The sequence below is a fragment of the Rattus norvegicus genome, chromosome 11 (genome assembly GCF_021556685.1).
Source record: "Rattus norvegicus strain SHRSP/BbbUtx chromosome 11, alternate assembly SHRSP_T2T, whole genome shotgun sequence".
Classification (NCBI taxonomy): domain Eukaryota; kingdom Metazoa; phylum Chordata; class Mammalia; order Rodentia; family Muridae; genus Rattus; species Rattus norvegicus.
The window spans coordinates 83,064,641-83,136,479 of NC_141544.1; the positions used below are offsets into that span (position 1 = coordinate 83,064,641).

The 71,839-nt window shown below is 48.6% G+C and overlaps 1 protein-coding gene across 5 annotated transcripts; it reads right to left on the reverse strand.

Moving 5' to 3' along the window:
- Positions 1 to 9,430: 9,430 nt before the first annotated feature.
- Positions 9,431 to 44,825, reverse strand: Bdh1 (3-hydroxybutyrate dehydrogenase 1). 5 transcript variants are annotated; one of them, XM_087575257.1, is made up of 7 exons: positions 44,548 to 44,825; positions 30,321 to 30,446; positions 22,459 to 22,531; positions 21,490 to 21,600; positions 19,520 to 19,661; positions 13,320 to 13,472; positions 9,431 to 11,641 (listed from the first exon to the last, which is right to left on the reverse strand). In XM_087575257.1, exons 2-7 carry the CDS (start codon positions 30,404 to 30,406, stop codon positions 11,172 to 11,174), a joined length of 1,035 nt encoding a protein of 344 aa, XP_087431383.1. In that variant the 5' UTR covers positions 30,407 to 30,446; positions 44,548 to 44,825; the 3' UTR covers positions 9,431 to 11,171.
- Between the last annotated feature and the right edge of the window lie 27,014 nt (positions 44,826 to 71,839).

Below are 71,839 nucleotides of genomic sequence, written 5' to 3' on the forward strand. Positions count from 1 at the left end.
TTATGTTTCTAGAGCATCAGAGTCCATGATGGCAGAGCAAAGGCACGGGGCACTCTGAGCGCTCACCTCTTGATCCACAAGCAGGAGGCAGAGACTGCCGGATAACGTGGGATTTTGAAATCTCAATGCTCACCCCCAGTGACACACTCCCTAATGAGGCCACACTTCCTAATCCTTCCCAAACAGTTCTACCAACTAGAGATGAACATCTGAATGAGCTTATAGTGAGCTGATGGGGGCCTTTTTCATGCAAGGTACTACACCCTACAGTCCCTACCTCATCCTCCTGCCTTTTTCTAACAAACCAAAACTAGGCCAACTCAAAGGGAAGGAAAGTGCATTCTCTAAGTGTGTCAATGAACAAGGGCCTGACTGGCCAAGCTAGCCTTATAGAATTCTATGCCTACCCACTCCCGAACAGCCTCTAGCCAAATGCCAAATGCCTGACCTATCTCGGAGGCCATGAACTCGAGCACGGCCTAGGAATGGGAGCAGTGTCCTGAGAATAACTGAGGGACAGGAACTGGGTATACATAAGGAGCAGAGAAAGAGAGTGTCAAATCAGAGGGAACGCCAGGCCCTGACTCACATGATTTATAGCACCTAGGACAAACTGCAAAGGGATGGCACTGTCCATAGTGGGCAGGGCCCCCTCATTTCAATCATTAAAACAAAACAGCAACAACTGCACCACAGACATGAGCTCACAGGCTAATCTGACTGAGGCGTTTTCTCAATTGAGGGTCCCTCCTTCAAGGTCCTTCTAGTTTGTGTCAAGCAACAACAATAACAAATCAACAGGCACAGATACAAAATGTCACAGTATCACACTATCGCTTGGGAAGGAAATACTCCCTGTGCCCCACCCCCAGTACTCCAGGCTCTGAAGAGAAGCAGGAGTCTAAGAAGCCAGAATTAGCGCCTGGCCAGGCCACTGCTTCTCTGCTGAGGGTGGAGCAGGGCAGAGGACTCTTTGGTCAGGCGAATATTTCTTTTGGAATCTCAGTTTCCTCTTCCGTGAGGAAGGACGCACAGCCACTGTTCGCAAACAACACATTTTAGGATCACCAGGGAATACGCACAAACCCAGATCCTGGGGATTCACACGGGCTCAGGGATCAGTGCTGGGAGGGCCGGGGGTTGAGAAACCGTGGGAACCACGCTGTTACGTTTTTCCCTGTGGCCCACTGATGTCTGAGACCACAAGGCAGGAGACAAGATGGCCTCAGTGTCCTTCCTGCTCTGACATCCTCTGTGAGGCATCAGGAAGCGTGACGGACGCACTCTGACTCCATGATTTCCTCTCGTGCTTTATGCCTTAGCGTACGTTCCTCCCAGCAGAACGCTCTCAAACAGATCACCAGTGTGCAAACACTTTAGGAAAAGCACAACAAGTACCAGGAGACAAGGTCATGAACCGACATGGCTTCTCGGGCGTCCATGTGACGGCTATTTCCCTCAGCTGGGATGGATTTGGTGACCTATGATTCCATGACAGATCCCAACAAAAAGGCGGTTTGTCTAGTGGGGCAACCACCGGCTACCCACACGTATTCGCAAACTCCGACTCCAAAACAGACATCTTCCCCTTCCCATTTCCGTGGAGACCTTCGCTTCCGTGATTTATGAGTGGTCTCGTCCACTAGTGGGTATCTGCTTGCTTGGCACCTCTGTGCCTGGTACCTGCGTGCTCGATGCTCACCGCCTGGGTCATGTGGAGTCTGCTGGCTCCCAGATTAAAACAGTCCTTGGCTATAAACAGCAGAAACCAATTCCGGCTGACTTAAGCAGAGAAGGAAGTCATTTATTAGAGAAAATTGGGTAGCCTTAGGACTAATGATTAGAGACCCAGGTTTGGAAGACAGATAGAGCCAGTCCTGGATGCCTTCATGGCGTGGAGATTACCTAAAACCAAAGTAGCCTTGGCTACTGAAACTGCTGTGGCTTTGGCCCAGTGTGGGAAGGCAGGGGCGCTTGCGTCATTCGGACAAAAACAAGCGCTAGCACCTGACCTAAGCCTCTTCACCTCTTCTAGCCTCTTCCCTCCTCTGTAAAGTGGGGAGAATAACTCCCACCTCTTCCTCCAGGGTGGGTTAGCCATGCTGAATGGGCAGGGGCAGGAGATGGCGGTGAGGCTTGTTACTCACCCAAGCTTCTTAACAATTTCTTGTGGATGTCAGGACATGGCATGAGAGGGCTTCGAAGAAATGGCTCCCAACTCCAGGAGGAGGGAGAGCTCCGAGGAATGAGGTAATCCCTAGCTGGTGCGTACAAGAATTCCCGTCTCCCTCAGGTTCAGACTGGGGAGGGAGGATGCATCAGACTCAGAGCATTGCGTGGTTAAAACTAAAGATGAACTTTTAGTAGGAAACTCGTAAGAATTCTGACACAGTGGTGAAATCATCCAGGCCAATGATTTTTAAACAGCTCCTCCTCCTCTTCCCCTCCTCTTCCTCCTCCTTCTCTTCTTCCTCCTTTCCCTCCTCTTCCTCTCTTCTTCCTCTTTCTCCTCCTCCTCTCCTCTTCCTCCTCCTCCCCTCCTCCTCTTCCTCTTCCTCCTTTCCTTCTTCCCCTTCTCCCTTTTAAAGTGTGGCTCTTGGGGGTTGGGGATTTAGCTCAGTGGTAGAGCGCTTACCTAGGAAGCGCAAGGCCCTGGGTTCGGTCCCCAGCTCCAAAAAAAAGAACCAAAAAAAAAAAAAAAAAGTGTGGCTCTTTCTTCAACATAGATGAATGCTTCTGAGCAATCACAGAAGAGCCACTGACCCGTTGTATGCAGAGGCAAATAAAGGTCAAACAGGGGGCGGATGAAGTATGACCAAAGTCACAGGACAATCAGTGGTTAAGACAAAGGAGAAAGCACACTTCAAAGCAGGGAGCACAGAATACCACCTCAGAGACCAGGGGGAGGTTGCTTCACTGAGGGATCATTTACACACCCTGGGGACAGGCTCTCCCCTGGGGGGTACAGGGCAGGAAAGGGGAACAGTTTATGACACTGTTGAGTCTCAAGAGGTTTCATTGGAAATGAGAGGTAAATAGGAAATGACGGGGTGTTTTCCAGACATGGAAACGCTACCTGAGAAACAGGGCGGGTGAAACCAAATCCCTGGTGGTTCCTCCTGTTGGTGTAGGCCCCAGGCTTCCTCCAGGGCTCCTCAGACCACTGGCTGCCAGAGACTGCCAGTACTCTCAGTTCCCAACCATGGGCACAGGTGCTTGTGTGAGCCCCAAGCCAGAAAGAGACGTTTGGGGGTTCTACCAGGCGTCTGAATGCACTACAGTATACACAAGAGAAAAAGAGCCAAGGGCACCGGGCTTTATCTTGATATAAGTTAAAGTTGACATAAAGTCATCCGAGAGGGGGGGACCTCAGTTAAGAAAACGCTTCCGGGAGTTGGGGATTTAGCTCAGTGGTAGAGCGCTTGCCTAGGAAGTGCAAGGCCCTGGGTTCGGTCCCCAGCTCCGAAAAAAAAAAAGAACCCCCCCCCCCAAAAAAAAGAAAAAAAAAGAAAACGCTTCCGTAGGGTCAGGCTGTAGGCAAACCTATAGGGCATATTCTTAGTCAGTAATTGATAGAAGAGGACCCAGCACATTGAGGGTGGTGTCATTCCTGGGCTGGTTATCCTGAGTTCTATAACAAAGCCATGAGGAACAAGCCAGTAAGCAGCAGCCCTCATGGCCTCTGCCTCAGCTCCTGCCTCCAGTTCCTGCCCTGTGTGAGTTCCTGTCCTGACTTCCTTCAGTGACGGATTATGATGTGGAAGGGTGTTTTAGGCAGGGTTTTACTGCAGTGAAGAGACATTATGACCATGGAAACTCTTATAAGGTATAGCATCTAATTGGGGCTGGCTTACAGTTTCGGAGGTTCAGTCCATTATCATCATGGCGGGAAGCATGGCAGCATGCAGGCAGACAGGGTGCTGGAGAGTGGAGAGTTCTACATCTTGATCTGCAGGCAGCAGAAGTGGGACTATGTGTTTCATGCTGGGCATAGCCTGAACGTATAAAAGATCTCAAAACCTGCCCTCCCCCACAGTGACACACTTCCTCCGACAAGGCCACACCTCCTAATGGTGCCACTCCCAATTGGCCATGTGTTCAAACTCTTAAGTTTATGAAAGCCATACTGATTCAAATCACTACAAGGTACGAGCTAAATAAACCCTCTCCTGCTCCCCAATTTGCTTTTGGTCACGGTGCTCCATTGCAACAATAGAAACTGTAAGAACATCATCACCTTACAAGTGCCAGCCAGGCTAGGAGGACAAGTTTGCCTCCAGTTTGTAGGGCTCAAAAATCAAGGGTTGGCAGGGAGGCTCAATGGTCGGGAGCCATCGAGGAGCAGAAACAGCTCCTTGGAGCGGGCCTTTGTGAACATCTGTGGGCTCCCATGGCTCGTGCTCGCAGCTAGCTCCATGTGATCCAGCTGCTCGGGAGATGCTCTGTGGGTGAGCAGAGACCAGCCTGGAGGAGGTACCATCTGACCCTAAGGAGCAAAATACTCTATGCCTCAATCTCCTTGTTCGTTTGTCGTCGTTCACCTAGGAACTTTATTCACGTAAAAAAAAAAACATACAGGATGGTGGGAAGCTCAGTTATGGTTTACAAATCTTGCCAAGAGCTTCTTAGAGTAGAGCTTCATAGAGGCCTTAACTTCAAACCCAGGTGGCAGGTGGCAGGATACCACAGTCTTTCTGTTCAGAGACGTGGAGGTTTGGATGGAAACTGTTCCCTCCGGTTGATGTATTTGAATGCTTGGTCCCTGGTTGCTGGAACTGTTTGGGAAGGCTTAGAAGGTGTGGCCTTGCTGGAGAAAAGAGTGTCAGCAGGTGTGAGCTCTGACATTTCAAGAGCCCACACCAGACCTGTTGTCTTCCTCTCTGCCTACAAATCAGGACGCCATGCTCCCAGCTGCTAAGTCTAGAGCCATGCCTGTCGGCTGAAGGCAGCCATGAAGAAACCCTCTAAAACTTCAAGAAAGCACTTAAATGCTTTCTTTTATAAGTGTAGCCTTGGTCATGGTATCTCTTCTCAGCAACAGAAGAGTAACAGAGACAAGAGGTCACATTCTGTCCCTACGATTGTCAAACCCCAGGGACTCTGGAGTCTCAGAATGTTCCTTAGTATAGGCACTGAGAGTTTCATGGCTGTTCTAGCGATCTGGGGGGTGGGGTGGCAGAGCAAGGGTTGGGTTTGAATGTCACCCCCATCCCACCCAAATGCTGCTTGGATCTGTAGTGACATATCACAGAGACCCCTTGCTTCTCCAGCCTTTTGGTTTCTAGCTGTGCTTTGATATAACTTTGAAGAATTAATGTCCCGGGCCCGCTCTGCCTTCTGGCTCTAGGTGCTTATTTATTTCTGTCGCTAGCCTTCATGGCTTTTGAGATCCTACATAAACCAAACAGCCCTCGGAAGTGCCACCCAGCCTTACCTATTCCTGGTGTTACAATTCAAGACTCCCCCAACCCCTGTACTTTTAAAGATGGCCTCTCTTCAAGTTCCAGCTCTTGACCCATCAGGTTGGGGCCTCTGGAAACCCAGACTCCCTAGAGAGCACCTGCAGTCTGCCCAGCCTGATTTGCCTTCTCCCCATGTATTTCCGCATACTTGGTTACATTGTAGCACTGGGCTGTCCTAAGAATCAAATAGTTCCTAAAGTGGTGTAGTCTTTCCACCCCATCCCCCACCACTCTGTTCACCTGGCTAGGGACTCCTGGGACTGAGAACAAAATCTCACCCAGAATCTTCTGTAGTCTGAAGACAGATAGCTCTCAGTTGGACCCTCCTCACCCTGAGTGTTGAAGAAGAGGCAGAGCAGGCCTTGTTCTTTACTCTCTCTCCTTGAAGATGCCCTTGCATCCCCACAGCTCTCCAGTTTTCTCATTTAGAGTCATGCTTGCTCTTTTTTGCCCCTTGGGGTCTTGTTTTGTATCCGAGGCTGGCTTTGAACTCCTGGCACCTTCCTGTATGAATGCAGATGTGCAGCACAGAGCCTGGCTTCCATCTTCGTTATCCTCCCCCCAACCCCTCCCCGCCCCCCACCTCCCCACACACTAACAAGGTCCAACTCTGCTTAGCTTCTGAGATCAGGCAAGGTCGTCTCTGTTTCTTATGGTGGGTCCCGCACCCCTCTGGCACAACTTTGGCCAGACATTCTGAGACAAAACTTTCCTTCAGAGCATAACTGAGGAGAAGAGAGGCCAACCACCTCTTAAGTGATGCCTGTAGCTGAAGCCGAGAAAGGCGGCCAGTCCGCTCTGCTTCTGAGGAGCTCCGTGTGCTTACCCCAGGAGTTGTAATTAAATTCACCTCTAATTTGGTAAGTGAGACTAGCTTGACATGTGAGAGAGTAATTAAGTCTCACCGAGAGCAGCAGGAAGCATCTCTGGGCCCCAGCATCTCCAGAATTCTCATCCACAGTCTCTCTCTCTCTCTCTCTCCCTCTCTCCCCCCTCCATCTCTCTATCCTTCCCTCCTTCCCCCCTCCCTTCTGATGCTATCCACTAGTGTGGAAGCAGAACGGCCCTGGGTCCTGCCTTGGGATCTCTCCTACTCCTGCTCTCCCCCCTCACAACAGGGCCCTGGCCATTCTGCAATACTTCGGACATGCCAGGAGAAGGTTGGGCTTCCACTCGGCCTTCTTCAAACTCTGGGCTGGAAAGAGGCTGGCCTTAATGCTACACCATGTCCAGTCCAAATCTACCATCCTAGTGGGAAATCTAAGGGACGAGGAAGGAGTCCTAGAGACAGAAACTATGATGTTAGGTTTATTTTGACACTGTCTTTCTGGCTATGATCTCCCATAAATCACGCCGCCTCCCTGAGGCTCTGGTTTCTTATCTGCAAAGTGGACTTAACATTCCCCTACCATACCATACATAAGCTGCTTCCCATGGAAAATGATTGGGGGACAGATCAGTTGTGAGGACACAGGCAAGTGAGCAGTCGGTGGCACCAGAGGTGAAAAGTTCTTGGCTGCCTGAAGTGAATTCAGATGGCCACCCAGCCCAAAATGTGTCATCTGGGTACAGGAAGGACAGAATATCCACGGCCGAAATCTCCTGCTCAAAGACTAAGGTGTATGGAAATCTTGTCTCCCATCCAAGTACTAACCAGGCCTGACCCTACTTAGCTTCCGAGATCAGATGAGATCTGGTATGTTCAGGGAGGTATGGCAGTAGACTGGAAATCTTGTCAAGAGGAACCTGTTCTTTTAAACCTGACTTAGCCATCTCTGAATATCAAGAATACTAAAAATATTTAAGTTGTTCTGTGAAGGTCTGGGTCAGAGCCAGGTGCCGAAGGAAAGATGTTAGGCAGAGGAAGCAGCTTTAGCTCACCCAGACTCTGGATAAATCTTTTTGAGCCCACGAGAGACTTACCCAGGTAATGAGCCCCCTGCCACTAGCAAGGTTCAAGGCCGGAAGAAGCCTCTTTTAGCGCTAGTCCAAGCTCTGGTCCCTGGTCCCCATCCTCGGATGCTCACATTACGCCTTCTGAAGCTACACTGTCCTTCAGTGCCTATGCATACCAGGAAAGCTTTTTGTGCCCTGGGGCTGACTGGGTAATTGGTACCAGAGTCCCAGGACTTCCCAGCTCTCTTCGTTCTAGCTCTTCAAGTAAAACCGAGACTATCTGTCCCAAGCTCTGTACTCCTGTGCATCTCAAGCTCCCAGAGGTGTGGGCCCAAGTGTTTCTAAAATCCTCAGAGATGCCCACCAGCCACAGTATGGGCCCTGCAAAAGCTGGTCACGAGGTGGCTGTGGATTCCCCCAGGAACACAGTCTTCCTGAGAGCCATGCTCAGAATACCAAGGGGGTGGGGATGGGGTTGGGGGTAGGGATGGGGGTGGGAGAGCTGGCTTGTGTGGCCATACTCTGTGATTGTTATTATGCATGAGCTTAAAGATTCCTCTCAGTTACATAATTGAGGTATTTTTTCCCCTCCTTATTTTAGATCCCCGTACCATCTGCCCTGCTTTTCACGCATCATTGGCTCTAGGGTGGAGGTGAGCTCAGGCTTGGCCAGTCAGCTGTCCCTCAGGTGATGAGAGACTTGGGAAAGTCTGTTTTCTTATCTGTAAAATAGATCTTGACCCCACCCTGCCTGCCTGCCTGCCTGCCTGCCTGCCTGCTTGCCAGGGCCGCAGGAAGATCAGGTGAGAGGAGGCGTAACAGGCTGGGTAACTCTGTCTGACGCTGTGCACAGGAGTCTGGTCTTTACCTGGTTCCCAAGCTGGGAGAGCCTGCTTGTTCACCTGTCCTAAGGAGAGCGCGCACAGGTTTGCAAAGCAGGGTTGAAATACAGGAAGTGAGCAGCCTCACAATGGGAGTCTCAAGACTGCAAGCAGGGGTGGGGTGTGGGGAGGTGGGGCAGACATAGCAGCTTGTGATAGGCAGTCCCCCCCCCCCCACCACCACCACCACGCTGTCCTGTCACTTGATCACGCAGCCTTGTGGCCTTGGTGTGAAATGTGAGCTTGGCATATGTTGAGCAGAAGAATCTTGCAAGAAAACTTATTTCCAACCATCAAAGAATGGGGTTCCTGCTTGCAGCAGCAGGTCAGGGGGCCCAGAGCCCAGCCTGAGGCGTACCTCACCCCTACCCGACACCGCCCAGCCACCCTGCACTCCATCCCGTTCAAAGGTTTGTCCTTAATGATTTCCCTCATCTTGTCTGTGGTACTGTGATACCAACTGAGGCTCAGGGGTACAAACAAAGGTTTTGGCAGATGGAAGCCGGCACATCCTCCTAGACCCTCTCTCTCCCTATGTGAAAGGCCTCAGGAAAGCAGTCAGTAAGACAAAGAATGCTAGGCTCCTCGCTATATTGGTCAGTTTGGCAGTTATATCAACATGCCATCGGTGGAGGATTAACAAAAACAAAAACAAAATACATGCTCACATAATTCTGGAGGCTGGACATTCTGCTCCCACCCACTTTCCTCTACTGGGCCTCAGTTATATGACCTATAAAATGGGCACAACCTGTGATCTGCCCATCTCACCTGTCTCATAAAGATCAAAGGGAGTTCTGTGGACAAGCAGGCTGGTACTTGCAGAAAGTGAAGATTAAGTGGGAGTTTTGAACTGCCATTGACATCATTTGGAGAGAAGGTACCCTGGGCTTCTTTTCTGAGACCAGGTCTTCCTGTATAGCCCCGGCAGACTTGGAACTCACTACTCAGACCAGGCTGAACGTGAACTCACAGAGATCTGACTGTGCTGTGCCACATGCCTGGCAACCTTGGGCTCTTCGGTTACTAGAATAGACTGAAAGTCAGGGCCAGCAAGATAGTCAACATAACAGCTCGACAGGCCATTGTCCATCACAGTTTAAGATCTCAAGGGAGATTCTCAAGTATGGGTCACCTCCAACCCCCTCCCGGTTCTCAGTGATGTAACTGAGTGTAACTCCAAGCCATCAGTGTCATGACCAATCTCTTTATTAAACATGAATACAATTCCCCCAAGGAAGAAGCCACTGAAAGACCCCAGCAGGAGGCGGGCTCTGTGGTACAAACCGCATCCTGCTGTCAGGTAAACTGGTCATCTGGAGTCCCTCTGCGGGCCCTGGGGCCCTGGCTCCCTCTCTCCTTCCCTCCTCCCAGGACTTAGCTGCTTTGCTCTAAAGACAGGAGCCAGAACAGTCCACTCCTGTTTAAATCCAGAGGGGTCAAGAGCCCCAAAGGCAGGCTGAATTCGCTCTCTGTGGGACCCTCTGTACCTCAGCACTGCCTGCACCCTGCTGTGGCTATCCAGGTTCCTTTGCTTTCTCCTGGCTCTGGGCTCCAGCAGGCTAGACAGTTGCTAGGAGTGTAGGATCAGTTTCCAAGGGGGCTCTGCTTCGCTCTTTGTTCCCAGGCAGTGTCCAAGTAGGTGGTCAAACACTCTTGGAAAGACCTCAAGCTTGTGTGAACGGAAACTCCCGGGCCTGAGCAAGCTCTAGCTGAGGAGGGAGGGCTCCCTCTAGCGGCAGTCCTAGACTTTGCATCAAGACACACAAATGTGTACTGAGATGTGCAAAGCTGGCACTTAAATACCCTGCCCAAGACTTGCAGCCACCTGCAGCATGGTGGAATTTGGTTTGGATAAATACTCAGACCCTGGAAATTCCAGAGACAAGCATCCTTCAAATTCAAAGGTTCCTTGATTGGCAACACAGGCCGCCTAGCAGCATCTCAGCTTAATTAAAAAGTTCCCAATACCGTGCCCTGAAGTCCTATGAAGCAGGTGTGTGTGTGTGTGTGTGTGTGTGTGTGTGTGTGTGTGTGTGTACCTGTAGGAGCACCACATGAGCACACAAGACAATCAGGCGTCTAGACGCACTGCTGGGAAGGGTCTCGGTGCCCAGCCTTGGCACCACTGGTCTCTGCAGCACCAAGCATAGCACCAATGCTGTCCTAAGAAGCAAAACCAAGCTGCACTCATAGCCAAGCAGCATATCCACCCAGATCTAACTCGAGTCTCTAAAGACAGGATTAGAATCTCAGCTGAGAATCTCGAGATCCCCTACCCCAGCCAGCCGACAGTCACTGGCTGCTGGCCACCAGTCACACCGTGCTGTGGACGTGCAGAGATAACACACGGCAGCCTCTGGTGTGACTGGCTCAGGAGAGGATAGAGCTGTTCAGAGGGTTCCTGGACTGACGGGTCCAAGTATCTGAGGAACACAAATGTGTTTAGCTTTTGCAGCAATGGCAGAACACTAGTAGGACCCCTTGGAGGCAATGAAAGAGGTATCTTGTATGTCCTCCATGATCTGAAAATTCTTTCATGCACACAAGAAAAAAAATTCTGTTCTTTTTACTCATCAGACTTACTTAAGGATCAAATGGGATACATATTTTGGATGGATGTTCTGGCTTGAAAATGATTTTGGATTCTATTCTAATAACGTCTTTAATATAAAGGTATTTCCCACAAATCTTTATATAAAATCAACTCTAGATAGATAGATAGAAGCACCATATTGGCCTTGAGGGTTAGGGCCACCCACCAGTGCCCTGTATTTGTGAAGGCCCAAACCATTCACCACATTGAACACGTAAGGTTAAAATAGGTCTTCCTAAGACAGTGGACAACCCACAATGGTTAATCAAAAGGTAACTGTATGAACTCCTTCCCATCAGGCTCCCTGGCAGAGGCTGCAGGGACCTCTTCAGCTCTTCAGTGTATGTAGATCTTGTCAGAGATGGCTCCAGGAAAATGGGTCATGACCTGCATCCGCAGCCACCAGTAGTAGTCCATGGGATGGTAGCGGGTATAAGGGGTGGCAGCAGTCAGGGCATGGGTGACAGCGTTGATGACGGAGGACGTATCGGTGGAACCGCTGTTGCAGTAGGTCTCCATCTTGGCAATCTTTTCATCGAAGTACTTCTTGCCATAGTCTTTGCGGACGACCTCTGGCAGCTCATCCCACATCTTCTTGGCAATGGCCTGGATACGCTCAGGGCTATAGAGGCTGGTGGCAGCTATGAAGTTGCCAGGCTCCACCACACTGACCTTCACACCCAGAGGGTGCATCTCATAGCGTAGGCAGTCCGAGAAAGCCTCTACCCCAAACTTGGTGATGCAGTATGGTGAGCGGGCTGGGTTGGCCATGCGACCCAGCATGCTGCTGATGTTAACAACACGGCCTGTAGAAGAGAGCAAACATCTCTCAGGCGGTATTGCTTAGTGACATGGAGGCCTGGCAGGGACGGCTTTAGAACCATCCAGAGTCTGGGACTGTGGACCACCCAGCTAGACAGGATTTCCAAGCTTCCTCAAGGGCTCTGCTGTGCCCAGCAGGACTAGGGAAGGGGGCACAAGGGAGAAACAAGCCAGTGTGCCAGTAGGGTACAGTATGATGGTTAACACATGACTAACGGATAACCAGGCAGAGCCTGTTTGGTGATAATACCACAGGGTCAAAACACACTGGGAGTGCGTGTAGGAGATGTAGGATATGCATGGCCACATCTGTGTGGACCTGTATGTTCTTTCTAAGGGTCTGATGCTGGTCAGGGAGAAACACGAACCAAAACCTCCCCCTCCCCTCAGGGAGCTCAAGCCTCAGCTTTCCCTGCTGGATACAGGCAGAGATAATACACAGAGCCCCAGTGAACACTGACTGCTGACACAGCCAGAGGGCCGAGGACAAGGCTGGCAAAAGGGAGCCCAGGAACACCCCAGAATAGAGGAAGACCTGGGTTGGTGGGCTCTTCCCAAAATCTGATCCACAAAGATGTGGGACGGGGCAGGAGCAGGGGCAGGGTCTCCAAAGCTGATACCGAGGCTGAACATAATTGTGGCATTGCCTGACTCAGACATGCAGAAAATGGTGACTTCAAATGTGTTGTCACAGGGCCAGCCTGGGAATACAGGGACCCATCCAACTTCTACTCTGGGGGCAGTGGGGTTGGGGCAGATCCTGCTCAGCCCAGGCTGACCTGAGACCCGCCTGCCTATGTATGGCGTGCCCCTAGGAAGGAACGTGATGTCATGGAAAGGCCGAGCTTCCCTTGAAGGGCTACCAGCTGCACCCTGTTCATTCCTGTGCTGCCAAGGCCTTGGGACAGCTCTGGTCCCTCTTTTCCCAATGCTTGCTGCTCCATCCAGGAAGAAAAATCAGATCCCATGGCTTTAGAGGTGGTTTGATCACACTTGGCTGTTCTATATGATTTGGGCATTATGTCTGTTCTCCAAGTTTCTAGTCTCATGTTTGAACTGAATAGCACAATGTCTCATCTTTTAGCTATGAAATACATATGCTAACATTTGTTTAACATTACTTTGGATATAAAAGTGTGTAGACTCAAGCTGCTATGATCCAGCCCATAAGCCCTGAGTGCACAGACCACTGCCCAATCCTTTTTGTATGTATTTTTTTTTTAAAGATTTATTTATTACATTTAAGTACACTGTAGCTATTTTCAGACACACCAGAAGAGGGCATCAGATCTCATTACAGATGGTTGTGAGCTACCATGTGGCTGCTGGGATTTGAACTCAGGATCTCTGGAAAAGAAGTCACTGCTCTTAACCACTGAGCCATCTCTCCAGCCACTATGTGTGTTTTTGAGACAGGATCTCACTATGTAGCTCAGATTGACCTTCACCTCAAGATCTTCCTGCCTTAGTCTCCCGAGTGCTGGGTTTACAGATGTACAAACACCGTGCCTAGCTCATGTGCTCCAATTCTGAAAGCTGAGACCCATTTCTTCCCTGACTATTCACTTCTGCCCAAGCCCACCATGGCTCTGAGACTCACTACTATGGATGTTGGCAGGCACAGGGAGGGGTGGGCAGGAAGACTCTGTCTTCCCAACTTACCTTTGGCTCTTCGGAGAAGGGGAAGGAAGGATTTTGTTGTGCGCACAGTTCCCCAGAGGTTCACTTCGGCCACCTCCTTATACGTCTCCATGCTAGTGAACTCCACCTCCCCAAACGTTGAGATGCCTGCGTTGTTAACCAGGCCCCACATTCCTGGACAAGGGAGGACACAGCCAGTCACTGTGTGGGCACAGATCCCAACCACCAGCCTGCCTCCCTCTACTGTGTTCTCTTTCTCCCATGACTCCTGGCCTCTTGCCCTGGGCTCTCAGGAAACATTTGTAGAGTCACCCGAGAATGCAAAAAGAGACCTCACATCCTAGCTGGCTCGATGTCCCTTAGGTGAAGTATCCAGGCTTCCTGTCACTGCTGCCTGACTTCATGACTGAGCCTTGCAGATCTCTGCCTGTGTCTTGCTTCTCTCCAAAACAAAGTTGGTTGAGGTCAACTTGATGCAAACCCAAAAGTATCTGGTGATATTAATTGAAAAAGGCCTTCACAAGGCACATAGGCAAATCTATAGGGTGATTTCTGGAAGGACGGAAACCACCACGGATGATACAATGTCTTGCCAGGTGGTTCTGCTATGTAAGAAAACAAAGTGAGCAAGCCAGTAAGCAGCACTCCTCCACAGTTCTGCTTCTCTTCTCCCCTCCAGGACCCTGCTTTGAGGTCCTACCCTGGCTTCTTTCAATGATGAACTGGGATGTGGAAGTGTATACGCCAGATAAACCCTTTCTTTCCAAGGTGCTATTAGTCATGGTGTTCATCACAGCAACAGAAAAGTAATGAAGACAGGCTTTCCCCTCTTCTCCGTGTGACCTCGAGCCTACAGCCTGCTCCTATCCATTCAACTCAGCTACTGTTCCTATCGGCCCTCCAGCCAGCAGCCAGGAAACCTCAGGAATTTTCCAACCAAGCTCACAGAAGGCCACAGAACTCCAAGGTCACCCATTAAGTTCTGGGCTCTGCTGCCAAACCTTGTTCATGATCAGGCCCCACCCCGCCCCACCTTGGGACTCTCCATGTCCCTCTTTGAGCATATTGCCAGTTTGCTCATGGTCACGTATTTGACTCAGTAGACTATTGGCCAGCGTTTCTCCTCTCCCCGTTCCGGAGGACTGCGTAAAGATACAGGCTCCCAGGAGTTGAGGAGATGTCTATTCTCATGGCATGGTCCAGCTGACTGCTTTATAACAAGAGCAGCTAAGGGGCGGCTGGCTTTTGTGGGCTCAGACAACACTGGCTCTGGAAAGTTCTTGGAGTTTATTTTGCCTGTTAACTGTTTTTGCAGCAAGGGAAATCAAAACTGTCAAGGGAAAATACAGATTTAAGTCTCACCATTAAGTTAGAGGCAGACTGAACCTGAGCTGAGGGAACACGGTCTCTCTTCAGGATTTGTTTGAGTTCAGTTTTTGGGGTGTAAGAAGCGGATGGGCCAGAGCCCCAGGGCACAGCAGGACTCTGCCCCTTTGTTGTGGAGCCCCTCAGACTCTGATCTCAGTTGGGCTTTGTCTCCTGCCACTAAAAGCCCTATGTTCCTTGCAAAGGCTTCAGACTTGATGCCTGCTTGTCCCCTGTGAGAACTAGGCCCAGGCCTCGCTCTCCCATTGCATCATGGGAATGAGTTTGTATAAATGACAGAGTAATTGGTCTCCAGTTGCTTTCCTTCAGTCTTGCCCAAATTAAAGCTCTGTTAGCTGACCTCTGGTGCCTTCTCCAATTACAGGGAATTAAGGGCATTTATGAAGGAAAGGAAATTGTTAGTTGACTAAGTGTCCAAAGGGTACCCTCCTCCTACCAGCTGCCTGTTGGAGCTTCCTGACCTCAGCTCAGGCTGAAAGCTGTGACCCTGAGGCACGGCCCCGCACACTCAGAAGCACCCGAGAAACTCCACAGCTCCCAGGCCTGTCTCCTGACTCCTTGAGTCTTCCCTCCGGGAGCCTAACGCCTCTCTAGTGGCCATGGCTAACCTTCAACCCTTGCTGCTCTCTAACCACAGCCGTCAGCCCTCCTTTCTCTTTTACACAAATGCAGCTTCTCCCGTGACCCAATAGCTGCCCTTCGACTCCTGTATGTGTGTTGGTTGGAGACTGACTACAAATATTACATCTCGAGTCCTAAAGAGCCTTCTTGGAGCTGGGTGGTGGTGGCACACACCTTTAATCCCAGCTCTTGGGAAGCAGAGGCAGGTAGATCTCTGAGTTTGAGGCCAGCCTGGTCTACAGAGTGAGTTCCAGGTCAGCCAGGGCTACACAGAGAAATACTATCTTGAAAAAACAAAAAACGAGTCTTCTTTTTTTTTCTTTTTTCTTTTTTTCGGAGCTGGGGACTGAACCCAGGGCCTTGCGCTTACTAGGCAAGCGCTCTACCACTGAGCTAAATCCCCAACCCCAAGAGCCTTCTTTTAACCATGCCTTGTGCTCCTGCCTTCTTGTAGCTAGGGTCCTGAGACCACCCCCAGGCCTCTGAGACCACCCCTGCCCCAATCCTGTCACACCACCGTGGCCTCCATCCTCCATCCATTGCTCACCCTGCTCTCCTATGGCTTCCAAGGACCACCAACTAAGCCTCACTCCATCTCCATTCTCTTAGACACCACCCACTAATGCCCCATGGACACCAGCTTTCCCCCAGTGTTAGTGGCACCCAGCATCCCCAGCGCCAACTTAACACTTTCTTCTACCCGCCTCCGCCGCTAACAGGCACACCCAGCGCCATATCCACGGCCTGGCTCCCCTGGAAGTTGAGACCGTCTCCTCTTCTACTTCATGTTTGTGGAATTTTCCCTTGGTTCTGTTTGACTCAGGTGGGCCAGTGTCATGTGATCTAAGATGCCCATGTGCATGCTCTACTTAAAAATAAAACAGTTTTATACGGCGCTATTACCCAACGAAGGTTAATTGAATATGACCTGTACACCGCATGGCAGGCCTGCTGACCTGACGAGGTGCGGGGATTGACCCAGTAGCTCTCCAGAATCCTCAGCCCATTGGTGTTCCAGTTCCAACCACACTCCTGCCAGCCTGAAGGCCGCTGCTTTCACAGAATGGCCTCACCTTACCTCCACGTCCAGACAACTCCCATGTATCCCTGGGGGGCACGGACTCCTCCTACCGTCCTTTCCATCTGAGCTCCATGGTCCTAGCTAACCCTAACCACAGCTAACACGTTGAGCCCCCGCGTCTGCTCTGTTCTGCTAAAGGTATCACACCCACTCCTCCATCTCCTTCACTTCTCCCGATCCAGTGTGTCACCCAGGGCTGGAAGGATGACTGATGATCAGAATGACAGCTACCAGGTCCTGGAGTGGCACTTGTTGATGTCACCTGACCATGCTAATGCAGACCATAGCTGAATTGGCCGGCTGAGGCTCACGTCACCAGCGACCAGGTGGAGAAGGTGCGACTGGACCCAGCTCTGAGGACGAGCCCTCATGCTCAGCCCCACAGAGTTGTTGGTCTCCTTTGCTGTGGCAAAGAACCAGTTCTGTCTCCTGCATTAATTGGGTCCTGGTTTACCTCTCCTGTACTACCAGAGAAGACCCCTCCACCCCCAAGTCTCCTCACCTCAGTCTCTACTCTGCACCTGTAGCCAGGCAAATCTTTCTTTTTCCAATCCCTCCCATTCCTGTGGCCCCTTGCCTTCACAGTGGTAAGGTCCAGACTAGGAAAGGGATGGCTACAAGTACTTTTCCACTTTACAGATGGACAAACTGAGGCCCACCAGGAGCTGGTTCACAGCGAAGCCACACTTCTCTGGAGAGGCAAAGCCCTGGGTTAAATCTAGTCTTCCCGCTCCCAGATCAATGCATGTGCCTGATGTACCCTGCCTATAGTATAATGCCCCGGGTTGTCTAACTGCCTTAGGTTGTTTAACTGTCACTAGGTCAGTGTCCGGTTCCAAGCTCCTCCTGCAAGATCAGAGCCCAACAGGCCCCAAGCATAATTCTAAGCCTACTTGAGCAGGGTCTCAGTAAACGCTTACTGATGGGTAAATAGTGGTACAAGGTCAGGCCATGCCCACAGCCCGTCTGCACGTGTGTGCATCTGGTGTGTGTGCTGGTTTTCCTGGAGTGGGGAGGGCTGGCTGGGCACGGCTCCAGATGTCCCGTCCCTTAGAGTCCTTCAAAGCGGGATAGGTGAGACTAGTAGAATATGGCTTCACCCCAGCACCTCAGGGTGGCTTCCCACACTTTAGTAGTGACTGTTCTATGAAGCCAGAGTGAAAATCAGCACCAAAATGTGCCCAAGAGGGCCCAAGATGGGAGCACACTTGTCCTAACCCTGTCTTGGTGGGACGTTAAACACTGCTGCTGGGAGCTCCAGAAGGGCGCCACCTGGAGGTCGGCGCCAGCACTGCTCAGCCGTTTTGCCTGGAGAACTGACAACTATGGCCAGAAGGGAGGGAGAGGGAGAGGATGGGAAAGACTGCGGAGAGGCAGTTCTAATTGTTTCATTTTCTGGTTTTGAACCTGAAAGTTCCAAACCTTCCCTCCAACCCCAAACTGCAGAATGGTGAGGAGGGTTACGGTGGTGGGGGACCGGGGACCACGGATCCCAGCTGCACTCCATCCTGTCAGTCATAAGTTCCACAGCTGTGATTCCGGGCTTTTTTGTGCTGCTGCTCTTCCTGCTACTAGTCTGTGAAGACAACACCCCAGAGGCTGCTGGGAGAAAGGGTTACAGGCCATGTGGTTGGTAATCATCCCAGTGGGACCCAGCCTGCCTTTTCTTAGTGGGTCAGGAACACCAACTACCCCTGTTAATTATTTAACAGAGGCTCAGTGGGTTCACAATACACAGACTGCTCCTGGACCCCAGCATGGCCTCTAGGAGGATACGGGGTAACACTGAACTGCTGACGAGACACCAGTGACAGGCTTCCTAAGGAACAATCAGCCTCTTTGTACCTAGCCCTGTGGCAAAAATTCTTTCGGGAGATGGCAGCATTTTTCAGCCTGGCAATCTTGGTCAGCCACACAGCACAGGTGCTGGTCACCCGGCCCTTTTCCTGGACCCCACCCAGCTGTGCAGCAGGGAGCCGAAGCAAGCTCCCTTTTGTCTGGCCTACCAAGAGCTCTTCCACAGGGCCTGCTGTGTGGCCCAGCTCCATGCTTCTGGGTTCCACTTAAGTGGTACCCCTCAAACTAAGGTCCTCACCCCTCAAACTGAGGTCCTCCACACAGGCTGAACTGGGAGGACACAGATGCTCAGACCTCTGGGAGCCTCTACGACATTTCACCTTTGACCGCTGCTCTCCAAACGTTCTGTGCCTTTAGCTTTGAGGCCATCTGTCTCCATCCTCCCTGGGTCCCAACTGCTTGTATCCTCTCTGGACATTTCCCCCCACCACGTCTTCCCACCCTCACCTTGCTCTTAACATTGAAGACACCAGCTGTGTAAGACACCTCTGGCCTCTGCTTCATCTCCACATAAGTTCCACAGCTGTGATTCAACCTCAAGTCAGCTTTGTTCCTTGGCACCACTAGCAAGCTCTGCCTACCGCCATGTTCAGGGCTGCGCACCCACATTTTCCTTTAACCTGCCTTGCCCCACTGCAGTGCAGGCTTCAGAGGGGGCTTCATAAATCCAGCCAAGCCCGAGGACAGTCCCTTTATTCCCAGACCTTCCACAAAGCAGAGCCCTACCTCACTGGCTCCTCCCCGCCCCCCACCAAATCAACCATTTGCCACACTCCAGCACGACACGGCTGCTTCCTAACATTGCTCACACACTGCCCTCTTTCCAGCATGACCTTCCCAGCTCTCTGCCATACCATCCCTGCCAGAACCAGGCACTGGACTCAGGACCCCCGCCCCCTCCCCCCTCCGCTCACCCCATCCATGCCCTGCTCCCGGGACGGATGGTGAAGTCAATCCCCTTACTAAACCGTAAGGTCCTTAGGGACAGAGATGCTTCAGCCACATTTGTGTCCCCACCAGTGCCTGTGCCTGGCCCAGAGTGGGCATTCAATAAGCACTGGATGAACAGATTTCAGACTTGCCTCTGGCCATATTTTACTGCCCTATTGCACAGGCTCATTTAACTTAATCCACTTCCTCTCACTGAGCAGGAGGAAGAGTTTAAACAACAAACAGAGGAGGAGTCTTTTGCCAAGTTGCCAGCAAATGGAGGCAGCGTGGAGCAAAGGCTGTTGAATATGCCCACAGACCGAACCGGCAGTCTCAGTGCCCTTACCCTTCTCAGGATCCTTCAGGCCGGAGCGGACGGTCTCCACCGCTTTCTCCACCTCCTCACTGTTGCAGACATTGAGCTGGATGGTTCTCAGCCGGTCACTCTTCAGGCTGTCCAGCTCCCTGACCCCAGCATCGCCTTTGTCCTGGGGGAGACCGGGTCACAGTCACCTCTGTCTGTCCTTCCCCGGGATTTAGGCTCTGGGTTTAGCACCCAGCCCAGATAAGGAGTGACTCCAATCTCTTGCAAAGCCTGAGGTTTGCACTGAAGCTTGCATATGGTTGCCCACAGGAACATATTCAAAGTAGTCACAGGTCGACAGGTATTTAAAATAAATATCCTGAATGAAGCTTACTTTTATGGAAGTTTTTAAAATGCAGTTTGGGGCTGGGGAAAGAGCTCGGTGGTAGAAAGCTTGAGCGACTTGTGTTTGGTACCTGTCACCCGCACAGCCATCTCTGTAACTCCAGCTGCAGAGGACCTGACACCCTCTCTGGCCTCTGCGGGCATCGGGCACACATGTGATATATATATATATGTGCAGGCAAAACATTCACACACACACACACCCCCAAAAAAAACCCTAAAGATTTTACCTAGTTTATCTAGGATGCGAATGAGCGGATTACTGTGGTTTATCTGTATGATCACGTAATAATCTGCAGAAAAAATGAGCTATGACACACACTGCAACACAGAAGACCCTCAAAAACATACCAAGGCCAGGTGTGGCGGGGCACACCTCAATCCCAGCCCTTGGAAGGCAGAGACAAATGGATCTCTGTGAGTTCCAGGCCAGCTCTGGAACAGTGAGACTCTGTCTAAAAACAAACAAACACTGTGCTGTGTGAAGGACACAGTAAAAAGACCCAGCACCCTTGAGTCTGAGGTGAGCAACGTCCAGAGAAGGCAGGTTTAGGGGGGTGGAAGTAAGCGGCTGCCCAGACATGAGGGGTGTGGGGTGTGGGGCGGGGGTGGGAGGGGGATGTGGGGCAGGGGGCGCACGCAGAGGGTGAGGGGGAGGGTAACTAAAAAGAATCAAAAGAAAATTCTGAGCCAAAGAAATGCTTTAAAAGTGAACAGTAGAGGTTGTATAACTCTCTGAACTGGGGCGGTCCCCTAATTACATTTGCAGTTTCATGGCCTAGTACCCCCTCCCTTTATGTACCCTAAATGCCACTTGATGTCCCGAGGTGGCTAGCTCTACACTCCCAGGGCTGCTTGGGCCGTCCCTTCTATCTGTCAGGTCTCCATCTGTGACAGCATAAGTTATTCCAAAGCTCTGAACAAATGTTGCCTCCTCTGTCAAGTCAGAAACCAACATCTTCTCTGCACTCCCCTGAAAATCCTCGACTGTGCTTGAGAATTTCACTCCGTTCCTCAGCTGCATCCGTGTGGTGTCGTCTTACCACTGGACAGAAAGATCCTGGGTGTGCTGGCTATTTTTCTGTCAACTTGACCTGAGCTAGAGTCAGCTGAGAGGAGGGAATCCCACCCGAGAAAATGTCTTTAAAAGATCAAGCTATAGGCAAGCTTACAGGGCATTCTCTTAATTAGTGATTGATACGGGAAGGCATTGGGGGTGATGACCCTGGGTTCTATAAAAATGCAGGCTGAGCAAGCCAAGGGGAGCAAGCCAGTAAGCAGCACCCTTCCATGGCCTCTGCATCAGCTCCTACCTCTAGGTTCCTGCCCTGTGTGAGTTCCTGCCTTTCCTACCTTCTACAGAGAATGAACTCCATAGCTTGCTTTTGGTCGTGGTGTTTATCACAGCAACGGTAACCCTAAGGCACTGGATCTCGGACCAGTCTTATGCTGTAGCGTAGTCATTTGACAAGTGACTAAACGGCAGAGGAATGGATGCATGGGTGTGAGGCCTGGCGGATGGACGAATGCATGCATTGAAAATCTATGTACAGCAAGCGAGACTGAAGTGGGAAAAGTGAAGGCCGTTTTAACAACACCGGTCTTACCTTCAACAAACATCCAGCAAATACAAGGAAACCTTTTGAGTGTAGATGCTTGGCCAAAGAGAACCCAAATCCAGAGTCACAGCCTGTAACCAGGACAGCTTTGCCACTAGCCTGTTTTAGAAGGTTAGACCCATGTTAGGAACCCAGGATCCTTCAGAAGAGAAGCCAGCCCTCCCCAGCCCTCTGGGCAGTAATATTAGCGCATGCTGGGTGGCCAAGCCATGACCATCCTCCTAGTTAGCTTTCGTGGTCTAGAGAACTATAAGCACCAAGGTATAGTGAGACTCAGAATCAGGAGACCAGGCTCCAACCTAGAGCCTGCTACCAACAAGACTGGCTGGGGAGTGACTCCTGCTTTCAGATCTCGGTGCTCTCATCTACAGTCGCCATGATGTCCTTGTCATCTTCATCAAAGCCAGTCTCAGCCAGCACACTTCCTGAGTGCAAGGCGCTCTGTTCATCCCAGCCCCATCTCTAGGCATAACCCACAGATCCATGGTTCTCAAACTTCCCAATGCTGTGGCCCTTTAATACAGTTCCTTGTGTTGAGGTTATCTGTACCCATAAAACTATTTCACAACTGTAATTTTGTGACTGTTATGAATTGTAATGTAAATATCTGTTTTCCGATGGTCTTAGACCACCACGTGAAAGGGTTGTTAACAATTTCATGTCACCAGTGAGGAAACTGAGGTGCTTTTGAAATGCCCAGTGCAGTTAATGATAGGGCTGGAACCCAGATGGTCCTGACAGAGCCCAGAGCCTCACTCTCAACCTCCAGCTCCTGCCTTCCCTCTCACAAGCTCCCTGGCTAGGAGGGATAGAGTACATCCTTATTGCTCCCCTATGCATGGGGAGAGGCTCTCCCTACTGATGGAAGGCCTCAAAGAAGAGTGAAGGAGAATGTGATTCAGAATGTCCTGACCGTCTAAAGTCCCAAGGGCTCTCAGGGAGCTGGCTGCCACTCACCGCATCTGCCTGACTGGTGTAGGTCCGACGGGTGTCAGGGCTGAAAGAAGCTGGGTAAAACAACAGTGTGTGTCTGTAAGAAAACAGGAAGCCATGAATGTAAGGCCCTAGTCCTTCTCCAGACCCCACTCCTGGGCAGAAATACCTTGGGACACCTTTGACTGCCAACTAGGCTAAGTTAGCTCTAAGTTTCTTCCTACCCCAGGCTCTGGGGACTGCTCCTGCTGCATACACCCCCACCCACCGCACACACACATACAAACACTTTCCACCAGGAGCCACTACAGAAGCCATCTTGGCCACTCTACAGGAGATGCCTTCCTGAGAAGAAAGCCAACCTAGCAGCTACTTTTCTTAGAGGCTGGGCCAAAACTTGACTGGCCCATGGCCTGCTCCAGAAATGTTCACTTTCTGCTCTCCAGGGTACACAGATGGCCAGCGCTCCAGGGTAATCAAAGTGTGAATACACTTTCAGAAAGCAGCTTCTGCAGGCTGCTGAGGTGGCTTAGTGAGTAAAGGTTATTGCTGCCAAGACTGACAGCCCGAGATTCATCACCCGAACCCAGGGGATGCTAGGAAAGAGAACTGATTCCCACAAGTTGTCCTCTGACCTCTACATGTGTACACACACACACACACACACACACACACACACACACGGCAAACACTTCTGTAATTTCAGTGTTTTAAAATGTATTTATTGTATTTATATGAGCACACTGTATCTGTCTTCAGACACACCAGAAGAGAGCATTGGATCTCATTACAGATGGTTGTAAGCCACCATCATGTGGTTACTGGGGAATTGAACTCAGGACCTCTGGAAGAGCAGTCAGTGCTCTGAACTGCTGAGCCACCTCTCCAGCTCTAATTTCAGTGTTTTAACTCTCCCTAAGCTCATTTCTGCTTAGGGAGCAATGTTTTTAAGCTTTGTATTTGGGAATAATTAGAAATGTACACACTATTAAGAAACAATACATAGGGGCTGGAGAGATGGCTCAGTGGTTAAGAGCATTGACTGTTCTTCCAGAGGTCCTGAGTTCAATTCCTAGCAACCCCATGGCAGCTCACAACCATCTGTAATGGGATCTGATGCCCTCTTCAGAGGTGTGTCTGAAGACAGCTACAGTGTACTCACATAAATAAAATAAATAAACGAAGGAGGAGGAGTAGGAGGAAGAGGAGAAAAAAGAAGAGGAAGAGGAAGAAGAGGAGGAGGAGGGGAAAAAACAATGCCTAGAGCTCAGCTTCATGGCGTCAGGCTTATAATCACAGCCACTTGGGAAAATGGATCAGGAGGATCGCAAGTTCAAGGCCATCCTGGGGAACTTGGTGAGTTTACCTTATCATAAAAAGTAAAAGTAGGGCTGAGAACACAGTTCAGTGGTCACATGCTTTCCTATCACAGGCAAAATCCTAGGTTCAATCCCCAGTACTAGAGAAAGAGGAATGGGAAGAAGGCGGAGAGGGAAGGAAGAAAGGAGAGGGAGGGGTGGGGAGAGGGAAGAGAAGAGAAGAGGAAAGAAAACCGGGTAAGCAAAGAGACCTCGGTTACCCCTTTGCCCATTGTCTATTAATGGTAGTGTTGCACAGTGAGCATCGTCATAGCCAGGAATAACCAACAGTGCAAAACATTTCCATCACTTGCACCTTTCTCTTTACTCTCTTCAGAGCAACACACACAGACACACACACACACACACAGACACACACACACACACACACACACACACACACACACATACACACACACCCTTTAAACTGTTCTCTACCACTACAACTATCATTTCAACAATGTGAGGCCAGGCATGGCAGCTTACTCTGTGATCCCAGCACTCAGGGGGCTGATGCAGGAAGACCACTGGAAGTTCTAAGCCAGCCTGGGCCACAAAGTAAATTCTGTCTCAAAAAACACAAACATTAACAACAAAGAGAATGTTATAAAATGGATCATACCACGCATAGCCGGCTGGATCTGGCTTTCTACACAGCTCTGCTCTCTGGAAACGCAGCCACACTGTTGGATAAAGCTTCCCTTTTTTGTGTCTAAGTCGCACTCTCTAATTTCGGCTATTGTGTAACTGTTTACTTGCTGAAGGTCACCCCGGTTGTTTCCAGTCTGGATTTATTATGAATAAAGCTGCTATGAAGATTCCTGGGCAGGAGTTTGTATAAACATATTTCTCTTGGATAAACTCCCAGGAACACAATCACTGGGTCATATGGTAGGTGCATACTTCGTTTCTAAAGAAACTAGGGAACTGTTTACAGCTCTGGAGTAGAAGGAAGCATGCTACATCGGCAGCAGAGATGTATGAGGATCCAGCATCTCCATATACTCCCCAGAATTGGAAGGTATCACCACTTTTAGTAGTGTGAAGGAGTCAGGTCCCCTGGAACTGGAGTTCTGGTTGTGAGCTGCCATGGGAATGCTGGGAATTGAACCCTGGTCCCTTGGGAAAACAGCCAATGTTCTTAACCACTGATCCATTTCTCCAGCCCCCACTTTAAAAGTTTTATTGTTACTATGGATTTTTCAGACAGAGTCTCCTGCAAGCCAGGGTAGCATGGAACTTTTTATATAGGCCAAACTGACTCAAACTGCCCAGCATCCTCCTGTCTCAGCATCCTAAGTGGTGTGATTACAGGCATGATTTCAGCCCTGGCCACTGCTTTCTTTTTATTTTAGCCATGTTGAAAACCATGCATGACTATCTCGCTATGGCTCCGCTTTTCAGTTCTCTAATAGCTAAAGATGTTTATCTACCTCCTGTCTCAGGTCAGACAGCTGATAACTACCACAGTGAGGGTGACTGATAATCAACACAGCGGTTTAGAGGGCAGAAAACCTAACAGGTCTGTAAGCTGGGAAGCTCAACTTCAAGATGGCGGCAGGTGTAGGGGCCTACTTCCTAGGCTGGCAATTTTTGCTGTGACTTAACTTAGCAGGAGGGGATGGTGGGGGTGTCTTAGACCTCTGTCACTAACCCACTGATGGAGGTGGCCTTCACGATCTAACACCTAAGACCTGACCTTCTTACACCAGCTGGCATGGTTACTTTGAACTGTCAACTTGACAGGATTTGGAGGTACTCCGTCTGTGAGGGTACTTCTAGAAGGATTCACTCAGGGTGGGAGAGCTACCGTCACTGGCTGCAACATCTAATGGAGGGCTCATATGCTAAGAAACCTGAGAGAAAAGCTGCTCACCTACTCTCGCTTCTTCCTGAGCTGGGCACACTACTGCTATCCGACTCCAGCTCTCTCTACCTTCCAGTGATGATCCCAGGGTCCTCCAGGGCCCCGGCACTGGTTTGAGACTGCAGAGGAGTGGCTGAGGTCTCTGGCACTGGTTTGAAACCGGGAAGTAGTTGCTGGCTTTCCAGTGTGCACACAGGCCTTGTGAGACTGGCCAGCCTCTACTGTTTGAGCCAATCTAATGCACCCCTTTAAAAGTCCTCCTCCTCCTCTAGTCCTCTGGGAACCACAATCCACCAGTGCTATGGGGAGCAGGATTTCAGTCCATGCATTTGGGGGTCACACACAGGCATTAAGACCTCAGCCCAGGGGGTTGGGGATTTAGCTCAGTGGTAGAGCACTTGTCTAGGAAGCGCAAGCCCCCGGGTTTGGTCCCCAGCTCCGGGAAAAAAAAAAAAAGACCTCAGCTCAGAACATGTACATCCTGTGTTTGTCCATCTTCTATTTGGACTCTGTCTTCCTGCACTGCTGAATTTTGAACATCCTTTAGATGCTTTAGAAACGTCTGCAAACCATGTAGCCTACAAGTCTTCCTGCTTGTCTATAACATCCTCCTTTTTATGTTTTTTTCAACATGTTTTTATCAATTCTTTGGGAATGTCACATTGTACACCCTGATCACATCCATTTCCCACCCTTGTGACCTTTCCCAAGGAAGAAAATAAAAAATGAAAATTAAAAAGCAAAACAACAAAACAAGTCCAATTCATGCTATCTATATACTCACTGGAGCTCGGTCAAACTCCCTTCGGTGTCCTGTGCAGAATGTGGTGGCACCGGGCTCCACCATATCACCTAACTGTCAGCGATGTCATTCTACATTCCCAGAGCTCACAACCCAAGCCCTCTGCACCCAGCCCAGAGAGGCAGAGCCCTACAGAGAGCTGATTCGGGCCCTGTGCAGCACGGGCCAGCTCCAGCTGGCACGGCTCTGCCTGGCCGTCTGCCGTCTCTTCTCACCACTGCCAACCGTGCTCCACCTGCTCTGATCCGTGTTCGCAGTCTCGACAGCTGCCCACACCTGTGTGAGGTCCCAGGCCTGGGGCTGCTTCTCAGTGTGGAGGGGGCTCTTGCTCATGACCAATTAAAGCAGACTCCCCAGGGGGAGACAGACGGTAGCACAGCCACTCTGTGCCAAGGGCCTGTGGCAGACGCTACTGCTGATTTGAACACTTGCATCCAGAAACTCTAGTCTGCACCGGAGAGGTATTCTGGGAAGACAGGGGTATCCATGCAGGCTTTTGCCCTTTCTTACCAGTCGGGTTTCTGTCTGTGTTATTGGTCCCACCACGGACCAGCATCGGTAACCAGTAACTGAACTGGTTTCCACCAAAGGAGCCACAAGTGAAGTGGGCTCAGTCTAATTAAGACTGGGTTAGAAGACTGGCCCAAGTCAGCTTGGGAAAAGCATAGCCTCGAAATGGCCTCTAGGGGAAAAAGTAAGAATCCCCAGAGTCATGTAGCTGCCAAGAGAGGGTATTCAAACCCAGGGTGGGCACCCAGTTCTACACTGCTGGACCAGAGCATGGGCTGTTATGCTTCCTACCTGCCTGGGCAGATCACTAGCGCCGGGTGTAGGAGGAATGTCCTGGGTGGGAACACATCAGTACGCCATTTTCCAGAGGCACCAGTGCCTTCTGGCACAGCTAGACACTTCTAAACTCAAAGGCTACTGGGGTCTTAAGTGGAGCAGACTGCCAGGTCGAGGATGCTAGACCAGGAAAATTCACCCTCAGGGATGGCTGGAGCATGAAGGCCTGGGCAACTGAGACTCCAGCAAACTAATCAGGCCAAAGATTTTCCCTACAGATCTTAGCACAGGTTACCCCTTGTGCTAGCTTCTCTTCACACCTGTGTCTCTCTCAGCCACTACTGACCATATGTCCCCACTATCCTAGGGACATTTAATTCATTCTGGCTCAGCTGACAACCCCCTCCCCCAACACACACTGTGACCCTTGGAATAACCAGGTAGCTCTTCTAGTCACATAGGAATGTCCCTGTAACAGGTGTTCTTTCCCTCAGATGAGCCAGAAATGAAACCAATGCCCCACTTCCTTTTAAGGACAAACCTTTGGTAGAAATATTTTAATTTCCATTGAGTTTCTTTCTTTTCTTTTCTTTCCTTTCCATTCCTTTCCCTTTCTTTCTTTCTTTCTTTCTTTCTTTCTTTCTTTCTTTCTTTCTTTCCTTCCTTCCTTCCTTCTCTCTCTCTCTCTCTCCCTCCCTCCCTCTCTCTCTCTCTCTCTCTCTCTCTCTCTCTCTCTCTCTCTTTCTTTCTTTCTTTCTTTCTTTCTTTCTTTCTTTCTTTCTTTCTTTCTTTCTTTCTTTGTAGCCCTGGCTATTCTGGAACTAGCTCTGTGGTCCTAGCTGCCTCAGTTTCCCAAGAGCTGGGATTAAAAGCATGCACCTCTACTGCCCGGTTGTGGTTATTTTCCAAATAAGAAAATCTCAGAAATCTCTAAAAGCCACTTTGGAGACGGTTTTTCTATTTTTCATCTTATATGTATGAATGCCTGCACATATGTATGTGCACCCCATGTGTGCAGTACCTGCAGCGGCCAGAAGAGGGCATCAGATCCTCCTCCAACTGGAGTTAGACCAGCTATGAGCTGCCATGTGGATGCTCCCCTGGGAACATCTGGGTTCTCTGGAAGAGCAGCCCGTCCTCTTCATCACCGAGCCATCTCTCCAGGCTCAGGTTTTTCTGTTTTTATGAATCGCTTGCTTTAAAAAGTAGAGGTGGGTAGTTTCATTCTATCCCCCAGCAAGGCTTGGACGCTTGGTGGGCCAGTGATTTCCCCTGGCATTAAGCATGGCCTGCAGAGGGAGCACAGCTCTTCCTAAACACACAGTGCTTATACTGAAGATGAAGGTGAATTCTCCCTGAGCAAGGGCTGTACTTAGGTGCAACAAAGCAGAAACCATGCAGAGTCCTGCAGAAAGCTGGACAAAGGCAGCGTGGTGATCTAAGAGGGTTCATTTGTGCCCAGCCAGACTGTGGCACAGTTCCTGCCAAATTCCCAGGCAACCTTCCTGGTCAAGCTACCGGACATGGAATTCCTGATGTTGTAACGTTCAAGGATTTGAGCAAATAAAAAGTAAATATGGATGGATTAAAAGAAAAGGTGCAAAGTCGCTACTTTCTAAATCCCTTCTACACCCAGGATCCTTGTCTCCTGCACGCAGTGGACACTGCTGTGCATGAGGTGCATTTTAAATCCCTCACGTGGCATCAGTGGAGAGCTGAAGAGCTATTTCTGGCAGAGCCTCTTGCTGTGGGTCCCATACAAATGGGTTTTAGCAAATGCTGAGAGAATTTACAATGTATGCTCTAAGGAAATATGTTAGCATAGAAAACACCAGCTTTCGGGTTGGGGATTTAGCTCAGTGGTAGAGCGCTTGCCTAGGAAGCGCAAGGCCCTGGGTTCAGTCCCCAGCTCCAAAAAAAAGAACCGGAAAAAAAAAAAAAAAAAAAAAGGCAAGATCTACCGACTGTGGCTACATGCACCTAGACCCAGCACGTACAGGCTAACGTAGGAGGACTCTGAACCAAGGACTTGGAAACCATCCTGTCAGCATGGTAAGATGGTGTCTCCAAAATACCAAAGATCTGCTTGTTTAGTGTGAACTTATTCAATAATCCTTCCAAATCCCAGCAGCTCAGGGATGTCTAGGGTATTTACTTATGAGTGTAAACGGAAAAGACCAAAGAAACTAGTCACACAGACATTGGAGAAGGGCGCACCTCCCTCCTGCAAACCCCTTGCCTACGTGCTAATCTGTATGCAACCACAATGGCACACAGGCAAACCCACGCCGGGAGAGACACTTCAGAGTAGCTGACGAGTGACCCCCCAGTGTCCAGACTGTGACTGAAGGTGATACAAGAGTCGTCACTGATGGGAAGAGGCTAAGGAGACACATTGATCAATGGTGGTGGCTGGGGCTACCTTGTGTGCTGGGTAACAGGCCCATGAGGCCCTTTGGTAGAGGCTGGGTGAGATCTGTAGCTTGGTTATTGGCATCATATATGTGGCAATGTCTTTATGTTCGTCCCTGCAATGTGACTTGATGTCATGCGAATGGCTATGGTCGCCTGGTGAGGAGCATCTGGGTGTTCTTTGTTTTTGCAATTTTTATGATTCTAAGAGGATTTCAGAGCCAGGCAGTGGTGGCACACTCCTTTAATCCCAGTACTCAGGAGGCAGAAGACAGGCAGATCTATGAGTTCAAGGCCAGCATGGTCTACAGAGCAAGTTCCAGGACAGCCAGGGCTACACAGAGAAAACCCTGCCTCGGAAAAACAAAAACAAAACAAAATTTCTTTCAGACAAAAGGGGAAAAAAGGTTTATTTTTGCAGTCACTAGCAACCGTGTGTACACTAGGCAAGTGCTCTATCCCTGAGCTACAGCCCCAGAACGGACAGAAGGGTTTAGAAAATCACTAGGAAACTTCCTATTTGCCCTGTGAGCCCCCGGAAGGCCTGTCTCCTGAGCCCTGGAGGCCTGCCTTCACTGGGGTCTGGCAGGTAGGGAAGGTGTTTAGGGCCTGCCTGTGAAAAGGGTGGTCTTCAAGGCCAGCCCTTCCTTTGGTTACTTACCTTGTCCCATTTTCTCTATCACAGACACTTAGAGCTTTTCCTGGGAGCTGTGACAGGGGTCTGGAAAGACGGGCGGCCAGCATCATGGCACCGAGTTGTAAGATGATCTGCTTCCTTCTGGTGGCTCTGAAACACAGAATGTTTGCTCAGTGTCTTCCACAGTGGAGCTGTCTTGGGGACATAACCAGGAGAAGGTATATCTAGCCTGGTGACATCATCTATAAAGCTCACGCTCAAGAACTTAAGGACGTTTATAATTTAGTGATGACCCACATTTGTAGCAACTGTATGTGACATATCTGGCGGGGAGTCCCCAGGGAGAGCAGCACACAATTTTACAACCTCTTAACCACTGAGCTACCTGGGGATGGTTTCTAGCTCAATGAACGCTGTTCCCTCATCCAGGTTTCTAATATCTGTTGAAACATCCATCTGTGGTGATCAGGACACCGGCCTTCACTCACAGTGTATCTCTCTATCCTCTTCCGGTTGCTTTTGTAGCACCATACCACCTCTCTCTCACCCCGGCAAACTCGAGGCAATGAGATTTAATTAGTCAGTAATCCCTAGACTCTAGGACCTAGAGTAGAGAGTCTGGAGTTACAAGATGAGAGTGGAGACTCTTCACATTGCAACATTGAAAACACACACACACACACACACACACACACACACACACACACACACACACACACACAGTCTCCAGGCTTGTAATCCTAGCATATGGGTGGCTGAGGTAGGGGAATTAGAAGTTGGAAGTCAGCTTAGACTGTATACAACAAGTTCCACAGCAGCCTGGACTATAAGACTCTGCAAACAACAACAACAACAACAATAACAATAACCCCCCAAAAGCCAAAGCAAGACAATAGCAAAACCTGCACACAATGAGAAGCAAATACGTACACCCCTCATCCTCACCCATTTAAGGTTAAATTGTAACCTTCATCTCAACTTGGTGCCACCTGAGGTCCTACTCAGCACCATGGTGATTAAATGCCACACCCACAAATCGAACCCAGACAAAGCCAGTAATAAGATGGCTGACTAAATAGCCAAACTAAAGCTCATCACAGGAGGGAGCTCCAGGTATTTACCTCCTGTAATCTTCCAAAAACTGAAGAGAAGCGGAGGTCTCCTCAGCTTGGGTTATGTTTCCATTAGTAGCGGCTGGTCAGTTTCTCTGTTGGCATCTCCCTGCTCTGGTTAACAATGACGCCTTCTGCTGAAGGGCTAGGAGGGCCTGCTGAGGTGACCCACAGGGCTGGAGCCCAGGGAATTGGTCTCTTGCTGGCCCCTCCTTTGCATAACTGGCTCTAATTTGTTAATGATAAGATCCCAGCCGGATCTTACCCTACATCTACGAGTGCTGGAATCAAGAACGTGTCACCACACCTGGTCACAGACTTCTTATAACGCCTCCAACCAGATGACATTATCTAATCTGAATCAGCTCCCAAAGTTCCCTCCTCTGCGGGTGAAAACTTGTTCACTTAGGATCTGGAGAGGTGGCTCAGTGGTTAAAACTACCAGCTGCTCTTCCCGAGGACCCAGGTTTGATTCCCAGCACTCACACAGAAGCTCACAACACTCTCGACCTCCAGATCCAGAGAATCCAACACCCTCTCCTGACCTCTTCAGGGACCATGCCTGGGTGTGGTACAAAGACATACACGAAGGCAGAACACTCATACACATAAAGTAAACAGTTAAAAAAAAAGGTTCTAATTTCCTCAGTGAATGTGGACAGTCAGTTAAATCCACCCCTTTCAAACTTCAAGTTAAGGTTCAACCCGTATCTAGATCATGGCAGCCTTAGGCAACTCACCAAGCCAGCCTAGACAGTGCTCACCCAAGGAGGCAGGCAGCCGTGTTTAGCTGTTGAATTCCCAGGACAGGCAGCCAGGGCCTCTTTGCCTTGTGTAATTTCTGTTCTTGAACTTGGTTTCTTCTGTACTCTTGTTCCTATGAGCCACTCCCATTCTATACTCATCTTCTGTTTGTTTTGTTTTTCAAGACAAGGTTTCTCTTCCTGTAAACCCTGGCTATCCTGGAACTTTGCTCTGCAGACCAGGCTGGCCTTGAACTCACAAAGATCCGCCTGCCTCTGCCACCTGAGCACTGGGATTAAAGGCCTGAGCCACCCCCACCCCCTGCCCAGCTCTCTACACAACTTTCTACACCACCCAATTTGCTCACTTTCTAGCAGTGTCTTATGCTTGTCTGCTGAGGCAGCTCTCTCAGCCTCAGAGCCTTCCACCTCTGCTCCCTCCCTCTCCTTCTCTCCTTCTCTCTCTCTCTCTCTCTCTCTCTCTCTCTCTCTGAGGCTGGGAGGGGTCTTCTACTATCCATTACCTGTTGTTTGAATATGGTTGTTGAAATGTAGGGGGAGGGGGTGGAATGACCTACTGAGCTATATCCCCCAAGTCAATTAGACTAAGATCTGACTGTCATCGTGGCAGTCTTAGGACATGGGGTAATAATTGGGCAGGAGGATCTCAAGTTTAGAATCATCTTGAGCTACAGAGGCTAGCCTGGGCTCCATGAGATTACATAAGCAACTAAGACCAAAACCGAACAAGCAAGCAAACAGAGGCGGCCAGGAGTCAGGCTGTTAGCACCCATAATCTCAACGCGTGGGATGCTGGGCCAGAAGGAGCACACACTGGAGACCAACCAGCCTGAGCTATATGAAGCTCTGTCTTTAAACAAGCAAACAAACACACACACAGGTGGTTTAGTAATTAGGAGGAATTAGTGCCTGTCCCCAGGGAGATGCCACTCTCCTGGGGCTGCATGAGTTACTGTCAGAAAAGGTCTTTAAGAAGCAATCCACCTGCTGGATCCCACCACACTCAAACAAGCGCCCACTTCCTGTTGTGCTATGAACAGCATGGGCCCCTCAGCAGAAGCTGTGCTTTGGACTTCCAGGGCTCCAGAACCAGGGGTCAAACTAAACCTCTTTTCTTTCAAAAATCATCAGTCTCGGGCATTCTGTTATAGCAACAGAACCATGCACAGTCAATCCCCCCTTTTCAGGGGCTCCCAAGCAACACACGACATGGCTCTGAAGGTCCATGGCCCTTAGTCCTCACACTACCCTTCGTTTACTTCACCTTCTTCAATTGAGACAAAAACCTTGTAAGACCAGAGGCCTGGCCCATCTTGTTGGCCACTTTCAGTAACCTTCGATGTCCAGAGCAACCAGAGACGGCACAAGCAAGCCTCCGCTGAGCACCCTGAGGGTAGGAAGGCACCATGTGACCCATACTGAATGAAGTGCTCATGGCCAGTTCCTACAGGGAGAGCAGAGCCTGATGTGGCTCCTGCGGAAGACCCAGGGAGAGGCAGTCTCATTCTTTCCAGGATTCCATGTGCTGAACACACTCTGCTGCTGGCTGAATTCAAATGCAGTCTGTAATTACAGACCTGCCCCATCCCGTTGCTCACTGCCTGTGAAAGAAAATGTCACCGCATAATCTCCAAATAGAGGGTTGCTTTCAACTTCCCTTTCCTTAGGGTCAGCAAAAAGAGCTACAGTCAAAACAGCTTAAAGCGCGTAAAACGAAGGCCTTTGAATCATGCCTGTCTACAATGTGGCTTCTTATACATAGGGCGGTAGACATTTACATCTGAAGGCAGGGCCTCATCCTGAGCTGCTGCTTTGCCACTGAGCTACACCCCCAGGCTGGACTAGTTTACCGAACACAGTTACTGTGGAAAACTTACAGACTTTGCCCAGATGGCGTGGCTATCCTAATGCCCTAGGCTGGAGTTCCCTCTCGGTAGAGCTGGCCGTTCTTGGATCTGCCTTCAAGTTTGGGAACAGAAATGGTTACAGGAAGTAGGTGGGTACCAGAAAAAGGAAGAGACCTCGAGGGCTGATGGTTCCTTTAACCTTGGAACTCAAGTCCCAAAGTAAAAGGTCACAAGGGTCTGGTTCAGAGCCACCAAATGCATAGGATGTTGTCACAAAATAAAGATGCTAAGAAAACTTGGGCCTCCTCTCAAGAGCACCTGCTCCAAGATCAATACAAAGACTGTGGAAAACCCAAGATGAACCCCATTTCTCCTCTCATTTCAAAGGAGTACAAGTCAGTCCCAGTTGGCGGTGACTCGTGCCACAGCCACTAGGAGTGGACAGCTAATCAAGACCAGGCTCTAACTCTGGTCTAGCCATCCTGTAAAGGGAGTACCTCGAAGAGGCCATACCGCCTGCTTTCCAGTGTGTCAATAGCTAGGTCTCCCTTAATCCCTTTAGGGTAAGCCAATCTCAGAAGAGGAAGAGCATTTGCAGAGATGGGAGTATTGGAGGTGGGAATTTGGGTGGCATGTCTGAAGGGGCCTTTGGCCCTGCAACATGGGAGAGAGCCCTGCTCCACTGAGGAGGGTAAGCTGCATGCTCTTCAGGTATCCCACAGAGAAGTACCCAAGACAGAAACCAAAGTCCCAGTGACAGCCCACAGCTAAATGTGGCCACCTTACATTTCCTATAATTATTTGTTTCAGTTCAGTGGTCTGTTGTGTTTTGCTTCATTTTGTGTGGATATTAGAGACTGAAGCCAGGGCTCTACGCATGCTCCAACACTGAACCCCACCCCCTAGCCCAGCTTAGCATTCTAAAAGTTAATATAATGAGGCAGGGAAGCTAAGCTCGAATCAAAAACACTTCACAACTTCTGTCTTAAATAGGATGTCACGTTTGAATCGCTTGGACACTACAGGAGTCTGAGTTATAAGATGCTGATGCAGAATGACATTTTCCTTCTAACCGTTTAGTGGTTTTGCTTGGTCTGGCCAGAGGAAGTGAGAGTTTCCCTGAAGTGCTTCAGAAGAATCAGGCAACCCGTTTTAAAAATCCTTGTTCAAAGAGATGCCCGCCAGCCCTCTGAGAGAGAATCCTCTGGACAGGAAGCCTAAGGGGATCACACAGACCCTCATCCTCACCATACTTGGGTCACAAGTGCAGATATAAGTCACAGCTAACCTCAGTAGAACCCACAAAGCCAAGGATTTAGCTGTACACCCCCGTTCAGCAGACACACACCTACTGTTGACACCTTGATCTGCTCGGGGACTCTGGGCACAGATGAATGACTGTACAGTTGTCACTGTGCAGAGTCTATTCTGTTAACTCCCTCTTCTCAGGCTCCCCCACGCCCTCAGGATTTATTCTCCATAGCTGTAGGTGCACAGGGAGGTGGCCTGTCCCTGGACCCTCGATGACTGAGATGACCTCTAGGAAAGAAATGAGGTGGGGAGCTATGCTTGGCTCTGTGAGCTGGAGACCGGCTGAGGGTCTGGCATTGAGTCCTCCTCTGCCTTTCATTAGGAGAATGGCTCATTGTTGACCTTATAATGACAAGAGGGTACTTGTCACTCATCGGTGCTTCCCCAAGAGAAAGTGTTCCCAGGGCTGTCAGATCACTGTAATTACAATGGCCAGACTAAGGGAACATTCCATGCTTAGGAGAGCAGGGCCGGACCCAAGGGCAAGGCCAACTACAGATGTTGTCTCAGGGTTCCATTCCTGGTCTGTTCTTACTATACAGTGAGCTTTCATAGCTGTGCTATTTACATGCTATCTCATTAATCCACGTGTCATTACCATTATTGTAATAGGAATATATTGTTATTAAATCTATCATTTATGTTTACATCAACACGCCAAGGTTTATTTCCAGTTCAGCCTTTGCCCCAAATGCCAGCCTCAGGCATACAACTGTCCCTTTGGAGGTTTCACGGGTTATGTCAAGTTTAACTTGTCCAACGTGTTCTCCTGTTCTGATTTCCTGCACGTTCCGCAGCCCGGCTGTTTGGCATATCTCACTGAGTTCCCTTTCATAAGCTAGCGAAGATTCTCTGCCGTCATCTAAGCCTTCATCCCTCCCTTCTGCATTACCACAGTAGCTTCCCAAGTAGGCTCTTTGAGTCCATCAAGGTCTCCATGCGGGTTGTTCAATCCAGAAAACTATGCATCATACCGTGTCAGTCTTGCATCTAATTCCAATTTGTAGACTACCTAAAACCCTCCCCGATCTTGGCCCTCTCATCTCCTTAACCTCATCTCTGTTCACTGTGCCTCGGTATGGTGATCTTCTTGCTGTCTGTCATTGACACACTTCCTGGCTTCAGGGCCGTTGCCTCTCTTGTCCCTCTGTCTGGAAACTCTCGTCCTCAGATAGGCACATGTATAGAGCCCTCACCTGGTTCTTCACACCTGAGCCCCACCACAGCCTGGCCACTACTCTGTCCCCTCCTTGCTTCCGTTTTTTTGCTTTGCTATTGGCACTTACCCCACTACATCTTTCACACATTTTTTTTTATCTTATCTGCATCTTTGAATCTTTTCCAGTTGCAAGCTCTTGCAGTAAGGGGATTCCCAAAGCAATGACTTACACACCGAAGACACGGGGCAGAGTGAGTTAAGCGTTTTAAGCCACGCCTTTAAACCCAGCACTTGAGAGCCACAATACTTTTCTCAGATTCATGACTTTAAGCTTTGTCCTTTGACCGGCTCAGGGTAACTGGGGCCATCTGAGTAACCATGGTGTTGGAGCCTGGTGGGGTCACCAGTGACTCCTCCTCCCCTTGAATCAATAGCGAATAGAACTAAGGCCTCTGAGGCCCCCTTCCATCCATCCACTAACTCTTACTAAATCAACTGTTACACCATCTGGGGCTGAAGAGATGGCTCAGTGGTTAAGAGCACTGGTTGCTCTTCCAGAGGTCCTGAGTTCAATTCCCAGTAACCATATGGTGGCTCACAACCATCTGTAATGGGATCCAATGCTCTCTTCTGGTGTGTCTGAAGACAGCTACAGTGTACTCATATACATAAAATAATCTTTTTTAAAAATTGCCACACCATCACTCTTTAATTTCTAAGCCTCCCTTATCCTATACCAAATCTGATTTTTTTTCACACCTAATTGGTACAAATAACATGTCCTCCAAGCTACCTTTTCTTTGTCTTTCTTTTTTTAAGATGATTTATTTATTTTATGTATGAGTACACTGTAGTGGTCTTCAGACACACCAGAAGAGGGCATCTGATCCCATTACAGATGGTTGTGAGCCACCATGTGATCAGTGCCCTTAACCACTGAGCAATCTCCGTAGCCCCAGGCTACCTTTTCTAATTGCCTACATCAAAAACTCAGTCTCTCAACAGGGACTGTAATCCCAGCTACACAGGAAGTTGAGGCAGGCAGCTAAAGCCTTCCTTGGCTCTAAATCCAAGGTCAGCCTAGGTAACTTAGTGGAACATCGACCCAAAATAATAAAAATCAGGTTGAGGATATAACTCAGTGGCAAGAACTTATCATTTATGACGCCTTAGTTTCAACCCTTCTCATAGGAAAAACAAACAAAAAACCCCAGGCTCCTCCTCTTTCCCCAGCCTCCTCCTCTTTCCCCAGCCTCCCTTTGGATCTCTGTAATTACAGTCACCCAGGCGGTGTATATTGGAATTCAAAACTATTCACGAGCCCTAACCATCAGCCCCACATACACTCTGAGCACCCCACCAATAGGACTCACTGACATCTAGGTTTCCTCTATGGATGTATTGTTGAACGTTACATAAATGTCTCCGTTCAGCTTCCTGGCCTGTTAGGGTGTCTATACCCAGTGTTTCAGGAACAATCTGATGTCGAAAGACAGGCATCTGCTGCGTCACAAAATACCCTGGCAAGAGGAAGCCTCTGCAACTCCAAGTGAGAACCTCTGGGCTAGACAGTGACTCTGCACCTGCTGACTATGGGCCGACTTTGGCTCACTGGCTGGAAAAACATGCGATGGATGATATGCCGCCGCCTCCTGGAAGGAGCAGCCACAGGGTTAGGGGAAAGGACGTCGGAGCCCCACCCAGATGCGCGAACACACGCAAACCTGGCGCCCTCCAGCAGGCAAGGGGTAGGATGGAATCGCACTGGCGCCTCCTACTCCACGCCGCGCCAGACGTCGCTGTAGACCGCGCAGCCAATCCCAGCGCTGCGGTCCCATCCAACCGGCAAGAGGGCGGGGACCAAGGGGGCTCGGCCCAGGCAGAGCTCCCATTGGCTGAGGCGGCACCACCTAGACAAAGCCGCACTGTCCTCCAGCCGTTGCACTGGGGTGACTGCCGGCCTGGCGCTGCCAAGGCCCCCGCCACTCGGGCATCCCCAGACGACCCCCGCGGCGCCGCCACCAAGCCCGGACCTTCTCTTCTTCCCCCAGCACCGAGGCCCACCCAGTCTCCACCAACCTTGGCTCTGCTCATGCTCACGCGACTGGACTCGTGGCCTCACCGCTGTCCAGCATCCTTTCCGAGCACAGCAGACGCGGAGGAGGCGCTGCCAAAACCCCTACAACAGAGCCTAGTGGAGGCCACGGGAGGAGGGGGACCGACGTAGAGCAAGGTCGGGAGATGGGTCGGGACCGCGCAGTGCCTTCCAAGGGGCTGCTTGAGTGGCTTCGACCCAGGCTCGGCCTTGGACTACGAAGTGACCTTGGGCCAGTTCCCTCCACTCCTGGGGCCTCGGTTCCCTTCTGTAAAATCGCGCCAGCAGTGAACGAGGAGTGCTGAAGGTTTCACCTGGAGCCACGCCGCCGCGTGATCAACCCCGGGCCTCCCGTGGTGATTATAAAGGACCTTGTTCCTGGAGGCGTGCACGGAGGAAGCGGGAGGCCATCAGAGGGTGACGGGTGCAGACCACCTGGGATATCAATCGGTCCATCTCTGCTTCCTCTTCGGCCGCAGGGCTGCCTAGAGGACACGATGTCCCTTCCCCACCCGCCTTCCAAGGAGCCGGCTCAGTAGCCGCGCCGGTCTAACCCAAACCCAGCAGATAGCGCTGGTGTGCAGCACCCGAGCTACCGCGCTGAAGACCCTCTTACCCCACAACGAGCCGGCAGGGGGCTCCGCGGCAAGGGCTGGACCGGTGCGCTCGTCTGACCCCGGAGCTGTGCAGGTGCTCGCGCTTCTGGCTTGGAGTTGGCGCGTTGCCTCTGTTTCTCAAGACCCTCTCCGGACCCCTAAAACTGCGGCCTCCTGCTTCTGACACCCGGATGTGCCTAACACACTCCGGTGCGTGCGTTAAGGCTGCGCCGGGCGGGGCCCGACGGCAGACAGCGCGGAGGCGGGGAGTGCTTAGGCGCAGCCTCCTTAGCCCTCCTTATCCCGGCCTGGCTCTGCTCCAGTCAAGGGTGCCCCTAATCTCTAGACGCCCCGGAGGTAAACCTGCTCATGCAGGTCCATCCTGATCCAAGCCTGGTACAGATCCTCGCTGCCGTATGATCTTCGCTTCCTGGATCCTGGTGGGGAGGCAAAAGGTGCGAGAAGGTTTCAGCCCCCAGCCCACCCCCAAAACCAGGGCGCCCGTGCCGCTCCAGGAAGTGAAGAAACCGTGTGGAGGACAAGACTCCTTCCAGGTCTTTTGAGTGTTTGCTGTCTTTAAAGCTTATCGGAACTAAATGGTTAGTTGGTTGACTTTTGAATGTCATTTAACGAAACGACACTTAATTTTTCTCTCCTGAGGGTCTTTTAACATATCGCAGTTTCCCAAGGTTTCACCAATAGAACTATGCGCGTGGTCTGCAGGGGCAGTCAGCCATAAATGAACTCTCCTCAGATCCCACTACCTCGAGACACCTGTTTCCAGGATGAGAAACAGGCTGAAGAACGACACCAGCATCTATTAGCGATGAGCTATGTTTAGACAAATGACGTAAGGACTGCGTAGAAAGGGACTAGACAAATCAACGTCCCGGGGAAGTATGGGGACAATGGGGGATCGAGGCTTTAAGAAAGCTGCCAGCCCTGTCCGTGGATCTTGAGGGCTGAGGCTGCGTGTTCCCTTTTTATGCCCCTCTTCTGGCACTCATAGCGCCGAAGACCGGGAGAATCCTGAAAAGAAAACACGTTGGTTCTCTGAGCCCATTTCACAGACTCAGTTGACTCAGAATGTCGCCCAGTAGATGGCGCTGTGATCCATAGCAATAAATCTCTATACTGTAAACAGGCAACTATTTTAATCCCTGCACTTACTCGGGAGACAGAGGGAGGCAGACCTCTGAGTTCAAGACTAGTCTGATGTGCAGAGTGAGTTCCGGGGCAGCCAGTGATACACAGAGAAACCCAGTCTCAAAAACCAAAAACAATAAATAAATAAACAAGTCATCCAACCCCCCAAACACCCTACAATTATAAAAACCTATAACCATTCGAGTATACGGTGTCACTAGGATACACTTTGAGCATTATGTCGTGCTAGAAGAGTTAATCTTCTCACCTAGGAAAACCATAGATTCTAATTTGGGACTAAGAATTATGTGTAATGACTTATAAAAGACTTTGATAGTTGAACTCTTTGACTTTACCTTAGACAACTCTTGCTTCACGATCTTTCCAGCCCCAGCTTTGCTGGTGTGACCTGAGAAGCCCCTGCTTCACTTATTCCTCCAGGCTTCAGGGTGTTTCTGTCACAGCTCTCTAGGATGCCTGCAGCAACCCACTGCCCTCTGACACTGGGCGAGCCCACGAGTGTAAAAGAGCCAATGGCACCTGGACTCTCTCTGACCAATACCCCACACACACACTCCTCGAGACACAAATCTGCCACTCGTTACACCCCTCGGCAGTGCTGAGGTGAGTCCAGTGTACTTCCTCAATGACAGTACCCATGGGGTCTGTGGTAGTGAGCAACTCAGCTGCACATGCTTTTGCAGGCCACCCTCCCCAGATGACCACAGCCAGACACCCCTTTGAAATGGTTCCCAATGGTTGACCAGGGGAGTAGCCTGTTTTCTGTAACAGTGAGGACATGCAGAGCAATCCTCATTCCAGAATGTTCAACCACATGCTATCAGACCATATGAGTTTTGAGCCTCGAATACTGGATTCCAGACCACAGGGCACCCCCAAGAGTTGTACCCCCAGACAGATCACAAGGCCACCCTGAGAAGCCTCACCAGGACACTGCCTTCTAGTAAGCAGCCCCCCAAATGCCTTTTATAATATCTGGGGGCCAAGCTACCTCTCCTAAGAACTTATAGAAAGACATGCCTTGGGAAGCAGAGGGACCCAGAAAAGCCAGTGGTTAGCTTCAAAGAGGCATTCTGGTCCTTACTTCAGGCTCTTTCAACCCGGCTAATGAAGAACTGGTTTGTTGGGTTTGAGACTTCATGCCTTCATTTCCCAAATGCCCTGCCCTCGAGGGCATCACTAACAACGCGGAGGCGAGAAGGAAATGGTCACTCCCAGGAGAAAGCCATTGACTGGGTGAGACTCAGGTGTGACTGCATGAGAGTCACAACTGGGACCCAGCCTCAGCTCAGCTCAGCTCAGCTCAGCTCAGCTCAGCTCAGTTCAGCTCAGCTCATTCTCTCCCTAGTACAGTTCTGCCTGCCAATTTTGGAACTTGAGAAAAGACTTGGCCGTGAATCTGAATACATGAAGTAGAAACCTGTGGGAACCAGGTAATTCTAAGCAAGACGTGTGCCAAGATTCCATCTCCTTCCTGCACCTCTCTGCCCAGACCTGGGGCCAAGCTAGTTAGTACCTGTGCATTTCACTGGAACCGCCAGAGGGCGCTGCTGCAAATAGGCAACGTAGGTTTCGGAGGGAAAAGATCTTTGCCATGCACGGATATGAGATGCATGCATGAGCCAAGTGAGTTGCCAGGACTCCTACTGTAAGTCTTCTGAAGAGGGACAGAGACGTGCAGTGAGAGTGGGGAGCGGGCCACTCTGGAAGTTTCACAGAAGAATCGGCTTTCTGAAAGAGTCTCAGAAACTGCAACACCCAAGTCTCCCTGTTGAATCCGATCCTCATCACTTCCTAGCTCACCCTCTGTCCAACGCCAGCCCTTAGATAATACATCTTTCTCCTTTCTGCACTCTGGCCCTGAGCGCCTCTGCTCCCTCCTGGTAGTGGAGGGTGCAGCATGTGCTCGGTGCAGACTAAACCATGCCCTCAGCCACCTCCAAGTCCTCTCCAAACCCCAGACCCCAAAGATTTTCTGTTTTGATGCAATTGGGTTCTTCTTTTAAATTGAAGGCGTGGGGAGATGGCACGGGGAGCGGGGAGCAAGGGGGGGTGAGCCACGGCTAAGTCTAGACCCCCAACACACATAAAAAGACAAACGTGATTGCAATCTGTAATCCCAGCACTTTTCTATCAAGATGGGAGGCAGAGATAGGAGAATTTTCCAGAAGTTCATGGACCAGAAACAAATCAGACCCTGCCTCATGGTGAAGAGAGAACAAACTCCCTAAAGTTGATCTCTGGCCTCCACACAAGTGTAGAAGGTATGTGAATGCCTGCACACACACACACACACACACACACACACACACACACACACACAGAGAGAGAGAGAGAGAGAGAGAGACTTTTAACAGAAAACATACTTAATCTTACGAAGTTCACAGTATCAAGTAATTTATTTTACAATTGGTAGTGAGGACCAAAAGCCCAGTAAGAGTTTCTGAATCAGTTGTGGGTCTCCAGCAATGTGTTGGGGAAGACCTTGACAGTTGACCCTAATGTGACCTTTAAACTGAAATCTGCAGATCAAAGAGAACTGGAGGGGGCTTTGCATCCCCTGCAGTGAACAGGCAAGAGCTCAAACTCTGTTCGTGAAGCACAGCAGAAGTGGGCGGGGCATGAATCCAGGAAGGCCCACACCCGCCCTTTCTGTCTCAGGTTTGGGTATCTGGGCTTTTAAAAGAACGTCAGTTCTGGGAATAGAGCCCAAGGCCTTGAGCACCAAGGCCAGTGCTCTGCCACTGAGGTACATCCCAGCCTTTCTGGTCTCCTGACTAGCATTTTGTGGAGTGGGAGTGAACAGCCTTTAAATCCAAGCAAAGTTCCTTTGAGGTCATTTTTTTTTTTTTTGAGTTCTCACTCACTATTGAGCCATCATGCCAGGGTTTATTGGAATCCTTGAGAAACGGAAGATAAAAAGTCATGCATCTGAGCTGCTCTGTCACACTCTAAGCAAAAACGATCTGTAAAATTCCTTCAGCTCCAGACACTAAGCTCTCGAGCCATCAGAGTTGTGCTGTCTCAGAAATTCAATAAACCACCGAGGAGAGCCTGCTTTCAATAACACTGAGGGCATTCAATGAACAATAGCACTCAGTGGGTTATCACTGTACCAACCACTGTGCCACACAAGGTACCTCTCTATCTATCTATCTATCTATCTATCTATCTCCCAGTGCAGTTTTTCAGGAAGTGAGGAAGGAGGCCTCTGGGTATTGAACTCAGGGCCTTGTGCGTGCTGAGCAGCACACACTACTACTGACCCCTCCCCCAGCCCTATCATATCAATTTCTGAGGCATTTGGAGTAGAGACTCTATAAGCAAGTTCAGCACTGTGTGTACTTAACAGGTTACCTGGACGTGCTTTACAGTGACTCTGCTATAGTAGCCAGCTTGATACCCACAAGAAGTCATTTTGGAAGTAACTGACCTAATGTTTTTTATGAGACAGGCTGTGTGATACAAGCTGCCCTTGAACTCACAACCCTCTTCCTCCAGCCTTCTGATCTGGGGAACTACAGTGTATGCCACCATACCTGACCCAGAGAAACCTTAAACGTACACGGGGCACGATCGTCAATGCTTAAATCTGATTTAATTTTCAGTACTTCTAAGTCTTTTTTTTAATGTTTTAAAAACAAGATACACACATTTATTTTACATATTTTTTTCTAAATGAGGGACTTTCATTTCTGCCTGTTGCTACCAGAGTTAGAACCTGGCTTTTTCATTTGCAAAGCTTAGTCTTTCTGTTTGGGTTTTGGGGTTTTTGTTTGTTTTGCTTTTGGGTTGTTTGTTTGTTTTCTTTTGGTTTTAGAGACAGGGTTTCTCTGTTTAACCCTAGCTGACTTGGAACTCACTCTGTAGACCAGGCTGGCCTTGCCTCTGCCTCCCAAGTGCTGGGATTAAAGATGTGCACCAAAACAGCCCAACTCTGAGTCTTTCTTTTCTTTCTTTCTTTTTTTTTTTTTCTATTCTTTTTTTTCGGAGCTGGGGACCAAACCCAGGGCCTTGCAAGCGCTCTACCACTGAGCCAAATCCCCAACCCCCTGAGTCTTTCTTTAGAGGTTGCCAGGACCACTTTCTAAAAGCCTGTTTGCTCTTCCCCAACCTCATTTCCCTCTCCTAAGTATCCCTGGAGGTTTGGGAGCATTTATTTCCTTCTGCAGGCAGCTCGAAGGGTCAGCCTTCTCTTACCTTAGCCAGCACACCGAGCCTCCTCCAGACAGTGACCAGCCAGGTGCCCCAGCAGCTCTCACTCCCCAGCAAGGTATAATAACTACCCCGGGAAATCGCTTGATGCGTTTGCTTCAAGCAAACCTGCTTTACCTGGGAATGAAAATTCCCACACAAGTGTGACAGGAAAGTCACCCAACGATAAGATACAGTAGGAAGCTGGATGTTGGTGTGTTTGTCATTGAACGGGCAAAGTGCAGCTTTGCTATTGTTTTGTTTGTTTTAAGTTTAAACTGTCTGGGAATTTGAGCCTCTGGCAAGCAGAAGATCAAGGGTAGATGCTGCAGCTAAGGGTCACACACACACACATACACACACACATTCACACTCACACACACTCACACACACACACAATCACACACACTCACACACTCACTCACACACACTCATACACACTCACACACTCACACACACTCTCACACACTCACACTCACACACTCACACACACTCACACACACTCACTCACACACACTCACACACACACTCACATACTCATACACACACATTCACACTTACACACTCACTCACACACTCACACACTCACTCACACACTCACACTCACACACTCACACACTCACACTCACACTCACACTCACACACACTCACTCACACACTCACACTCACACACTCACACACACTCACTCATACACACACACTCACACACACTCACTCATACACACACACACACACACACACACACACACACACACACACACACGCAAAGGACATCTCTACTTGGCTCCACCTAGAGCTCCCTGCCAGGCATCTGTGGGCAGGAGTCAGCACAAGCCTGAACAGGATGGGGACTGCCAGAGCAAGGCCAAGAAGCACAACCTGAGGAAGGGCTTCAAAAGTTTCAGGAACTTTGTACAGAGTCACTTACAAGGAGACCAGGCCAAACTTTCTACCCTTTGAGTGTCTCGGGAAAAGCCATAGGACACTTGTAGGTGCTAGGAATTTAACCTGGATCCTCTGGAAGAGAATTCAGTGCTCTTAACCGCTGTGCCATCTCTCCAGGCCCTCCTTCTGTTTCTTATCCTTCTGTTGTGTAATGTAAGATGTGTTGAGTTGGGGGCTGGAGAGACACTCAGTATTTAAGAGTGCATGGCACAGGGTTGGGGATTTAGCTCAGTGGTAGAGCGCTTGCCTAGCAAGCACAAGGCCCTGGGTTCGGTCCCCAGCTCTGGAAAAAAAAAAAAAAAAAAAAAAGAGTGCATGGCACTCTTGAAGAGGACCAGAGTTTAGTTTCCAGCATGCATGTCAGGCAACTCAGAACTGTCTGTAATGTCGGCTTCAGAGGATCTGACACGGCCTACTGGCCTACACGGGAACTTCCACTCATGTGCACCCCATCACCCATACATAAACTCACACACTCACACATGCACACTACCCACATACACATCTCACAATACACATATGCACATATGCACACACACGTGAGCCACACACATACATATACACCACACACATAAACACATATACACATGCACACACATATACACATATACACACATGCACATGCACGCACACACACACACACACACACACACACACTAAAATATAGAGCCATTTGTGGGTTATATGAACATTTAATCCCAAAACTCAGAAGGCAGAGGCATTCAGATCTCCAGAGAGACCAGAGAGACTCTGTCTCAAGAGACCAAAATAAATAAGAAATTTTTAAAAAATCTTAGAAAAAGTTGTGTCTCCTAATATTTAAATAAATTAATCATAAATAGATAAAATTAAATAAAAAAATTTAGTCTCCTTAATATTACCAGCTGGTCCCCTCTACAGAGTGGACTTTTTGAGATGCCAGACACTTGAGCCAAATCCTTTAAAATGTCTCCACTGGAGCTGGAGAGATGACTCAGTGGTTAAGAGCACTGATTGTTCTTCCAGAGGTCCTGAGTTCAATTCCCAGCAACCACAGGGTGGATCACAACCATCTGTAATGAGATCTGATGCCTTCTTCTGGTGTGTCTGCAGATAGCTATAGTGTACTTTAAATAAATAAATAAATAAATAAATAAATAAATAAATAAATAAATGTCTCCACTGGACTGAGGAGGTAGCTCAGTGGTTAGAGGGCTTCTGGGACTAGCTGAAGTTGAGTTCAGTCTCCAGAAACGGGGGAAAAATAGCATTTTTGAGCTCAGTGAGATGGTTCAGCAGGTAAGGGTGCTTGCCATCAAACACAGTCACCTGAACTTAGTCCCTGGAACCCACATGGTGAAAGGAGAGATTCGATTCCCACAAACTGTTTTTTGACCTCAAATATGTACATGAGTGTGTGCACATACATACATACACATTCACATCCATACACACATACATACATAAACATACACACATAAATACATACACACATACATGCATAAGGATACACACATAGACACACATGCACATACATATATACACACATGCACATACATACACACACACGTACACACCCATACATTTACATCCATACACACATACACACTCACAAATAAATGTTTTAAATTTCTCCCCTGTATGGGCCATTTAACCTTCAAACCATAATACTTGTTTTTTAGAGGGTGGAATACACAGGGGCCATTCATAACATTGATAGTTTGATAAGTTTTGTACTATATGTATATATTATATGTATATATGTATATACACAGTATATATTTGTATATACACAGTATATATTCTATATGCATAGTTTATATTTATAGCATACATATATGCATAGTATATATTTTTTATGAATGGACAACACTACAAAAATACCCACTGAAAGTGATCTGACCTCCCAGTTGGACCCTGAAACTTGAAACAGACTCCTCTCTGGAATAATCACGCTTTCTGTTTGAGAGTGGCACTGAAGGACCTTATCCTGGGGCCTAGGGGACAGGCCAAAGGTAGGAGGGTTGGTCTCAAGCCAACCCTGGACGTGGCAGTGCTGACTTTAACCCTGTCTATCCTCTGAAGTCTCTGTGGTCACTGCCCTGCAGGTGTTCCCTGCCTGTGGAGGGGATAGCTCACTCTATTCTAGGACAGCCTGGGCCAGGTGATACAGGAAGATGTGATGAGGTGGGGGGACCAGGACAGGCAGGGAATCCTGGACCAGGGAAAGGAAATAGAAAGGGCCATTTGCAGCCAGCTGTTTGCCATCTGAGGCATAATACATTATCTACATCAGCTTCTACAGGCGCACTCCATGATCCATGGCCAAAAGTATTCTTTCCGATATGGACAGCAGGGGCTAGCATGTTGGGCACCTCTTTAATATACATACATACATATATATTTTTTTTTTCTGAATACTAACTCAATCACAGCCTCTGATTCAAAGAGCAAGATTGATTGATGGTCAGTAATCCCTTTATAAACAGTTTGATCAATGGTACCCTTTGCTGTAAACAGCAGGAGTTTCCTATGTCAGACAAGGAGAGAGCCCTAGTATGGAAAAAAGAAAATCAAATTTTACAATCCAAAGAGGATCAGCATAGAGCCAGAGCATGGAAAAAAGACATGCTATGTTTGAATATGTAAGAACATGGGCGTTACCAGGCATCGTAGCACATACCTTTAATCCCAGCACTCAGGAAGCAGAGGCAGGCAGATCTCTGTGAGTTCCAGGCTAGCCAGGGCTTTGTAGAGAGACCCTAACTCAAAAACAAAACAAAAAAACAAAATCAAAAGCAACAACACAACACAGGAATAGTAACTGCCCCCTTAGCATGTACGTACCCATCCTCAGAAGCTCCTCCGTGTGGCAACTGATGTCACACCCTTGCTGTAAAGCTTGCATGCTTTCTGTATTCTAACTTACAAGATGTAGCTTTTCCTCTCCCCCCACCTCGCTGGACTTTCCCTCCTCCCCTCCCTCTCCCCTCCCACTTCCTAACGCTCTCTTTCCTTCTACCCCCATGCGGCTGCTCACTGACTTCCACTGCTAAGTCTGAACCCTTTATTTGCTTCTCGCTCAGAATGTCTAACTTCCCTTTCTCCTAACCATCTCCCTCCCCTGCCAACAGTCCAATAATGGTGTCCTCGAATTTCCTTCTGAGTCCATTTAAATTCCTTTTACCTGCAAGAGCCCCAGGTCGTCAATGGCAGGATGATGGAGGAGAGAGCAGACGGAGCATTCCTTCAGGTTGAGATCAAGGAGTGGTCTCAACGGAAACGACGGTCACCTTAGAGCTCAGATGTAGAGATGAGCGGTTATTTTCCTCCAACTCATTATTTTGAAAAGAAGTTGAGGTGGGTGATATAGCTCTGTGGTAAAGCACATGCCTAACTTGCATTTAAAAAGCTGTTTACATACATGTGTACGTGTGTGCGTGCATGTGCGTTTGAGACAGAGCCTCTCGCTAGCCTGGAAACCAGCATGTAGGCTACACTGGCTGTCCCGTGAACCCTGGGACCCACCTGTCTCATTGCCACCTCCCCAGTGCTGAGATGTCAAGCGGGTACCACCACATGGTACACATCCCACATGGTTGCAGGGAATCAAACTCCGGACATAGAAAGCACCTCACTGACTGAGCTGTCTCCTCAGACCCCACAAGGTCACGTCTGCAAACACCTGCAATCAGGTGTTACCAGCCAGGCTGGAGAGATGGCTCAGCAGTTAAGATTAAGAACACTGACTGCTCTCCCAGAGGTCCTGAGTTCAAATCCCAGCAACCACATGGTGGTTCACAACATCTGTAACGGGCTCTGATACCCTCTTCTGGTGTGTCTGAAGACAGCTACAGTGTACTTATATAGAATAAATAAATACATCTTTAAAAGAAGAGTTACCAGTCATTAACAATTTATCAGACTTACTTTAACTCAGCAAGTATATATGCACACATACAATGTACATGTATGTGCATGTATGTAGATGCATGTATATTGTTAAGTCCATTGAGTAGTTGCAAAAATCACACATCACTTTCTCAAGATTCCACTCAGCGATCATGACTTAACATGGTTCTTCAGTGTCTTAGTCTAGAACATGAAGTGTGTTCTTTTAGATTCTTTTTTCATCACTGGCAAAACTCCTTAGTGAAGCAACTGAAATCCATCACGGGTAGTCAGAGTGGAGTTGGTGAGGCAGGAGCATGGCGGCTCCTCAGATCTTCTTGGGTCTGAATCAGGAAGCTCGGGCTAGAAATAAGGTGGCGCTGTAACGAGTGGGAGCCCACTTGGTCCTGAAGGTCCCACAGACTCCCAATACAGTGCTGTTAGCATGTGACGCACTGAAGCCCATACAGGCAAAACATACACAGAAAAGTCGTCTTTACTGGGTCAGATATGTGGTGCAGGATCACCACCTGCACGGGGCTGAGGTGGATTTAAGGCGTACTATAGGGAAATCTGTGTGAACTATGTAACCCAGGAGCTTCTGGACGCCCTGAGGTCTGGGGAAGAGGAAGGGAAACAGCAGATGAGGAAGCCATGCTTGTTGACTGTTGTTCAGAGGGCGCAGGAGGCAGAGGAATGACTCAGCAGTTTACAGCGCTTGGCTGGTCTTCTGCCAGAACACCAGATTCTGGTTCCCGGCATCCCAAGTGACACACGACCTCCTGCAAACACAATTCTAACCTATTTAACACCTTCCTCAGGCACCCATGGGTACCTGCACCTACGTGTGCACAAGTAGAAACACATAAATTAAAATAAATCCTTTAAAAAAAGTTTCAAGATGCCAAGTGGTCTCAAATGGTTAGGTTTCAGCCCTGGGATGGGATGTTTGGAACTATGTCCAAAGAAGCATCTCCCAGATTCCAATATATTTTTAACTTGCATAAAGAGGGAAAGACAATCTTTTTTTTTAAGATTTATTAATTTTATATATGTGAGTTCACTGTAGCTATCTTCAGACACACCAGAAGAGGGCATCGGATCTCATTACAGATGGTTGTGAGCCACCATGTGGTTGCTGGGATTTGAACTCAGGACCTCTGGAAGAGCAGTCAGTGCTCTTAACCGCCGAGCCATCTCTCCAGCCCCGACAATCTTAAATAAAAAAGAATGCTTGTTTTATTGCCCTCTCCCTCTCTTTCATCATCATCTCTGCCCCAGTCATTTTACTTAGAGGTCCTTTCTGTTGGCATTTAGTCTAGGCTCCGCCCCACAGTTACCTGGCAACAGCCAGATGTGCCTGACTCTATAAAGGGACTGCTCGACCCCTCCCCCTTCTCTCTCCCCCTCCTCTCCTCTTTCCCCACTCCACTCCCCTGCCCTTCCCTCCTCTCCTCCCCTCTCTCTCTTGCCTTTGCTCCCACTCCTTACCCTCTCGCCCCATTCCCTCCCTCTCTCTCTCCATGTGCTCATGGCCCGCCTCTACACCTTTCCTCTCCTCTCCTCTCCCCTCCCCTCCCCTCCCCTCCCCTCCCCTCCCCTCCCCTCCCCTCTCCTGTCCTCCCCTCTTCTCTCCCCTCCGGTCTCCTCCCTTTCCCCTCCCTCCCCCTCCCCTCTCCTCCTCTCCTGTCCTCTGCCCTCCTCCCTTTCCCCTCCCTCCCTCTCCCTTCCCCTCCCCCTCCCCTCCCTCAAATCCCCTCCCACCAATGCATGTCCCTCATGGGAAAGAGATGCCTTAGCACTGGCCGGAAGAGTAACTCCCTTCCCCCACACCTGACTTCACATCCACCAAATACATTCCATCTCTCCTTATCTTTTTATAAAACACTTTCCCCTTCCTCTCTTTTTTTTTTTTTCTAATCACCAAATTGGCCTCCCCTTGACTCCATGTATCCAGCTGCCTGGATCCCCCACCCAACCCAGCACAGCGTTGGGGGGTGGGGGTGGGGGACAAAGGGAAGAGGGCAGGGCCAGGTCAGCGGGGCGTGGCTGTTGGGACCTTCCTCTCTGGCAGCTCAGAAGCCAGGCTTGGGACAAAGGCAAATCGCTTTAAAAGGCCCTGACTCCGGAGGAGGATGCCAGTTGAGAGCTGGACGGAGGCTGTAGCCCAGGCCAGTGGTCAAACTAGGAGGAGGAGCCAAGAGAGAGTCTGAAGAGAGACCGATCTCTGTCCTGAATTCCTGTGCCTGGAATGGCATCTGTCTCACTTAAAGCCTTGGCAGCTAGACGGGGTGATGATGGTATGTTCTTCTGTTTGTTTTGAGATAGGATTTCACGTAGCCCAGGATGGACCTTACACTTCTGCTCTTTCTGCTTTTAGCACTCAAGAGTTGCGATTAAGGTGCCTAGCTAAGTGCGGTTTTTAGAAACTTTGTATTGACTCTCTCTGTATTTCACATTATGCACCCCAGTCCCATTCTTCTCCCTTCCCTTTGCATCTACCCCTACCTTTGCAACCTCCCCCTCAAAAAGAAAATAAATAAAAATTTAAAAAATTAAAACAATACACATCTCAACTCGGAAGCTGTAGAGTGCCACAGTGTGTCACACAGTATGCCCTTTTGTCCACACATCTTTACTTGCAAATGTTCGTTGCAGTGAGTCATTGGTCTGGCTCGAGGCCTCTGGCTTCTGCTACTCTATCAACATTGGATCCTCTTGGCTATCCTGCTGTTGCCCTGTGTCATGGAGATCCTGAAGCACTGGAACAGCAGGACCAGCCCCCTCACAAACAGGAACTCGTATATGGGGTACATGTTGGGGTAGGCCAAGGAAAAGCCTGGATCTGAGTGGTAGCTGAGTTGGTCAGCCCACCAGCTCTCCTGCACACAGGCCGCCAGGGCCAGCTCTCTCCAGAACTGTCCTGGCTAGTTCACCCAAGCCACCTCACAGCAGATGAGGGGCGGGGCCAGGTCTCCCTTGCTCATGCCCTCAGTGCTGACTCATTGGTGCCTCTACCACTAGGGCCAGCTCTACTGCACTGCGTAAGCATGGTGCAGGGTCTGCCAGGGTCTGCTCTCCCAAATGCCTCAGCCAGGCAGAGGTGGGGTCAGCTCTGTGCAGCCTTTGGACCAGAACATAATCCCAGGTGGCATCAAGATAAGTGGCTGGTATCAAGATAAGTGGCTAGCCTCTCTCCATGCCGTGTTTGCTCTCTGTAGGTAGATCTCTCTTGGTCAGATCTAGGGTGATAAGGGCCACAGGACACTAATTCAGGTCTTTGACCAATTACGCTAAAGCCAAGGAAAACAAATGGCGTTGGGGATGAGGGTATTGTGTGTCGAGTCGGAAACAGAAGACTACCGAGTAGCCCAGTCTTCCAGTAGTGGCAGAACAGAGGGGCTGTGTGGGAAGATGTAGGCTGGGGTGGGCTCAGTTGTTTGCTGACAGTCAGGGCATGCCATAGGGTTTTCCTTCAATCACTGCCCATTTGCCTCATGATGGGAGATGCCCATGAAAAGTTTGAAAGCCACACTCGGAGGGAGACCGTATTCCAACGAGTAGAGGCAACCTCAAGAGATTGCTGCCCTACATCACCACAAAGTGGCAAAGCTACACCCGTGGTCAAGAGGCTTCCTTCCAGTAGGAAACAAAGCTAAGTCATGTCCCAGAGGGCACCAAAGAGACATTCCACTTGCAGATACCACAGTGTTGATGTCAAAGTCAAGGGAAAAAGCACCAACGAGTCAAGAGGACCATTATTATAGGTCTTTTATTATTAACCTAGAATATTTAGGACTTTAGCATATAACCCTTAAAACACTAATGGAGTTCAGTAATTTGGTTGATTACAAGGCACAATCAATAGTTTTCACAGTTAGAAAACACAATGGTAAAGAAATCATAATACAATAGTGACCAAAAATTATAAACTATCTAGAGATTTTTTTAAAAAGTCGGGTCTACAGATGGCCTTGGCCCCTGTAGCCATGCACTACTGGCCTCGCCAAGTCTTCCGCACCGCAGTGTTTCCTTTGTGATGTCTGAACGCAGAGTTCCTAAGAGAACAGAGAAGTTTTTCCTCGAGCTCTGGAGACAGTGTTTGGTCACAAGGGTTCCTTCTTTGATTGAATTATTGCAGGACGATTGTGCCAAGGTGGCAACTTCATGCACCAGGGTAGCCTTGGTGGCAAGTTCACCGACAGGGAGAAATAAGGATGAGAGCTTCATCCTGAAGCATGCAGGTTCTGGTATCTTTTCCATGGAAAAAGCTGGACCAAACCACAAACGGTTTCTAGGTTTTTGTTTTGTTTTGTTTTTGTGTATTTTTTTTTTTTTTTTACTTCAGAGCTGGGGACCGAACCCAGGGCCTTGAGCTTGCTAGGCAAGCGCTCTACCACTGAGCTAAATCCCCAACCCGGTTTCTAGTTTTTAATCTGCGCTGCCAAGTGGTTGGATGACAAGCCTGGGTCTTTGGAACAATGAACCACGGCAGAAGCATTGTGGAAGCCATGAAGCACTTTGGGTCCGGGAATAGCAAGACCAGCAAGAAAGCCATCACTGCTGACTGTGGACAGCTCTAATACTTCAGCAGACCATTCCTACGGGAGCTCAGGAGCACGATACCCCACAACCTCTGAGCTCTCATTGCATTCCTTTAAGGTCTATATTTCCTTATTTTTTCCAAGTCAGAGTTAAATTTATTATTATAAATAGAAACTAAATGAAGAATAAAATGTACGGTCGCTGGGTGGTAGCGACCCTTTAATCCCAGCATTGGGAGGCAGAGGTGGCTGGATCTCTGAGTTTAAGGCCAGCCTGGTGTGCAGAGTGAGTTCCAAGATAGCCCGAGCTATACAGGGAAACCCTGTCTCAAAAAACTCCACCAGCACCACCAGCACCGCCAAACATGATGTATCTGTGAAGGCCAGAGGTTGTATCAATTTTCTTGCTTTATCATTCTTCAGCTGTCTCAAAAAAACCCAAAGAAATGAAGAAAGAAAATTCTCTTTGTTGAAAGCATGATTGTTGCAGTAAAAATTAAGAAAGGAACGTTTTTCTATCAGTTCCCATGAGCCGAATCCGCTCTATCCCGCTGCTGCTCTGCCACGTGGTCCAGTCCGCAAGCCACCCTCTCCCAGCTGTCTCCCTTTTAGCTGCCCCCTCCACGAGGTCCCCTAGGCAGTAGTTGCCACACCTGACACAAACACACACCTCTTGTTCCGTGGGCACTACGAGTTCTCACTCCGTGAGGGCAACAGAACCAGATCCGTGCGCTCCAACTGCCTCAGTCATTTCTTTCACACCATCCTTTTTAGCTGGGTAAATTCAAAGTTCCAGAAACTTATAATAATTTAGCAATTAGATTTACATGTTAAATTCTCAATCCACAATTCATCCACACAATAAATTCTCTGCCAATTGGTTAAGATGTAAAGCACCGACCTAGATGAGATAAAAATCGATCTAGTTCATCTAAATCTGAACCATCCTCCTCCGTGACTCCATCTCTCGCTCCTCCTCCTCCCTCCTTCCTAGACATTTTCCCCGCCTACCCGCCCTTCTCATCCAATGATAGGCTTCATTTTATCGTGGACCCGCCTTACTGCATAACGACATCATCCTACACAGGACAGATGGATTAAAGAATAAAATGATATGCTACCTTAGAAAGGAAGTCAATATTATACAAGATTTTCTCCTACCTTATTTAGAGTTCAGTACAACTTGGAAAGATCCCAAAGGCGAAAACAAGCAAAACTAAGCAGGGGCAGGAGAAGCAGGTGAGAGCCTGGCAGGAAGATGAACATTTCAGGCTCAGTGGGAGACCCTGCCGCAAGGGAGCACAGTAGAGAGGAGTACAGGAGGAGGATGCCCGGCATCCTGATAGAGCGAGACAATTGGTAACAACCTCTGGCCTACACAGGGACTTACACATTTGTTGTTCTTGTTGTTTGAGACAAGGCTTCTCTGTGTAGCCCCGCCTGTCCTGGAACTCACTCTGTAGACCAGGCTAGCCTTAAACTCAGAGAGATCCACCTACCTTGCCTCCTGAGTGATGGGATTATAGTCCTGGTCCATCACTACCCTGCAACAGGAGTGTACACAGATACACACGTCTACATACACAGAGGCCACAGGTTTGACACCCAATACCCCCCCACACACACACAATTGGACACTTTTGTATCAAATCGTTGGGGGAGAAGACATTTGCAACATATATAAGAGAAAGGATTAAAAAAAATCCACGGAAGTTGAAGCTCCAATATATATGAATCTTATTGGAAACCATTACACAAGGGGTAGAGAAATCACAAGAAGGAAACATGAATGACTAAGCACTGCAAGAAAAATACACTCAGTTACCATGATGAATCGTTTTAAAAATGCAAACTATACACACACACACACACACACACACACACACACACACGCTGCCGCCCCCCACCCGCCCCCCCAATTGGAAATTTAAAAAGCTCTGGGGAGAAAATGAGGAAGTGGTAACCCTCGAGTGGCTGGCGGGGATGAAGTAAAATTGGCCTTCAGCACAGTCCTGGGGGCTCAGCGATTCCGTCCTAGTACTACCGCCCAGAAAACCCTGATGCCTTAGCGACAGTGTGCACACGTGACTGTGTGAGGCAGCATTATTTAAGAGTAAAAAGTCAAAACACCCCAGTGATGGGGCGCTTAAATTAGTTATGTTCCATCCATACCCCAAACACCATCTGCCCAGGACAGATCCTTTGCAAGGGGGCGGGGATCTTCCCCGTAGTTAAAGCTTTATCTCCCAACCCTCTTCACCTGGCTCTTGTCCGAAGCCCGCCTTCCTGACACGCAGTTGATCGAGTCAGTGCGTTCACTGATCCCACAGCGGGCCACTCGGAGCCTTTCGAAAACTTTGCAACTAGAATTGAGACAGAGAGCCCATCTAAAGGTGTAACGCGGGTCCGGAGGACAGACTGCGGTGAGGCCAAGAGTCAGAGAACTTGGAAATCCCGCCTTGCCCCAGTGGTCCCCCGGGCCCCCGCCAGATGCCTTCCCATTTACTTTATGCCCAGATCCCCTTCTTGTCTAGACTAGTTCAAGCTGGCACTGAGTTTCTTACTACCAAACAAGTCCTGACTAATAAGTCGTCCCCCATGAACACCGTGTAGCCATCAGAAAGAGAATTCAAACAGAGACAAAGAAAGGCCCCCGAGGTACAATCGATGGGAAAACATCACAAGCTGCCGGACTGTAGATGTGGAGGGGCACTACACTGTGGCCATTAAAATTATATATATATATATATATATATATAATTAAAATTATATATATATATAATTTTAAAAATATTTTATTTTATTTTGGCAGTGCTGGTGAACAAACTGAGGTCTTCATGTATGCCAGGCAAGTGTTCTCCTGCTAAACTGTACCACTATTCCAAATTTTATTTTAATTTTAAGAAAAAAATGATATAATATCCAAAATTATAACATTTTAAACACAAAAAAGATGAAGAAAGTTAGGCACCAAATTCCCAGCAGCTGTTATCTCTGAATAAAGTGACAGTGATATAAGTGTTACAAGATTTATTATTTTTTATATTACTTGTGATTTAAAAAATATTATTGGGGGGGGGGCTGTGGATTTAGCTCAGTGGTAGAGCGCTTGCCTAGCAAGCGCAAGGCCCTGGGTTCGGTCCCCAGCTCCGAAAAAAAAGAAAAGAAAAAAAAATATTATTGGGGCTTGACTTCAGACATACTAAGCCTGTGATCTACTGCAGAGCCAACCTCTGTCCTCTGGTTTATTCTTTCAAGAGGCTTTTACTTTGAAATAATCGTATATTTGTAGGAAGGTTACAGAGAGAGTGGCTAGGATGGGACCTAGTTGGTGGAGTGCTTGCTGGCTTGCATGAAGCCCAGCCTCTATCCCTAACCCTGCATAGAGTCCAGCGTGGTGACCCACACCTGGAGCTCGTGTACTTGGGAGGTGAAGGGAAGAGTGTTAGAAATTCAAGGCTACCCTTGGCTGAAGAAAACCCTGCTAATTAAGGTCGTAGCATACCACTAACCAGTCAGCGTTTTTGGACTGGAGGCAAAATGGAGGACTCCTGGCAAAACAGAGGACTCCCTTTACCAGTAGGGCATCTCCTTCTCTAACCTTGTCTGAGGAGCTCAAAACCCAACACCCTCTACCTGGGGAATGTCACATAGCCTTGGTGAGATTACAGGGTCAGCTTCCTTTCTCCCAATAAGAACCTGGAATTCCTGGAATGCCGCTCCATGCAAATGAGGCATTTGGTACCCCAAACTGTGGCCAATGACATGTACCCACCATAGAAATCCCCACCCACTCCCCAAAACTGATATAGCCCTTGATTCATCCTGAATGAAGTCGAGCTGTCTCTATCTGTCATCTCTGTCACAGTTGCAGGCCCTCTGAAACCCTGTTCAAATTGATTCTGTCCCTTTTGTCCTCGTGGGCCAGTGGCCAAGGACCGGGGAGAGAAGGGAAGACCACATTTGGCTGACTTTGATTTAAGACCAGCCTGTAATTCAGGAGATGGTACCTCAAAAAACAACAAACAAACAAAAAACAAACAAAAAATTACTACAAAGGAGGAAAGGAAAGGAAGGAGGAAGAAGGAAGATTGCAGAGACAAGTCCCATATACTCCTTAACCAGTTTCCCTGACAGTGACATCCTCTATAACCATTATCATGGCCTGGCAAAGGTGGAACTAACTCTGGACCATCGTTTTTTTTTAAAAAAAGATTTATTTATCTTATGTACTGTGTAGGGTTAGTGGGTCCCACATCCACTCTGCCACAGGGCACAGCCGCTGCAGGCAGGATGCAGGAGTTGAACTGTGTTTACCCCATGACATCACCAGGTGAGTGTGGGCCCATAGGGACACCTCTCCAGGGGTTGGGGGGAATGCATTCTGAGGCCCTGGACAGCCGGAGCTGGCTCAGGGGTCCCCAGGCCTGTGACAAAGCCAGGGCTGTCTGGTTCTCAGGCTTTCAGACCCCCAGGTTCCCCGGGAGAGATGAGAACAGAGTGGGGAGTCTGAGGGCTGGATCTAGCCCAGGGCCGGGGTAAAGTGGGGGAGCTCCAGCTGGCACCACAGGGGAGAGTTTGGTTTGTCTGCAGTTGGCTTGAGCTTGGCTTGGTGGCCCTTGGCTGGGAGTGCAGAGAGGCCTTCTACAGGAGGTTAAGTGGTGGCTCCATAGGCAAAGGCCTTCTCTATGGCGCCCCCACAGCAGATCTCGATGACAAGAGGCAGTCCATGGTTTTAAGACATTTACTGTCATGGTGGAAAGTGGATATGTAGCACCCACTTCTCAGGGTGCGCCTGAAATTAAATACCTTTTGTAGGGAGAAGTGTCTGGGAAAGACAGGTTATTAGCTAAGCCCTCTAGGCTTTTAGGTACCTCATTATAATGGGGATCTATCTTGAGCCTACGTTTGTACAAAATAACAAAAAGAAGCAGGCAGAGATCCAAGAGTTCCGATGATGATCCCAGATCGCCATCGCCGGTTAGAAGCTGCATATACTGATCTCCAGCAGATATTAGAAAGTGAAAAAGACTTGGGAGAAGCCAAGAAGCCGGTGTAGTGCTGGGTTCCGTGACATTAGAAGCCTGACATGTTTCTGTACTTTTTGGTTTTTTTCTGGGTTTTTTTTTTTTTGTTTTTGTTTTTTTGCATTAAATCCTGGGGTCCATTCTACAATTTTGGCCACTGCTGTGTTTAATAGTATGAAAAAGTGGTTCTTTTTATGCAGTTGCACATATTTTTCTTTGCATAACTTAATATGTCAAATAAATGAGTTCATCTAAAAAAAGAAAGAAAGAAAGGAAAATAGAGGGGTGTAAAGGTTGCACCAGCACAGGGTGTGTCCCTGAAAGTTCTTGTGTTTTTTTACTTATCGTGTGAATGGCCTCCATAGGCTCACATATTTGAATGCTTAACCATCAGGGCGTGATGGGGTCTGAAAGGATTAAAGGATGAGGAGGCATGATGGTGGAGGAGGTGTGCTTTGGGGTTTCAAAAGCCGGTGCCAGGCTCAGTGTTCTTTGTCCTCTGCCTACAGATCAGGATGTAGCTCTCAGCTACTGCTCCAACACCTGCCCGCACACCACCATGCTCCCTGCCATATGATAACAGACTAGTCTCTGAAACCCTAAGCTTCTTTTAAAGGCGTTACCTGGGTTGTGGCCGTCTCTTCAGAGCAATAGAACAATGCCCACGACCATCACGAATTTCGCCTCTGGCTGGCACCAAAGTTTCAGCTTTCCTTTCTTGCAGCATGAGATTCTTATGGAAATGTTAACTCTTTGAGGACCATTGTTTTAGTAGTCTTATAGCATAAGTGAATGGCTTTAAAAATATATATTTTCTCACTTGATCGTAGGAGCCTCTTGCTGAAGACACCACACACCTTGGTCACAGGCCATTGAGAAATCAAGTTGATACTGACCAGGAGGTTTCCTCCTTGCTGGCTAGATTTCATAGTCCTAGAAGGTGCCCTGCAAGTTACAGGGGTGAGGAGGTCATTACCCAATGTGAATACCGAGAGCCAAAACAATGACTGTCATGACAAGCCCTGTAGGGGTAACCAACTGCTTTCTGATCAGATTTAAGGCCTATCTCACAGGAGGAGACATATGCCTAGCACTGTAAATCCAGCCAAGAACCCAATAGTGGGGAGTTCATAGCCGCCCTACAAGGGCACACCTACTACTATTATTTTGCTAAATGACCATAGTGTCAAACCACTCTCCAAATTCATATCTCTATACCCATATGTGATGGTTTGTATGTGCTTGGCCCAGGGCATGACACTATTAGGAGGTGTGGCCTTGTTGGAATAGGTATGACCTTGTTGGGCATAGGATTTAAGACCCTCGTCTTAGCTTCCTGGAAGCCAGTCTTCATCTGTTTGCTTTTGGGACAAAATATAGAACTCTCAGTTTCTCTTGCACCATGCCTGCCTAGACGCTGCCATGTTCCCACCTTGATGATAATGGACTGAACCTCTGAACCTGTAAGCCAGCCCCAATTGAATGTTTTCCTCATAAAAGAGTTGCCTTGGTCATGGTGTCTGTTCACAGCAGTAAAACCCTAAGACACCATAGATAGATGTAGCTCTCAGACCTCATCTGAGGAGTTTCTCCCACCACACTGGATGGCAGCTAACACAGACGCTCACAATCGATCAAAGAGTGAGCAGTAAGTGTCTGTGGAATGCAGCCCCAAATGGAGTATTTCTGCCACATTTATTCTCCGCAAGACGAAGAACCATTTTAGAAGAGTGGCTTAGTTTGGGTTTCATGGCTGTGAAAAGATGCCATGACCAAGGCAACTCTTATAAAAACAAACATTTCATCGGGGCTGACTTGCAGTTTCAAATTCAGTCCATTTTCATCATGTCGGGAGGAAGCCTGCCAGTGTGCAGGCAGACATGGTGCTGGGGGAGCCGGGAGTTCTATATCTTGATCTAAAAGTAGCCAGGAGGAGGCGTTTTCATTCCACACTCGGCGGAGCTTGAGTACCAGGAGACCTCAAAGCCTGTCTTCGCAGCGACTCGCTTTCTCCAACAAGACGACACTTTCCCCAGCAAGCACCTCCTAATCATACCACTCCCTGGGCCAAGTGAACTCAAACCCAGAGACAGGGACCAGAAGGATTGTAAGAGCCGAGGACGTGAAGATGGTGGGCGGGCGTAGGGAGGTGAGAGGACCTGGGAGGTAAGGGAAGGAGTGGGGGAAGTGACTATAATCCAAATACACTGTATGTGTTGGCTTCTAGACACACTGCTGAGGTGCACACCTAACATACCAAAGTGGGTCTGGCCTCCAGGTTCCCAGAAACCAGTCTTTACCTGGCATACCTGACTCTCTACCCTAAAATTTCCATCCCCTCCTCTGGAGACTTTTCCTATATAATTCAGACATTTTGGTTCCCCCATCTCTCTGCTCTTGAGCTTTCTCTCTCCCTCTTCCTCTCTGTCTTCCTCCCCATGGAGACATCCCTGGCCTTGTTCCTGGGGGAATCAGTGAATTCACCTGAGAGCAGTTTCCCAGTAAACCTGCCTTGAATTAGCTCGTTTCACTGGTGGAGAAATAACTTACTAGAATGTATGTATAAAATCCTCCAAGTATAAATAAGAATATCACGTAAAAGCTGTCATCTCGGGGATGGAGCACAGCTGGTAGAGTGGGGGCCTCGCGTGCACAAAGCCCAGCGTTTCATCATGAGCACTGTGTAAAGTGTGGCGGTACATGCCTGTAGTTCCAGCTCCAGAGTCAGAAGCAGGAGGATCAGGAGCTCAAGGCCATCCTCAACTACGTAGTAAGTTTGAGACCAACCTGTATTAGCCAGACTGTTCCAAAAAGTAATTGATTGATCAAAATGTAATGTTGTGGATTTGGTTTTTTGTTTGCATTATGTCATTTGGGAATTGCAAGAGAATCCTCCATGCGAGACGACGAGGGTCACTGCCCCCCAGTTGGTAAATAAAATGGCCATCAGCCAATGGCTGGGCAGAGAGACAGAGGTGGGACTTTAGGATTTCCAGGCAAAGGGATGGAGGAAGAGGTAGTATTACCATGCCAGGAAGCAGAAGGATCAGGTTTGAGAGCTGTGGGACAGAGAGAGACTGCCCACATGTAAGACTCAGGGACTGTGGCCCAGGAGGGCTGCAGGCCTGGGAATGGGGCAGCCGGGATGAAATATAGGTTTTAGTAAGCAATGATGTAGGGATATCAGAGGGGAGAGCGTGCTAGCAACATGGAGGATTTGATGGGGCCCAGCCATTGAGCTGTTTAAGGCATATTAAATGTAAGTCGTGTGTGTGTGTGTGTGTGTGTGTGTGTGTGTGTGTGTGTGTCTTTCATTCGAGAATCCAGAGCATTGGGATAGGTATCGAGGAACTTATGCAGCGCCAACAGAGAGATTAGAGCGAATTATTCAACCACCACTACAGTTCAACATCTTCTCTCCTGCCTCAACACTCATGCTATAATCGGTCCCTGGGGAGAGCCACTTCCAGATGCCCAATTTCAGTTCTCTCCGATGTCATCTCCTTGAGGTGATGGGATAAGGAGCACACGCCCACTTTTTTTTTTTATCTTTATTAACCTGAGTATTTCTTATTTACATTTTGATTATTATTCCCCTTCCCGGTTTCCGGGCCAACATCCCCCTAACCCCTCCCCTCCCTTTCTATATGGGCTTCCCCTCCCCATCCTCCCCCTACACGTCCACTTCTTACCCTTAGTCCTGAGGGCATTGGGGGTGGGGCAGGGAAGCTGTGGAGCCTCTCTTCCATTCTGTCCCACACTGTTCTTAAGTTCTTTGAGGGAGAGGATTTACCTGACACCCATATCAGAGGAACTCTCTCCTCCTTGGGCAGGTGACCTGAACTTCCCAGGGTCAAGGACAACAACACCAGGTGCTGTAATGGTTTTGCCCTTTCCCCTGCTTCTTCCTACAGATGACAGAGAAGCACAGAGGAGGCATGAGTAGTAAGGGAGATTGCTTACTCTTCTGGTTCTCCTTTTAAAAGGATTTTCCCTGGTTTCTTTTTTTTTTTTTGGTTCTTTTTTTCGGAGCTGGGGACCGAACCCAGGGCCTTGCGCTTCCTAGGTAAGCGTTCTACCACTGAGCTAAATCCCCAACCCCCCCCCCCTGGTTTCTTTTTAATTAAAGGACTCATATTACACACACACACACACACTCTATTTTATGCACATTGGTGTTTTGACGGCATGTGTGTCTATGTGAGGGTATCAGGTTGCCTGGAGCAGGAGTTACAGATGGTTGTGAGCTGACGTGTGGGTGCTGGGAACCGAACCCAGGTCATCTGGAAGAGCAGCTCGTGCTTTAAACCGCTAAACCATCTCTCCAGCCTGATTCCCTATTTTAAAAATCAAGTCTGTTGCTTTGTTCAGGTTCTCAAGAGCTGCATAGCCAGAGTCTGGAGACAGGAGAGTCGGGAGGGAAAGGGCCCAGTGCCCTTTCCAAAAGGCTCCCACACTCAAGAGAAACTGTAGTGAACCAAAGTGACCAGACGGTGGAGTGGAGCTGTCCATTAACTGAGAAATAATTCTATATATTGAGTTAGTAGCCTGATTAAATATCACCCAAAAGTATACTGCTGAACATTTTAAACAAATAATATTCTGTCAATTATCAGTAGTTGCTTAAAATACTAGTAAATTTCCATGTGAGGGTCTGAGTGTGGCGACTTCCTTTGGACCTGAAAGGAAGGTAACTAATTCTGGGGAATACGATGCCGTCTCTGACCTCCAGACATACAAGGTACATACACTGTGAACACTCATGCAGGCAAGCACTCAAGTATATTGCAAGGCTGCTCTTGCAAAGGACCAGATGTCCTGGGCACATGGAGGCCAGCAAAGGGCACCGGGTCACCTGGACCTGGAGTTACAGATGACTGCGAGCTGTTGCGGGGATCTAGGAACTGAACCTGGATCACCTGCAAGTTCTCTTAACCAGTGAGTCATGTCTCCAGCCCTCTAGGGGAAGTTTTTTAAATCTCTGAGTGTTGAGGATGTGATTCAATTTGTTGAGTGTTTCTTCACATACACAGGGCCCTGAGTTCAACCCTAGTACCCCATAAACTGAGCACACGGTAACATGCTTGTAATCTAAGCCCTCAAGCTGTCAGGGAGGTGGAGGCAAGAGGATAAGAAATGGAAAACCAGGGCTGGGGAGATGGCTCAGTAGTTAAGAGCACCAACTGCTCTTCCAGAGGTCCTGAGTTCAAATCCCAGCAACCACATGGTGGCTCTCAATCATCTGTAATGGGACCTGATGCCCTCTTCTGGTGTGTCTGAAGACAGCTGCAGTGTGCTTATATATAATAAATAAATTTTTAAAAAAGAAATGGAAAGCTGATGTCGTGGTAGGCTGTTTTAGCAACAGATATTAGAAAGGTACAGACAGCCACACACAGACACACACAGACACACACACACACACACACACACAGACACACACAGACACATAGACACAGATATACAGCCACACACACAGCTATGCACACACACACACACACACACACACACACCTTTAAAATCTTTGACTGAGACCCAGCTCAAAACTTTGCCCTGGAAAGACAGGGACACTAAGATCTAGGTTGACTGACAACAGTAGCCTTTGTTGGTAAGATCAGCTGACAGGTGACTCAGGCCTTAACTCCCTGGTCCCCGGAACCTCACAGCCTGTACCATTGCCAATGAGCTTTGAGTGCCTTCAAACACTGCTGGTGGCTGGCATCCAGAGTGACACATCCATTTGTTTTGAGTTGCAGGAATGGGGGTGGTCTTCTATATAGCCCAGGCTGGCCCTGCTTAAGTGATTCTCAGTCTCTACCTTCCAGGTAGCCAGAATTATAGATGTGAGCCACTGTGCTCAGTAGATCACACATCTCAGCGCATCTGGAAGTCTGTTTGGTCTACCTGGCACTTCCTGGCTCATGTCTTAACTATGCTGTTTGGCGGAATCCAGCCCCCACTTTATCTGTTGCTAAAATAGCCTACCACTACGCTTAGTGGCCCCAGTTGCCCATTTCACGGTATCCATCCTGTACCAGCAGAATGTGCTCTTGGCCAAACTCTAGCTGTGGACTTGCCTTGTATGCTGGGAATCCTTGGAGGATGCACAATCACCTGCCTTTTCTGTTTCTTCCATCCCAGTCTCCCCTAGGCCTGCTGTCCTTCCTTGGGGCTCTACAAATACAAGTCCTCTTACTGAATCCTAAATGGAGCTTCACCCAGTCCACAGAAATTCATCCGGCACCTGCCAATTTGCTGGCATTGCTTCAAATGTTGGTGATACAGCAAGAGGAAACACTCCAAGCCCGGCTTCCTGCAGCGGAAACTCTAGTGAGGGAGACGGAAAATAAACATAATAAATAAATAAAGGTGATTAGTATTACAGCAAAAACAATTTTTTAAAAAAGATTTATAAGTTCTATGAATAAAACTGAGGGGCGGGGCAGGGAGGTGAAGCCCAGTGCTTGACTTAGCATGGCCGAGGCTCTGGGTTCAATCCCACACCCACCTGCTAAACTAAAGCTAGAATAGTGAGTTAACTGCCACAGATGAAAGATGGAGACGCCATTTTAGATAAAGATTTGGAGAAGGAGCAGAGGGCCACGCCTAGACCTGGAGAACAGACGTAGATTCTGTATCTAGTTTTAAGAAATTTTTTAATGAAAAGGGAATATTAAAGTCCTAACATAAATTAGATACAGGTCCTTGGCGAGGAATCATATAATCGAAGGGAGGAAGCTTACTTCCATTGCTATGGGACTGCAGTGGCGGTTGGCTCCCTCCCAACCTGGTGCTGTAAAATTGGCTGCCCTACCATCAACCCTAGTAAGAATTTATTATCCTGGGGTCGGGGATTTAGCTCAGTGATAGAGCTCTTGGCCCTAGGTTAGGTCCCCAGCTCCGAAAAAAAAAAAAAAAAAAGAATTTATTATCCTGACAGTGATCAGGCTTCACCCCTTCTTTGAGCTTATAAGTTCCCCCCATCCCCACCGGACAGCCCCAGAGTATGTGGATGAAGCATCCTAGAACACTCACAGGAGCCCTGGCCAATGGCGCACAGCCACACAAGCCTTGCCCCAGAGATTCTGGCCACCTCCCCAGGGGCATAAATGCCTCTCCCCTTCTCCCTCCCCGTAAATAAACCAGTTCTCCGAAGCTGTTCCTGGCTGTGTGTTCTTTGCAGACCAAAATCCTACCTGCACCCACCCGCCTTGCTAAGCTTCCCTCCCTCTAATCCAGCAAAGTGCGGAAAGGGCCTGACTTCCCCCAGGGAGAAGCGGACATGGACTGGCACATTGCCTTATGGGTAACTCAACCTTCCTTCACGTAGATCATCTAACGCAGAGGGAACAGGAAGGTGGGAGCACGTGCAGTAAGTTAGAGGCCCACCAGAAGCCGTGTCGCTAGAGGAGAGGGAATGAGAGGAGGAGGAGTGGGAGGAGTCGGGTAGCTGGGACAAGGACTCCCGCTGTTGAGATTTGGCCTTACTACTCCGATGGGAGCTGCTGGAGGATTTTGAGCAGACAAGCACCATGTTCTGTCCTTGGTGTGGAAAGACTGGAGAGATGTGGCTGCTGTTTTGAGAGTAGACTGAGGCAGGTCAAAGCTGCAAGCAGCAGGGCAGTTAGAAGCCAGCTGGAGTCATTTAGGAAGTTGACGGTGGTGATTGACAGCCGTAGACTTTAAGGACTATAATAGAGGTCAGTTTGAACATGTTAATTTGAAATACTAATACATCCACGGGGAGGATCAGGGCAGGAAGAGTTAGTGTTTTAAATCTGGACTGCATTAACAAGGAAGAGACTAAAGATCTCTATGTGGCCTACCTAGCAAATTCCAGACCAACAGAGACTACACAGAGAGACCCTATCTCAGAAACCAAACAAAAAATTAAAGTTGAAAAACGATCTGTGAGTCGGGTGGGGGAGGGGTGGTGAATACAGCAGCAGAGACACACCCCATTTCACAGAACTAAATACTCTAAAGCCTCTTAGGCTCCTCAGATCTTGGTAGGACACGAAGACCCAGTTCTCAGCCAATGACTATGCCCTGACTTTGCCTCTTCAGAGTGTACGACTTACCATTGCTAAGACATTTCATTACCCCTGGAGTCTGAGTGAGTGTCCCAGTCACGTCCACTCAGGAGGATGGACCTGAGAAGAGGCATAGGCGGACGTAGACTTGTAGGGTATCGGGGGGGAAAAAAATTCCCGCGTGCTACACACGTATGACAGGGTCTGGGCTGTGGGCATTTATATCTCCTTGACCTCACGGAGCCCCTACAAGAAGGACACATCCAGCCAGAGGAGCTACAAATGGGCTTCCTACAGCATGGCGCCTGCCCCTAAGTGTGGTTCTAGATCTAAGAGAACCTGCATGTTTATATACCAGTAGTTCCAAATAAGCGGAGGGAGGTGCCCAGCGATTTGGCTGTATCTTCCCAAATTAAGCCTGGTGGTTCTACTTTTAGAAATCCATGATCTGATTTACTTGTAGAAGTGCCCAGTATGGGGTGTATAATTATGTTCACTACAACATAGCATTATCAAGGAAAATGGCAGAAAGTATAAATAGCTACCAAATGGTGAATGGGTAATTAACTAAATTATAGTATACTCGCGCTGAGAAGTGAATCTTTGCAGTCACTACCCAGGCCGAGGCTGATGGGAAAATTCTGTAATGTACACTTTTAAATAAGAAAAGAAAATTAGGGATCTGAAATGTGAGAAGGTATGTAACTCCATGTATCTGTAGACATATAAATTGGTGCTCAAATTTGCTAAGAATTTACTAGAAGTAACCACGAGAAACTTTTGTATTATAACTTATGGTTGGTAAGAGGAGACACGGAAGGGCAGTTTTTAATAATTAATTTATTTTTATTTTATGTACATCGGTGTTTTGACTGCATGTATTCTGTGTGAGGGTATCAGATCCCCTAGAATAAGAGTTACAGACAGTTGTGAGCCACCATCTGGGTGCTTGGAATTGAACCTGGGTCCTCTGGAAGAGCAGTCCGTGCTCTTAACTGCTGAACCAACTCTCCAGACATGAGATTTTTAAAAAATTTTATTTATTATTTTTTACTTTATGCTTCTGTCGAGATTTGTCATCAAAGCATTTAGTATTTTCATAATTAAAATAACAAAAATGTGTTCTTGTAACATCATGTACATCTGATGACAACTTACCTTCAGGCTGGAGAGATGGTTCAGGCATTACGTCCATCTTCTACTATTCCACAGGACCCAAGTTCAATGCCCAGTACCAACCATCAAGGCAGCTCACAAGGGTCACTCCAGCTCTAGGGGTTCCAACACCCTGGCCCTGTCTGTGAGAATCTTCATGTATATGTGCATGTACCTACACACTATACACACAACACAACTTAAAGACATTAGGGGGCTGGAGAGATGGCTCAGCAGTTAAGAACACTGACTGCTCCTCCAGAGGTCTGGCGTCTAATTCCCAGGACCCACATTGTGGTTCACAAATGCCTGTAACTCCAGTTCCAGGGGATCGAACACCCTTTTCTGGCTTCCATGGGCCGCCAGATGCTCACATGGTACACAGACACACATGTAAGGAAAATACCTATGTACAAAATATAAATTAACAAATAAAACTTTAATTAAAAAGAAAATAAACTGTGCATGGTAGTGCACGCACACCTTTAGTTCCAGTACTTGGGAAGCAAAGGCAGGAGGATCTCTTGTGAGTTCAAGGCCAGTCTGGTCTATATCATGAATTCCAGGACAGCTAGGACTATGTAGAGAGACCCTGTCTAAAAACAAAACAAAAAAAAAACCCACAAATTTTGTTTCAATTCATTTAAAATAAGAAGGGACTCATGATTAAAGCATGACATGCATTGAAGTATATTCTCTTCATGGGTGGTTTTAGGGGGCATGAGCCCTTCAGACTGTTGGGTTCTTATAGGACTGGCCCACGCCCAGCAGCCCTGAGGCAGATCTGATCCATGCTGGTCTTGTGGGTGTGGGCAGTAGATCAGAGAATTTCTCTCTTACTAGGAAAACAACTCAAAGGTCAGGGCTACCCAATCATAAGTAAATATCAATATCCCCAGTTTGGGGAGGAGCCTACAGATGACCTATATCCTAGTTTAAAGTCTACCACAGCTGGTTCTTGTCTGTTTGTCTGGGAGCTCGCAGACCTCAGAGGCCGGACTGGCTTCATCTCTGTATACCTGGCACTTGGCACAGCTCCTTGAATGTAGGGCGATGTTGTACAAATGTTTGTCGATATGACATCAGAGCTGCTATTCCTCTGCCACATCTCTTGGTGGCTTCCTCTTGAATTTTGAACATTCAACTCTCCGAAGGTGAGTTTTGCAGAATCTGCATCCAGGAAAATTGACAAGGCAGCAACTGCTTCAGTTGCTTCCTTCATCCATTCTAGGAAATCTAGAAAAATCAAGAGTGCTAATAAAAAATAAGTAATATGGTTTGAATATGAGCTGTCCCTTATGAGCTTGTGGTTTGAACACTTGGTCTCTGTGACGGCTATTCCTGGTTGTCAACTTGACTATATTTGGAATGAACTACAATCCAGAATTGGAGGGCTCACCCGTGATCCAGATCTTGAGGCTGGAAGACACAAGTTTCTGACCTGAATTCTGGCATGGAGATCTTGAGGCGTAGTGGCCACGAAAAGCTTAGGCCCAGGCAAGGTAGTACGTGCCATAAATCTCAGGAGACTGATACAAGGAGATCTCTGAGTTCAAGATCAGCCTGGAACAAAGTAAGTGCCGATCTAGGTGTGATGGTACACACCTTTAATCTTGGCCACACCTTCTGCTGGAGGCCTACATAAGGTCATTGGAAGAAGGAAGATTCACTCTTCTTCAGCTGCTTGAACTTACTTGCCAGCACATCTGTTGGAACCTACTTCTACAGAAGAACAGCTGAAACAATTAGCCTCATGGGACTGAGCAACTACTCAATTCTTGGACTTCCCATTCACAACTGATTATTGTTGGGTTAGTTAGGCTACAGACTGTAAGCCATTACAATAAACTCCCTCAATATAGAGAAACATTCCATAAGTTCTGTGACTCTAGAGAATCCTAACTAATACAGAAGTTGGTACCAGAAGTGGGGTATTCCTGTGACAGCCTCGCCATGTTTTTGGGATGACTGTGGAAGAACTTTGGAACTTTGAGCTAACAGAGCCATTGGGATGTTAAGAGCTCTGTGGTATGTTCTGTAGGAGCTTGGAAGATAATGCTGAGAATAGTGCAGAAGATGGAGGCCTGGCTTGTGAAATTTCAGAGGGAAAATTAAAGACTCTTTCAGGGCCATTGCTGTTTTGATTGTGAAGATTCTGTGGTTTTGGTTAGCTGGGGCTGAAGAATCAGCTGTGATTAACAAGATTAAAGTGAAACCTTTGTGGGGTTGGGGATTTAGCTCAGTGGTAGAGCGCTTGCCTAGAAAGTGCAAGGCCCTGGGTTCGGTCCCCAGCTCCGAAAAAAAAAAAAAAAAGTGAAACCTTTGCATTACTGGGACAATTGATGCTTGTTAGCTGCAGCTAAGAAATTAGCAGTGATTAAGAAGATACCAGCATCAGGGCTGGAGAGATGGCTCAGCGGTTAAGAGCATCTGACTGCTCTTCCAGAGGTCATGAGTTCAATTCCCAGCAACCACATGGTGGCTCACAACCATCTGTAAAGAGATCCGATGCCCTCTTCTGGTGTGTCTGAGGACAGCTACAGTGTGCTTGTATATAATAAATGAATAAATCTTTAAAAAAAAAAACTTAAAAAAAAAAAAAAAGAAGATACCAGCATCACTAAGGTGAAATCTTCTGGGAAGTGTTTCCTGAGAGCAAAGAGAAGCTGTGTTCCAAAGGCAGCCATAGTTGTACCTCGTGTTGGCAGCCAGACTTGGTGTAAGAGTCACCTAGGTGGTACTGGTTTTAAAGCATGAAGGGGTAGCAGCTGATGCTTGGTAGCATGAGAGGCTAGGAGAGGTCATTGGTGAAGATGCAGCCTCAGTGACAGTTGAAGGCAGGACTGAAGGGGCCACGCAGAGAAGTTGAGACGTAGCACCATGAAAAGAGACTTTGAGAGGCTATTGATGAATGTGCAACCTAGCACCCTTTCATGGCCTCTGCATCAGCTCCAAGTTCCTGCCCTGTGTGAGTTCCTGTCCTGACTTTCTTTGGTGATGAACAGCAATGTGGAAGTGTAAGCTGAATAAACCCTTTCCTCCCCAACTCGCTTCTTGGTCATGATGTTTTGTGCAGTAATGCAAACCTTGACTAAGACAGTCTCTAACTATTTTAGGGAGTTGTAGAAACTTTGGAAGGTGGATGGATCTAACTGGGAAAGTAAGTTACTGGGGTTGTGCCTTTGAAAATAACACTAGGTCCCCAGTCTGCTCTTCCCTCTGCCTCCTGTCCATCACACTGTGAGCTGCTCTTCTGCTCCTCCTTCGTTGGGATGCACTGAAGCCTTTGAAACTGTGAACTAAAATAAACCTTTTTCTCCATACAGTTTTAAATTGTACAGTTTGTCTCAGCAGTGCAAAAGTATTCAATACAGAAAATTGGTATCAGGAGTGGGGATGTGCCTGGAACTAAACCTTACCTTGTGGTTCTGAGGCCTTTGGAACTGTTTTGCCAGAAGAAAATGGAGACGCATGTTAGAGAAGGCCTAAAATATTCTAAGCAGAGATTACTAAGTAATTCTGGTAGGTGTTTGGAAAACCAGGATGACAATTAAGATGTGAACAATAGGAGCTGGAGAGATGGCTCACCAGTTAAGAGTGCTGGCTGCTCTTCCAGAGGATCCAGGTTCCATCTCAGCCTCCACATGACAGCTCACATCTCTCCAGGCACTGGGCATATCATCATGCACATACATACATGTAGGTACAATACTCATATGTGTAA

Bases quoted from the DNA above. Each gene is read 5' to 3' on its own strand.
- Bdh1 (XM_087575257.1), bottom strand. From the start codon at position 30,406: ATGATGCTGGCCGCCCGTCTTTCCAGACCCCTGTCACAGCTCCCAGGA. The intron at 21,601-22,458 runs GTGAGTGGCAGC...CTTCTAAAACAG, and splicing joins ACACCAGTCAGGCAGATGCG to GCTAGTGGCAAAGCTGTCCT. The intron at 19,662-21,489 runs GTAAGACCGGTG...GGTCTCCCCCAG, and splicing joins TTGCTGGATGTTTGTTGAAG to GACAAAGGCGATGCTGGGGT.